Consider the following 70,147-nt stretch of genomic DNA (forward strand, 5'->3'; position numbering starts at 1 on the left):
ACTTTTTTTTTTTTTGGTCACACTGCACAGGTTGCAAAACACAGAGTCCTAACCACTGGACCACCAGGGAGGTCCCAGATTACTAATTCTTAACAGCATGGGGAATTAAATTTTCCAGAATTTCCTTCTTTCTGGATTTGGGGCCTGGGAGGGAGGTGGAGTAGAGTATGGAGAAAAGGGGAATGGCCTCCAGGGACTTTTCCCCTTCATTGAGTGTCATGAGTTGGGCCCCTTATAATGATTCCAGCACCCTCAGGGGCTGAGAGCCACAGTGTCTGTGACTCCCATCTGCCCTCTTGGCTCTGACTGTGGCTTGGATTCAACCCCAAAATGTCGGGTGACTCCCGACATTTTCTGTTCAACTTCAAAGAATTCTGAATCAAGACCTTGTAGTGGAAGTTTTTCAGATTTTTGGCATCTTAGTTTAATTAAAGAGAGACTTTGAAAAAAATTAATATTGGAGTAATAGCTGATTAACAATGTTGTGACAGTTTCAGGTGTACAGCAAAGTGACTCGATTATACATATCAAAGAGGGACTTTAGTCTTTTACCTCGGATGGACTGGGAGTTATCATCAGTGATTATTGGGTAATAGTTTCTTCAGTGGTTAATCTTATTCCCCTTGGATCCCCATGTTGGAGAGAGTGGGCTGGGCCAAGGAGGGAGGTGTGGTGGGGAGATTGGAAGTTAGGTCTTCTTGGCACATTCTACCATTATAGGAAGTTTTCTCAGCTTAAGGGAAAGTGAAACTTACGTATCTCTGGACTCATGGAGAGCTTTCCTTAATCACATAACTATTTACACAGGCTAGACGGGAAACAGCCAGGCACATTGCTGCCAGGCTGGTTCACAGGATCATTCTTTTTTCTCCCCAGTCTCCCTGATGCTTGGCTCTAAATCAACCCTTTCATACCATAAAACACAAGGTACGTGTATAACTATCCCAGACCTTTTAATTACAGTTACTATTAATAATCAAGCTTAGAGGACTTTGATATTAGTGACATAAGTAATCTGACACAGATAAGGTATATGTACAATTATCAGTAAATAAGCTAACATTTATAATCCAAGCAGTCTCTTGGGACTATGAATCAGCACACATGCAGCTTATTCTTACATCCATCTAACAATCATTGACTGTTGGCCATGAGCCAACCACTGTCTAGGCTTTGATGAAAAATAACAGTAATCAAGACAGGTGTCATGCATGGAGTACTGTCAACCAGGGAGCACACCCAAGTTTCAATGGCCATACTTTCTACTGAGCTTTCATTATGTAGCCTTGACTGATCGAATCACGGACCACATAGTGATTGAACTCCTTCTCCAGCCCCTCTCTCTTCCTGAGTCAAGCTGACCACAAAAAGCTCAAATCCTCAATCCCCTTGGCACATGATTGGACTTTCTGTTTTGCTGACTCACCATCTCATTAGAATAAACTATCAGGTTCAGTCCAGTGAGCTCACCAGGAATAATACAACACTCTTAATACTCAGGAAATTCCAAGGGTTTAGGTTATTTCCCAGGAGACTAGACAAAGGCCAGACTCCTCACTACACAATTTGAAAAACAATATCAAGGAGAAAGGACTAGGGTGCAGTTGGATTTGGGCTACTACCAGAATAGAAAGATCAGAGCACCAAAGGATGGTAGGGAAAAGTGTGGACAGGCCAGAGAAATAGGGAGAGCAAATGCAGTGTGGACTCTTGAGGTAGCAAAAGGAGTTTGTGTTTTCTTTTAACTATAATTGGAAACTATTACTGTAAACAAGGAAGTAACAGAACAATTTCTGGTAATTCCCTGGTGGCCCAGTGGTTAGGTTTCTGCATTTTCACTGCTGAGGATGAGTTCAATTCGAGGTGGGCAAAATAAGATCATGCAGGGTGAGGCAAAAAAAAAAAGAAAGAAAGAATTTCCTTTTAAAAGAGAAAAGGAGCCCAAGGAGCCCACTTCACAGGAGAGGAAAGTGAGGAGGTGTCCGGGGGGACCAGGGCTCAAGCCCATCACTGAGAGCTGCAGAGCCAGGATGGGAACAAGGTTCTCCTGACCCACAGCTGTCCTTTCTCCACCTAAGGGCCCCTCCCTACTCCCCTAAACCCCAGAACCAGAGTCACTATCAGGCTACCCCTCCCACCCCCACTCTGCCGCCCACCCACAAGCCTGGACTCTGAAAGCCTCCTCAGACCTTCGGGAGCCCACCTCTCCCCCTCGGGGCTGTGACTGCCCCACCCCAGGGAGTCCCCAGGTGAGGGGAGCAGGATCCACCTCCTCCTCCCCGCTGAGCCCCACTTTCTGCGCCCAGCCCAGCACCCTGTCTCCTTGTCTGCTGCATCCAGGTGGGCTGTGCCGATGGGGCTGGTTGTCACCCAGAGTGTACCCTGAACACAGCAGCTGAAAAAAATAAATAAATAAATAAATAAAGAAAAATAGAAAACTTTGAAGATGTTATACTAATGAACTTGATGTTAGAGAACTGGGTAGCCTCTAGAAGCTAGTGTTGGGCACACTATTCCAAAACATAGCACCTTGGCATATAGAATATCTTAAAGCTCAACATTCAGAAAACGAAGATCATGGCATCCGGTCCCATCACTTCATGGGAAATAGATGGGGAAACAGTGGCAGACTTTATTTTTTTGGGCTCCAAAATCACTGCAGATGGTGACTGCAGCCATGAAATTAAAAGATGCTTACTCCTCGGAAGGAAAGTTATGACCAACCTAGATAGCATATTCAAAAGCAGAGACATTACTTTGCCAACAAAGGTCCGTCTAGTCAAGGCTATGGTTTTTCCAGTAGTCATGTATGGATGTGAGAGTTGGACTATAAAAAAGCTAAGCATCAAAGAATTGATGCTTTTGAACTGTGGTGTTGGAGAAGACTCTTGAGAGTCCCTTGGACTGCAAGGAGATCCAACCAGTCCATTCTGAAGGAGATCAGCCCTGGGATTTCTTTGGAAGGAATGATGCTAAAGCTGAAACTCCAGTACTTTGGCCACCTCATGCAAAGAGTTGACTCATTGGAAAAGACTCTGATGCTGGGAGGGATTGGGGGCAGGAGGAGAAGGGGACGACAGAGGATGAGATGGCTGGATGGCATCACTGACTCGATGGACGTGAGTCTGGGTGAACTCTGGGAGTTGGTGATGGACAGGGAGGCCTGGCATGCTTCGATTCATGGGGTCACAAATAGTCAGACACGACTGAGCGACTGAACTGAACTGAACTAAAGATAAAGGAGTCTAAGAAAATTGCAGGAGAAAGGCATCTGCCTCTCATCCTTTTTTCCCTGAAAGCAGAAATATAAATCTCACATATGAAAGGTAACTTCCCTGTACCAGGTAGCAAGAAGATATCTTTATCACCAAAGGGAAGGCTATATAAACAAACCTGTTATTTCTTCACAATTTACTTCACAATTTACCTTTACCCTGAGCCCCTTTGCCTCATCAATTCCTCACAAATTTGTTTCTTTGCCTAAAATGGATTGAAACTTCCTGCTCTGACCACTTCTTCAGGTCTTCAATCTCTTGTGAGGTCTGTCAAGTAACACATGTAAAAATTCAATAAATTTGTATGCTTTTCTCCTGTTAATTTGTGTTTGTCAGTTTAATTTTCACAACCAGAGATCCTAAGAGAGTTGATTTTTATTAAAAATTTTTTTATTGATGTGTATTTGCTGTACAATATTATATAAGTTATAGGTGTACAATATAGTAAGTCACAATTTGTAAAGGTTGTAGTCTATTTAGTTATTGTAAACTATTGTAAACTACCATATCTTTGTAGTTTATCTTACACCTAATAGTATTCCCCTACCCCTGTATTGCCCCTCCTTGAAGGTTGTTTTTTAATATGATACCACTGCACTTCTAGGAACAAGTTTCTACACTGGGTACTTACTGCTAAGTAACGAATCACCCTAAAAGTTACTGACTTAAAATAACACTCAGTTGTTATTATTCATATGTCGAGGTGTCAGCTGAGTGTGGCTAATCTAGTCCTCAACTCAGCTGGGCTTTTCTGCTTCAAGCTGCAGTGGCTAAGTAGCTCAGCTTCTCATGACAAGTCTATGAGTTGGCTGGGGCAACTATTCCACTTGTCTCCTATCCTAAGACTAAATGACTGATCAAAGCAGTTTCTTCTTATGACAGTCAGTTCCTTATGGTGTCCAAGAGTGAATGGTGGGAACTTCCCTGGACGTCCAGTGGTTAAGACTCTACACTGTCAATGCAGTTCAATCCTTGGTTGGGGAACTAAGATTACACATGCCGTGGCCAAAAAAAAAAAAAAAAAAAGGTGAATGGAAACAGGCAAGGCATCTCAAGAGGTCTTGGAATAGAAATATTGTCAATTTCTACATGCCACTGGTTAAAGCAAATCACGTGGCCAAATGCAAAGTTAAGAGGTGGGGAAATATACTTTGCCATGATGAGACCATATCAAAGATGAGGATTCTGGGAGGATTGAAGGACTGGGGCTAGTAATTCAATCTTTCACACCATTGTTCAAGATCCACCAAATTTCTATTTCTTACTCAAAACCTTCTAGTAGTATTTCCATCCCTAGCACTCCTCCTATCTCTAGACATGTGCTGGGATTTCATACCCTTTTAGATAACTTCCACTCAAAGGTCATCCTAGTCTAGAAATTTAGGAATACGATTCTAGATTTTTCAAAGTTGAAAGGGACTCTAAAGGTTATAATGCCCCCAATATGTTTAGATCTGAAGGAAAATGCAGACTCCAGTTGAGGAAGAAAGAAAGAAACAAGCCTAGCAGCTGCTATAGTGTTCTTCACTTAAACATCTCACAGACACCAACATCAGACAAGACCATTCTGTGCTTGTGATGGAGAGAGACAAAAACAAATCCACTCTACGATCTTATCAGCACAGGCAAAAACAAAACAAGAACACAAAGCAAGCCACAAAATTGACCATTCACCTCCCTCTCTTGGCTAACTGCAGTAATTACTACATCTTTACCAATTGCAGTTTACTTATTTAATTTTGGCCCCACTGCCAGGCTTGTGGGATCCTGGTTTGCCAACCAGGGATGAAACCTGGGCGCCTGCAATGGAAGCTCAGAGTCCTAATCACTAGACCACCAGGAAATTCCCACCAACTGCAATTTTAGCCCACTCTGTTCTTTACTTTCTAATAAAAATTATTGGAATATTCACTCCTACAACAGCCCACTGCTTTCTGACAGCATTCATCCAGAACAAACTCTTCTTTCTTTGAACCTCCCCCAAATCACCCAACACAGTCCTAAATCCTGTAATATTCAGTGCGCCTGCTCTCACTGATGCACTCCTCACCTCCCAGCCCCACATGGTGTGTGGAATCCACACTACTGTAACAAGTACCAACAAATCCAATTTCATTCAACTACAGGTGGGCTTTGGCTGCTGGCCTTCAACATGGTCACAGGCAAGCCAGATCCCACTATCAGCCTCCAGCGCTCACTCCCATCCACATGAAATTTGGCCCCAGACTTTCAGTTCCTCAGATACAGCAAAATCTCTCAGTATCTAAAGCCAAGAGGAACTTCCCACAGATTTATTAGAACAAAAATTGAAACAAAAAGTATTCTTTGTTCATGATGTATCTATAATTTTTCAGTAATCAAGTATTCACAGAAGGGAACAGTCACTCCATTGTGCATTTCATGCTCACATTCCATCCTCCTTCCTACATCTTTAACTCAAATCTTAATGGGTAATTTTCCAAAGAAACTCATACAAGAACTTGCAGAATTCTGGTGTTTCCTCCATTGTTCTGTAAACAAGGCTTTGTGTTTCTCCCCCTCCCCCTACCAGCTCTCTTTTCATAAGAGAGTAGCATGGAAGGCCTTATATTTCTTATAAAACCTCTCTGTGAAAACCTCAAAGAAAAATCAGACCAATAATGAACTCATGACTGTTGGTTGGTTGCTTAGTTGCTAAGTCTTGTCCAACTCTCTACAACTCTATCGACTGTAGCCCACCAGGCTTCTCTGTCCATGGGATTTCCCAGGCAAGAATACTGGAGTGAGTTGCCATTTTCTTCTCCAGGGGATCTTTCCGAACCAGCAATTGAACCCATGCCTCCTGTATTGGCAGGTGGATCCTTTGCTGCTGAGCCACCAGGAAAGCCTTGATGAATTCATAGCCTGCTTCTAACATTCTTTCATGTTTTCTATAGCCTGTCCTCCAGAGGGTGAATGGAGCCCTTTTTTGGAGGACCTCATCCCACCAAGTAACAGAAAGAGAGGGTCAGTGGGGGGATTCTGGGAACTACTCAGAGTGGCTCATGTAACCCCAGCTCCTTCCTTATATCCTTTTATTTATCCCTTGCACAATCCAACCTAACTTTATTGGCTCCCATATATTCCCTTCCTGAGTCTCTTTGTTCTAGGAACTCTCTGTTTCAAAAGTATTTCCAGGAATATGACTCAGAGATGTCACCCCTCAACCAGTCCTCAGACTCTTGCTGCAGGGGGACACATTTAACCTTACTCCACCCCCAGGAATGCTGCCCTTCTACACAAAAATCCATCACATCTTCCTCGGGCTTCTTCAGTTCCTTTCTACTCACCCTTTACATACACAAATCGGTTGTACTATAATGCACATAATTTTTTTCTTCTAGTTTTATTGAGATCTAATTCACGTAGAGCACTGTATATGTTTTAGGTGTACAGCATAATGATTGACTTAAATACATCAGGAAATGATCACCAAGATAAATTTAGTGAACAGCCATCATCTCATACAAATACAAAATAAAAGAAAAAGGGGAAAAGGTTTCTTTCCTTGTGATGAAAACTGCTAAGACTGACTTTATTTACAACTTTCATATGCAACATATAGCAGTATTAATTATATTTATCGTGTTGTACATTATATCCCTAGTGCTTATTTATCTTAAAACTGGAAGTTTGTACCTTTTGATCACCTTCATTCAATTCCCCCTTCGCCCTACCCCTCCACTTCCGGTAACCACAAATCTCTCTCTTTTTCTATGAGTTGGTTCATTTGTTTGTTTTGAAGCATAACTGACCTACAACCTAACAAGCATGTTAATCCATGCTGCATAGCATAGTGATTCAATATTTCTGTACATTACAAAGTGATCACTGTACAATGCACATGAACTTAATACAGGCTTAATAAATGGGGGAATTGTGTCAGCATTATAATGTCAACATATCACTAGGTCACATCTAATTATTACCAGCATGCCAATAGTGTGTGCCCTGAGAAAAAGCGGCTGGCTACAAAGTTCATGACAAGCCACAGGATATGGTGCTATGCATCACGTGCCTGTGTTCCCCCAGCCCTCTCTTAGCTCAGTTTAGCCACACGCGAAAGACATAAGCCCAAGACCCTGAGCCAGAACCGTCACGCAGGGCATCTCCACAATTTGTGCAGAGCCAGCAGCTGCCTCTCAACCTGTAGCATCCATGTAAAGAACAGGATACAGTGCCTGTGGACCAGCAGCAGCCAGCATGGAGAAGTCTGGTCCCAGTCCAGATCTAAATCAGAATCTGTTTTTAATAACACCCTCCAGTGAAGCATATGCTCACTTCAGTTAGAGAAGCACTGCTTTGGGAGGGATGGGAATGGGGAGGGGTTGTAATAGCATTAATAAATCATCTGAGATGTTTGACTATGCAAACTGTACTTAGAGGCTGTTAAAGGGGTGGGGAGAATCTGTGATGGGAACACAGAAAACCAAACAAAGGAAATAAGATCAATCATTTAACTCCCCCCCTTCCTCATCTCCCTCAAACACACACACAAAAAGTTGTACGGGAAAATAAAAGTAATTACATACAAAACTTGGTTTCATAAAAATATAGTCACATAACCATGGTATAGGAAACATTGAACAAAAATGGCATACTTCTATTGGTGATATAAAAGAATGGTGTTAGTCAGGGTTCTCCAGAGAAACAGGACCAATAGGATATATATTTAAGAAGATTTATTAAGAAGGATAGGCTCATGTAATTATAAAAGCAAAGAAGTCTCACAATCTTCCCTTTGTAACCTGGAGATCCAGAAAAACTGGTGGTGTAGTTCTGGTCCAAACATGCAGACCTGAGAAGCAGGGGAGACAGTGATGTAAGTCCAGGCAGAGTCCAAATGCCAGAGAACCAGAAGTGCCAACATCTGAGGGCAGGACCTGGAAGTTTCAGACCAGACAAAGAGCAAATTCACCCTTTCTGCATCTTTTTGTTCTATTCAGGCCCTCAAAGGACTGGATGATACCCACCTGCATTAGTGAGGGCAATTTCCTCACTTACTAATGCATATACCTATCTCTTCTGGCAACATCCTCACAAACACAGCCAAAAATAACATTTTACCAGTTACCTGGTGGTCCTTAGCCCAATCAAGCTGACACATGAAATCAACCATCACAAGAACTAAATCACCCCTAACCATACTAGAGCATCAAAAAGTAATATCTAAAAATTAATTAATCAAGAAATAGCAACATAAATTGTTCCTCTTGAGAATACTTAGATAAATACCAGATAAAGCAATAAAGCATTTGAAGAGGCTATTTCTAGGAAATGAGAACACATAGGGTGAGACTGGTGCTATTCTTATAAGCTCTTTATACTTTTTTTTTTTTTAAAGCTTTGTATGGATGACCTTGACAGAATAGAAACTGACTGTTTTTTTTTTTTTTTTTAATGCTAGTGGTTACCTCAGTAAAATGCAGTTGGAGGTCAAGTAAGACAAGGGTGAGAGTCATCATTGGCTCTGACTAGTTTATAATATCGGGAAATTTGAATGGCGTGTGATGAAAAGTGGAGTGGGGTGGGGAGAAGCCCTTATATTTTTGCATTCAATTTGCTCTTATACAGAGCACATCACATTCTTCAGCCCAAATGGTTTCATGTCTAAAAGAAAGAGTTTATGCGTCTAGTCTCCAGAACAGCAGGAAATTGCTCATAGCAGCCCCACATCACAAAGGCACCCCACAAACAATGGGAGTCATGACAGGTGGGGGCATCTAGAATCTGTGTTCACAGATGGAGCCTGGAAAATTCAGAGATCCTGTCCAGTGCTGTCGGTTTCTGTTGAAATGACTCAGATATTATCCAACCAGAACCTTGGCTGCCACATAATAGTTTGAGTTCTATGTACCATTTGGTGTCTATTTCCTGGCTCCTTTCCTTCAATCTAGCTCTCTTAGGTGAAAATAAAAGTTCTTCCCCCTCGCCTCTTCCCAAATTATCATTAGATATTTTGACAATGCAGAGCAAGGGAGAGAAGTCTAATCAGAATGAATTAAGGAGAGGAAACTCATTATCAGTGATACTTGTGAAAGTTAAGCACAAACGAAAGCTGAAAATGAGACAGATACATCTCAAACTAGGAAAGCGAAGGACTGGTTGGTGTGATTTAAGCTGCAAATTCTACTTCCGTCTATGTGCTGATAAGAGGTCAGAGAGTATAAACTCAAAGAGCTCAGTTTAGGAGGGGAAGAGAGACTTGGAAACAAAAGACAAAAATAAATGCATATGCATCTCAGAGTAGGCTTCAGGTCACGTTCCTGACAGCAAAGAGGGACCAGGAAGTTGTCCATGTCACAGGATAAATCTGGCGCATCTTCCTGGAGAGCCGATTTCAGTTGGAGGGGGTAAAGTCTAGTCAAGGTCACATTTCTTTCGAAATTTCACATTTAATGCAGTAAAATGTTTTAATTTACCTTAAACGTTATAGGTAAGCCTGAAGACTTTAGAAGTGTTTCTCACGTGAGCTAGCAAGTGCTGGGAGACTAGGGAGAAAAGGCGAAGAGAAAGGAAGCAGGAAGGCCACTAGATCTTACAGCATTTTCTTGACCAGATTAAGGGGCTTGAACTGGATGCTGGGGTCATTAAGCAGTCATGTAGACATTTTTAAGCAAAAAGTGACAAGATCAGATTTATATTTGAGAAAATTCATTCTCCTGGCACTCGGGCATATCCACTGAAGCAAGTATCTTTTTCTTTTCTCTTTTTTAAGCAGTTCTCTTTTGTTGGTCTTGATCACAGTCTCAATTAAAAGGCAAAGAACAAAGGAGTAGTGAAGGGTTTTTGCCACAAATATAATACAGAGCTGATGTTTTCAATTTTTAAAAAATTCACACATATTGTTTTTTTTTTTAAAAAAAGCACCAGACTGTCAAAAAAGGCAATTACTTGAAAAGTTTACTTCCGGAATATATTAAAAATATATAAATATGAAAAATGACCAACCTATGGTATAAATGCATAATAAAGTAATAATTTGGTCTGTTTCAGCCCATTAGTGATGATGAGGAAGAATAGACCTCAGTGCTGGTGAGAAGGACATTTCCACTGATGGTGTGATTGGATTGACATTTCAGGAAGAAGCTTTGACAATATGTTCATACCCTTTGGCCTAATGAGAGTATTTCTGGGAATTCAGCAGAAAGTGTATCAGTAAGTTAACAAAAATGTGGACAAAGACTTGTGTATAAACTGCACTATTTATAATAGGCAAAAAACCCAAGATGTGCCATGATCTCAGGAATTATAGGAACCTTCAATATGATATAATATAGCTATTAACAATGTTTCAAATTACATAAAAGCATTAGTCACTCAGTCATGTCTGACTCTGTGACCCAATGGACTGTAGCCTGCCAGGCTCCTCTGTCCATGTGATTCTCCAGGCAAGAATACTGGAGTGGGTAGCCATTCCCTTTTCCAAGGGATCTTCCCAACCCAGGGAATGAACCCTGATCTCTTGCATTGCAAGCAAATTCTTTATGGTCTGAGACACCAGGGAAGCCCAAATTATATAAAAGTATATCAAATTATATAAATCATCAGTCCTATTGCTGGAGGCTATCATTACTTGCTGACATTATGAGTGATTTCTACCTTAAAATATACATATCTTTAAAATGTTTTCTATAACAGTAAGGGGTTTAACCCAAAACAGGGAGTTGTAGGCCTCATAAATTGCTTTTAGGGAGGTAGCTTTGCAGAGAGGCAACTCTGGGCCCTGAAAACTGAATCATACCCATGCATTCTCAGCCTATCTTTAGTTTTCAGCTCATATAAATAATAATAGAATAAAAACTTCCCCTCTTCTAAATCCCTATTATATGCTAAGCACATAACATGCTTAATCTCATTTAACCCTTGTACCACTACTCCAAAGAAGGTATTATTAACAATATTTCCATTTTAGAGATTTAAAAAGTGAGGCTTGGAGATGGCCCAAGACTTTGCATCTTATTTTAGTGTTTTCTTAAATCCTCTTTCTTTTTCGCTCTGTCCCCTTCTGTAAACAGGTTATCAATGCATAGCGTAATTTCTAAGCTGAAGACCACAAATCCACAGACTCTTCTCCTCTCTGGAACTTTTTTCCCCCAAAGTAAATACATCAGGGATGAGGAGGGAGTGTGTTGGGGTGGAAGGGTGTGGGGAGGCAGACTTTCCTGAGAGTACTTCCCCCTTCCTTCTCCTTTAACTTTTGCCAATGGGGCCACAACCAGCTTTCTCATTTGGTAGCAGAAGCTTGTTGGTGCCTTTTCCTCCAACATCAGAGGTCAGTATCTGGGACTGTTCTCACCCCTGAGAGAGCCAGCAGCCAGTCATTTTCTCTTTCCTGGGCTCCTTCCTTCCTAGTCCCAGGCCCTCTATTCTTCCAGCCCTTTGGCTCTCTTCAGCTCCCCTTTCTTGTTCTGTCTCCTCCAGCCTTTCTTCTTTCCTGCTCCTGCTTATTTCCCTAGTCTCTATCTCTGCCTCCATCACTGTATCTTTATTATCATTGCTAAAAGCAGATGTCAAATTATTGTATTTGAAAGAAGAGATTTTTTTGACACAGTAGTTCCAAGACTTGTCTATTTATAATACAGAAACCCGTTAATGGGTACTATGCATCACAATTGCCTTCTCCTAAGACTCTCTTGGGGCTTAGAGCCCATTTTCTGTTTTGTACAGACAAGATTGACTAACCTTAGGGTGGTAGGTGGATGTGTGCTGACGGCAGCCGGGACTGAAAGTCTACCCTTGGCAGAAGGCAAGGAGGAAGCTTAAGGTGCAAATGATGCTTTCCAAGCTGAAAAGAATTGCTGGGAGGGCACAGGAGCACGGTGTCTCAACAACTCCTAGTTATTGCCTATTCTTTCATCTCTCCTAGGCTGAAGTTCCCGACAAACTCGAGCCCACCAGCATCTTGCTGCCCAGAAAGGTTGGAGATGGCAGTCTTTCCAAACTCCTGCCTCGCGGGGTGTCTGCTCATTTTCATTCTCCTCCAGCTGCCCAAGCTGGATTCTGGTAGGTCAGGAAGCCATCAGACTTGTTCCCCAAAACCCTTTTAGGCTGGAAGGGGTTGGCAGGCCTAGACTAGGGGATAAGTTGGAAGAGGGTTTGAGCTGAGTAGAGAAGGAGCTGCGAATTATCTTTCTGGGTGGAACTTTGTTTCAATGATGTCCTGCCTTTTTCTCTCAATTATAGGATAATTTCTAGCCTACAAGCTTGAAATTTCTCAGTAATTGTAAGCAATCCCGTTTGGTTGTCCTTAGGGACTTTCCCAAGGGCCCAGATGGATTCCCTGGAGCTGTAGTGGGAGAGTGCCCTTCAGTGGGATCCTCATCTGTATCAGTCCTCAACTCCCACCTCCACATTCCGTCCGCCCCTCTTGGTGTTTTGGCAGCTCCCTTTGACGTGATCGGACCCCCGGAGCCCATCCTGGCGGTGGTGGGTGAAGATGCAGAGCTGCCCTGTCGTCTGTCCCCCAACGTGAGCGCCAAGGGCATGGAGCTGCGCTGGTTCCGGGAGAAGGTCTCGCCTGCGGTGTTCGTGAGCCGCGAAGGGCAAGAGCAGGAGGGCGAGGAGATGGCTGAATACCGGGGAAGAGTGTCGCTGGTGGAGGACCACATCGCCGAGGGCAGCGTCGCTGTGAGGATACAGGAGGTCAAAGCCTCTGATGATGGGGAGTACCGATGCTTTTTCAGGCAGGACGAAAACTACGAAGAGGCCATTGTGCATCTGAAGGTGGCTGGTGAGTGGACGGGTTTTGACTTTCTCCGGTGACTCCATGCGAGTGGCTCTGTTACTTTGGAAACCATCAAACGTGTTCCCCAAATCCCTTTCAGGCTGGAAGGGATTGGCAGGCCTAGAGTAGTAGATAAGTAGGAAGAGGGTTTGAGCTGAGTAGACAGGGAGCAGCGAATGATCTTTCTCCTTGGAACTTTGTTTCCATGATGTCCTGCTTTTTTCTCTCAATTATAGAATAATCATTTCCCCATGTTAATAATTAAATAAGTGTAAGATGTAATGACTATATAACATTCTCTTCTATTAGTGCATCATAATTTGCTTGGTCAAAGCCCAGAATTGAGCATTTAAGTTGTGTCTGTTTTTCACCATTTATAGTAAGGCTATAGTGAGCAATCCCAGTGCTTACTTGGTGAATTAGTACCCAAGACTGATTTTGTGAGATTGTAGAGCATGGTGGCTTGTTAAGGGTCTTGACCTACCTAGAAAAGTTTTGGTTTTGTTTCTGTTTTTGCTTCAAGCCAGAATTCAGAGTGAAACTATAAGGAAATGGTACACACCAAGGAACAAAGTATACTTTGAGGTCTGCCTTTCCCACCTGGCACCAAGAAAATTTCTTTCTGAGCTACATTTCCTACTGTAAAACTGGGGGAGCACCTGCCGAACAAGATTTTGCAAGAATGAGATTAAAAAAAAAAAAAAATCAGTATAGGAATTCCCTGGTGGTTCGGTGCTTCCAATGCAGGGGGTATTGATCAGGGAACTAAGATCCCACATGCCTGGAATATGAGAAACTGCTTTGTCAATTCTAAAAGCATTATATACTTGTAAAATATTGCTGTGCAATATATATTGCTTCTTATGCATATATTCAAGTAAAGATGAAGTTTGAAAAATACATGGGTGAAATGTGGGTCCCTGTTTCATAACAGGGTGTCCCACATGGTAGTATCATATATAACTCATCTTTCCTTTTTAAGGAAGTGTCTTAAAACTGGTTATAAAGCCCTAGAGATTTGACAGCATAAAGCTGTCAATGTTACCTTTTATGAATGATAGACACCTTTGAGAATGTGCTGAAAATGGTGGCCCTTTTCGTGAAAAGAAAACATATTCTCACATATATACACAATTTGGAATATGACTTTAAGCCAATAGTTGTTTCATCTCTGATAAGATGTCTTCTTTTATGGATACCTCAGTTCCCTTGTGTAGTAAAACATGGAGATGGGTCCCTCTTATTCCCAATTCCTCTGGGCTTCTCTTTCTCAAACTATATAGCCCTACGGTTATAAGGCTCCCAGAAGAGTGTCCACTAAAGGAGTAAGGCACCTTCTTTCTCCATAGCTCTGGGCTCTGATCCTCACATCAGTATGAAAGTTCAAGAGAGTGGAGAGATCCAGCTCGAGTGTACCTCAGTGGGATGGTACCCAGAGCCCCAAGTACAGTGGCGAACTCACAGGGGAGAAGAGTTTCCATCCATGTCAGAGTCCAGGAATCCTGATGAAGAAGGTTTGTTTACTGTGAGAGCTTCAGTGATCATCAGGGACACCTCTATGAAGAATGTGTCCTGCTGCATCCGGAACCTCCTTCTTGGCCAGGAGAAAGAAATAGAGGTTTCCATACCAGGTCAGTAAAACAGGTGCTGGGTTCCTTTTTGACATAGTTTCAGGGCAACATCACATGGGACATCTGCCCAGCTACAACCTCCTGGCAGATTTGTCTATTTTTCTCATCTTAAACTTTCCCCACCTAAACTCCTGCCCGCTGAGCCCCACCAACTTCACTAGAGATTCTGAAGGCATAAGTTTTATACCTAGATCTCACAAACTTTCCAGATTTTCCATCTTAGAAGATATATCTTAGATAGGGAAGTCTTCCAGATTTTCTTAGGAGATATATCTTGGAAAAGCTTTGTCTTTGAAGGGTGTGGTCTTCCTGATTCAGAGCCTTCTGGATCTAGCTAAATCAGTTCTCCTCTTTCCACCCTTACCTCCCCCTCCTCCTTATCCCATGCTAGAGCTCCAAGTTTCCAGAGTCTTCATACTCTACCTCTGGTTCAGCAAGGAAGTTTTCCTTATTCTTGGGTCATTGAATACCCTTCTGTTGCACACAGAAAGTGATATTTCCCCTTCCTTATTTACTTCCCTCATCCCCTTGGCTCCCATCCTGCATTGATGGCTAAGGAGAAATTTCCATGATAACATGAATCGGTCCATTATATTCTTTATTCCACAGGTCCTGTCCTCAAATGACTCTTCTTCATCTTCATTCCTCTCTTTCTCTGCTCTCTCTTACCTAAGACCAAAATTTATCTGAAAACCTCAGAGTGGTATTGGAGGGACTCTTTTGCCATGGGAGGAATGTGAGAGGTCCAGGTCATCATCTATCCAGCCCCCTTTGGAATCAAGAGAGGAGCTAGATTTGCTCTGAGTTTCTCAACAAATGTCCTTCTTGGGGATTTTGTTCTAGCCTCCTTCTTCCCAAGGCTGACTCCCTGGATGGTGGCTGTGGCTGTCATCTTGGTGGTCCTAGGACTTCTCACAATTGGGTCCATATTTTTTACCTGGAGACTATACAAGGAAAGATCCAGACAGAGGAGGAATGAATTCAGCTCTAAAGGTAAGTCATAGAATCCCAGTCTACTTGTCAGGAGTGCTTCCACATGAGGGTGAACCCAAGTCCTTTAGGATGACTGCCAATGGGAGTCAAACTGCCAATCAATTATCTACTTAATTCCAGAATTCTAAAAATCAGAGGGGATTATAAAGCTCCTGAATTCAGTAGCACCCAATATGAAGAATAACAGAGGTTTGGGTATAAGATGAGTCAAAGAAATTCTAATTGAGATAATAGACCTGATGTTTATTCATTATTAATCTTCAGACTCTAGCCTTACTTTTAACTTGGTTTCTCAGTAATGATTAAAGTTCTGATACTAAGTAAGTAGGAACTTCCTGCATATTTCTTAGAAAACAAAACAAAATTCTTGTTCTTCATTTGTTGATAATGCCTCAATAATCAGGTAGTCATGAATTAAATAATTTCTTTTATATGTTTCTCACACCTGTTTTGTTCCCTCCCTCACACCCAGGCTAGAAGGTCATTAAGGTATTTCTGTTTGTTTTCCAGAGAAACTCCTGGAAGAGCTCAGTAAGTTCTATGTCCTTTGTCTTTTTTCATCCACAAAGTTGTCTCTCTCTTATTATAAAACATGTCAATAACACCCTTTCCCTCTCCCCACCCTCTCTCACTACAGAATGGAAAAGGGCTACATTGCATGCAGGTCAGTGACTCTGAATATCTTAAGGGCTCTGAGGTGCCACCCTGCAGGTATTGAAAGTCCTCCAATACTTGGAAATAAAAACCACTAATATATAGAGGGGAAAGATGATGACAAATGGCCCCAACATTATCCTTGAGGCACATAAAGGGCCCTTGGAAGATGGCTAGAAGGCAAGCCCCCTCTGACAGGGTCCCATGGGGTACTGGGGACAGTCAGTTGATACATCACCCTATGGCTGTGGATGGAAGAGGGGAAAAGAGACAGCTGAGCAGGCCAAGCAGTTCCCTTCCTGAGGAGATCTGTCAACTGCTAGAGCAGGTCTCCACTTCTTCAGAGAAGAAAGGATGGTTCTTTCAACCTGTGACATTCACTGATAATCAGACTCACTTTCTCTCTGTCTCTAGTGGATGTGACTCTGGATCCAGATACTGCCCACCCCCACCTCTTTCTGTACGAAGATTCAAAATCTGTCCGACTGGAAGATTCACGTCAGAAACTTCCTGAGAAACCAGAGAGATTTGACTCCTGGCCCTGTGTGATGGGTCGTGAGGCCTTCACCTCGGGGAGACATTACTGGGAGGTGGAGGTGGGAGACAGGACGGACTGGGCAATTGGGGTGTGTAGGGAGAATGTGATGAAGAAAGGATTTGACCCCATGACTCCCGAGAATGGGTTCTGGGCTGTGGAGCTCTATGGAAATGGGTACTGGGCTCTCACCCCACTGCGGACCCCTCTCCCACTGGCTGGACCCCCGCGCCGGGTTGGGGTCTTCCTTGACTATGAATCAGGAGACATCTTCTTCTACAACATGACTGATGGATCCCATATCTATACTTTCTCCAAGGCCTCTTTCTCTGGCCCCCTCCGGCCCTTCTTCTGCTTGTGGTCCTGTGGTAAAAAGCCCCTGACTATCTGCCCAATCACTGATGGGCTTGAGGGAGTCATGGTAGTTGCTGATGCCAAGGACATTTCAAAGGAGATCCCACTGTCCCCCATGGGGGAGGACTCTGCCTCCAGGGATATAGAAACCCTCCATTCTAAACTAATCCCTCTCCAGCCCAGCCAAGGGGTGCCTTAAGAAATACTCCAGCTCAGCTCTTCCCCTCTACTCTAACCCCCCTTCCACCACTCCCAGGGCTTCATCTGCCAGCTTTACTCAGCCCCTGTTTCTTCCTGTTGGGTAGGGATTAATTAATCTTGAGAAGGTTGTGTTGCTGCTGATAGAGTGTTAGGAATAGGCCCTTCCTAATCTGTTTCGGTAACAATAGTCAAGGGGCAGGGAGGTGACTCAGACTGCTTCTTGTGGTCTCCCATCCCAGAGGCCAAATCCTCTAGGGAGGGAATTGCAGTTTGGGGATCAAGATGGAGTTAGGTCGGCATGGGGTTATGACAGAAACATCTTGGTGTCCAGGATAGGGGTATATAGAGGAACAGGTTTTAAGTAAGCAGAAAACCCAAAGGGTTCTGGGAAGGGAAAACCGGTGGCTGAAATCCCATAAAGGAACTTGGAGGGAACATCCTAATAGAGGAAAATGAGGTGAACTCAGGCAGTGATAAACATCTGACTTGTCCCTAGAGCTTTAGGGCCCATATCTCAGATTTTCTAAGTCATTCATACAGGGTGGATCTGAGCAATTGGCAACGGGAGTAAAGAAGGTGAGGAGGTCAGATAGAATGAAAGAGGAAAGAATTTTAAACAAAATGCAAAGGGCTCTTTCCAACCTCACTTTGTTGATTCCACAAGTTGCTGGTTGTCTTCTTTCTTTTATCTAGAATCTCTCCACTTTAGAGGCATTTTCAGGCATCATCTTTCAGTGATATCACCACTTCATTGGCCATTGTCTCATGGCCAATGGCCACGTCTCACCCACATATGGTTTAAAACTGCTCAACCACACCTTTAATTAGCTTTAACCACCATCCTCTCCCATACTGAGCCATGAATCACTCCACCCCCAGCTTTCCTACATGCTGCTTCTCCTCAGGGTCCCCTGAAAGCTGCATCATTGTGCTCAGCACAGCTAGATTGATTGCACTTGTTTGTATTTGCATTTTCCTGTATGTGTTTGTCTTATCCAGGCTCCCACCTTCCATTTCCATTGGGTTTTCCAGGGTCAATGTTGCCCATGGTCTTAACCTAATAAATAAGTCTGTCTGTTGAAAACAGCTTCTGCACCTCCCTTTCTTTATTCAACAAATGGAACTGACACAAAAACAGAGACAATAAACCTGCATGGGAACTCAGTGGGTCAAAGCACTGTGGTTCTGTTTATCCAAGACCCATCCCCAGACCTGATGGCAGTAGGCTCACCAGGGCAGGCAGCACAGGGCCTCCTGTCCCAGGAAGGGCCAGCTACTTACAAAAAGGCCACAGTGCCAGTGGCTACCCACCTGTAGCCTCTGGAGGAAATATTTGGTGATGCCTCATAACTGGATAAACAAACAAACTTGGGTGATCCTCCTTTCCTTGCCCCTTCCTCAAGCTGTATTCACCCTACCCTACATTGGACTCCTGAAAGAAGACCACCATTTATCTCTGCTTTCAAAGTATGCATTTATGTTCAAATTGTACTTTTAGAAAGTAAAAGATTTTTTTGAAAGTCCAAACTTCTTTAAAAAATACTTGAGAATCTTAAGTAGTTGTTTTGCCAGTTTAATGTACTATGTGTATCCTGAAATGTATATATAAAATCTTACCCTAAATAAATGGGGCTGCCACAGGAACCCCTCTCTGAGAGTAGAAAGAGAAATAGTCAGAGGTTTCAATTAGCTCTGCGACTGCCCTCACCTTCCTATTTCCTCATGATCGTCAAGGAAAATGGTTACCAAACACAGTATTGATAAGCCTTGCAGCTCCCTTTCCATCGCAGCTCCCTTTCCATCTGGCACCAGATACCAGTGCCTGAAGGAGGAAATTAACAGTCTTGGTAGCTCTGGCTTTATTTTTAAATCTTCCAAAAGAGAAGAAAGGTGGCCTTGCTGATGCTTCGTCAAAGCCTGTCTTAATGACCTGAAGCAGAATCAGTGATACTGTGGTTTCAGAAGGTCCAGAAAGGCCTCTCCCACCAGTGCAAATAATTAACTGTAGTATTTCCAAGGCCTGACTTCCTTTTTAAACCAGAAACTAAAACCTTTCACCCCACAGCTAAAGACCAGCCTTAAAAATGCAAATGCTCCTGAAATAATAGTAACAGGACTTCATTTCACACACCAAAAGCCAACTCTGGTCATCACATGTTTGAAAGGGTCTGCCTCTCTTTAAAAGAGACCCAGACATTCACATTAAGAGAAAAATAACTGTGCAACTCCTATCATCACTAATCAACAACAGCTCTTCCGTGCCATCTCTCTGCATATCCTTATTCATCTGCTCCTTCTGCCTCCAAACAACACTCAGGTCTCCTCAAATCGCCCTCTGGAAAACTCCGAATCGACTCTCAACTATACGCGCCTTTACTCTTGCCACTCACTTTAAAATTTAAAATAGAAATCGTCTTTTTCCTTGAATACATATGAAAGTTAATTTTAAAAAGTAAAAATGATCCCAAATCTCACTCAAATATAACCAATTAAAGCATCTCTGCCTGCAGTGCGGGAGACCTGGGTTCAACCCCTGGGTTGGGAAGATCCCCTGGAGAAGGAAATGGCAACCCACTCCAGTATTCTTGCCTGGAAAATCCCATGGACAGAGGAGCCTGGTGGGCTACAGTCCAAGGGGTAGCAAAGAGTCGGACACGACTGAGCGACTTCACTTTCACTTTCACTTCTCCTTTAAAAAATAAAAAGAATCTGTATTGTTTAGTTCAAAGGACTTAAACTAAATACTTTTTGAGGAGTGTTTCAAACTAGTTGGAAAGTCTTTGAGGTACAGCTTTGCTGGACATAAACACAGATGTACGAAAACCTTACGAATTAAGGGACGATAGAGTGACATACTTGTAGAAAGAGAAAGGCAGAACTGGTTTTAGTTTGATGCCTCCTTTTTGAGAGCAGCATAACATCCATTCAGAAAAGTCCACAAATCCTCAGGGTACAGCTAGAAAATTCAGATCAAGAAGCAAGACACTTGGGACCCCCTTACATGGGTCTCGAGGGTCTAGCGGACAGAAAGGAGAGGAGGGAGGAGTTAATGAGCACCCGAGGGCTGGGCCCCAGCAAGAACCAAACTGAATAGCGTTAAGACTTCCCAGGAGTAGGTGTCAGTTTAAGTAAGGCAATTTCAGCAATATGGGTGCCATTATACAAACAAGAATTCTGTCGAGAGCGGAAAGAAATTTCCCTTACTCTTGGCTACGCAGCCGAGCGCCGTCCGGCCGGCTGCAGCCTGGAATCGAATCTGCGTTCATTCAGAAGACACTGCCCGGCGGCCCCCGCAACCCGACACTTGACTCCGCGTTTCCACTCGGGGTCGGCGTCAGGGCCGTACGTAAACTGGTGGTTGCCTTTTTTAATTGAAAATTTTCCGCATCCTCAGAAAAAGAGAAAAAGGAAAAAAAAAAAAAAGGGACTACCGTTCATGTAGACATTGAAATAAAATTTGAGGGCAGCTGTTTGCCAGCAGGTCAGGATGGCCGAGCGGTCTAAGGCGCTGCGTTCAGGTCGCAGTCTCCCCTGGAGGCGTGGGTTCGAATCCCACTCCTGACATTGCCTACTTTTCTGAATCAGTCTAATAACGGTTGTGTGTATCATCAGCTTTCCCCCACGTTTCCCCTGTGGTTTAATCTGTTTGTCCTCTTTTCCTAAATAAATTATTCAAAATTAAAAAATTTTTAAATATTAAAGATAAGACATCAGCCAAGTTCTAAAATGAAAGCACTCTGTACCCAGAAGAGTACCCACAAGTTAAGATCTAGTTATTTTAATCTTCTTTCCCTGTCTCTAGCTGTCTGTCCCTCTCTCTCCTTTACATTCAAGGAGTTGAATAAAAGTTACTCCTTTCACTGATGTCTACAGGGCCATTCTTTAGTTTTATTTATTTATAGATTCCCTTTTAATTGCCTTTCTTCAATTTTATTTCTCATCTCCCACTCCCCCTTAAGAAATCATTGGAAAGATCATCCTTTTCTTTCTTGCTGTGTGTTTTTGTAGAACACATTTTTGGTTTCGCTATATACATTTTTAATTTACATAAATGCCGCTGTGTCATATATCTCATTCTATTTTTACTTTGTGCCTTTTGGCCAGTTTTTTTAGCAGATGTTGTGCATACACCTAGACCATATCTAGAACAATTTCAATCACTGCGGGGGAGACCAGGGTTTGATCCTTGAGTGGGAAGGATCTGACCCCATAGAGATCCTCAGCAGCCCAGCTAGAGGCCCTACTCAATCTATAACTTTTAAATTCAAGTTCCACCCATACTGCTTTGGTAACTTATGATCTTTTAAAAAGAAAGTATGAAACATTTGAGCTATATCAGCTGTCAAGTCAAGTCCACCTGTGGTTTTCATGATGCCATAAATACATGCCTACCTGCCTATGGTCATCTCCAGACAAAGAAGAATTTCAAGATCTGCACACTCTGTTCTCTTACTGCTTCCACTTACCCAAACTGAGCATCCTCGGCCTCACCACACACTGTTCCCTTTGCCTGGAGCACCTCTTCTACTTCTCTGTTTGAGAAGGTAACAGGCAGGAAGGCCAGGGGTCTCCAAAAGGAGGAAATAGGCTGCAAGTGTCAAATTTTTTTTTCTCTTAAAATTCTGTGCTGCCATGACAACACTGGTTCCACCTGAACTTAACTTTTCTCAAACCTTGAGTTAACCAATGTGTTTTTCTTATGGAAATTTTTTTCTTAAGCTATGTTAATGAAACTATGTATTTGCTTTGGAATTTACCCTTCTTTAAAATGGTTCCACCTAAGACTAACTTTTTTTTCTTTTCCCAAACCTTGGGCTGATAATAGCTCAACAAACCAGTATTCATATCAATTGTTTTATGGCTGCGGGATGACACACCTTGTGCCATCCTATCTCAAAAATGCATATTGTGGAAGAGGGGCCTGGTGAAACTCGGTCAGCTCTGAGGTGTCTCTCTTATCTGATCAATAGTTTTCTAACAGACCTAAAACATGTCGCTATAGACTAGCAGGGCACTCTTTCTGCCCCCTTCTGATGTCTATGTCAGAAGCTTTCTCTATCTCTTTTATACTTTAATAAAACTTTATTACACAAAAGCTCTGAGCAATTAAGCCTCGTCACTGGCTCTGGATTGAATTCCTCTCCTCTGGAGGCCAAGAATCCCAACGTCTTTCACGGCTCAACAACAACCTTTCATCTCCAGCCCACTTTCTTGTCTGGATCTCGCCTACATCTCCTCCATGCTCAGTCTGGCTATCACTCCTTCCAGGAAGTCTTCCCCCATCATCTATCTCCACTCAGTCTGAGCTGAGTATCAAAGTGTGGTCTACTGTACCCTCCACTCCAATGGGGTTATAGCTCACTATACTGTAATTGCCATTGAACTGTTTGATTCACCCTTCCATCAGCTTCTTTAGGACAAAACTCATGACCAAAGTGAGACTAGCATGGTGCCTGCCACATGATAAGCACTGGGTAGATAAACAAGTATTTAACTGTAAACCATTTTCACTTGTATATGTAAATCACTTTCACGATGGATACATGGAGAGTTAGGAAGATTTTTAGACTTTAGGAGAGATGGCTAAATTCTTCACCTGAAATATTCCATAGCTTCCATAGCCAGTAACACTATCCCAATGGTACAGATCAGGCAATCTATTGAGGGCCACTTGGCTGGAAGCATCCTCGTAAAGGTATTCCTGCAGCCTGATGGAGCAGAAGGGTGAAGGTTAAGGTAGATTTGGTAACAGAATTAAGGAGTGATCTAGTGTTGACATCTCTACCGTGACCCAGCTGGCCTTACCATTTGAGGTCTGTAATCTCGGCCTGGGAAAAAGGCTTTGTTGTGCAGAATATAGAAGCATAGGAAAAAGACGGTCTGTCTCTTGATGAAATAAAATTTGTATATTAAAGTAGGACAGAAAAATTAAACATAAAATTCTTTTTGTGTGTTTGTTTGGACCTCCTCCCTCCTTAATGTGCAGTGGGCACATTAACCAGAGCACCTCAAAGATAGAAGTGACTGCTCCACCATAAAGATCATTTTTTCCCTCTTTCCTTTTCTTAAAAGAATAGCATTCTTTACCAATTTTGTAGGGAGTATGGTAACTGTATGCTTGCTTTGTATGTGCTTCTATGGACTAGGTGTAACCTTGGTGAACTTCACATAAAATATCAGCATGTCATGTTGATGTACTATCACGCTGATGTACTATCCTTTGTCTCGAAAATGCAAATGACTGTTCCTTCAACTTCTAACAAGTAGAACAGTTGTCAGAGTTTTCTGAGGATCTGTCTCCTGGTTACAATCCTCAGTTTAGCTCAAATAAAGTTCCCTTTTTTTTCTTCTTAAGTTGATTATTTATTGAATTTTCATTGACACTTCCATTGCTCTGTGATGTCTATAAGGAAAAGTGGGGAATTAAGCTGCAGAGTGAGTGGAGAAAGTCTCCATAGAAGTAGAATTGTTTTCTGAACTGTTCTTCAAAGTGTTGGGACATTTTGTTTCTGCAGATAGAACAGAAGATCATATTTCAACTGTTGACCATCTACACAAAATCATGTGCTTTGAAGGTAAAAGTCAGGTTGGTGAGACTTTCTGGGCCAGGTGGAAGAGGGGTTGGTCTTGGGAGATGAGCAAGTGGGTAACAGTTACAATGAACTTTGTTTCCCTGATCTTGAGTTTCTATATAAAGGGACCAAATTATGAGCAAAACTCTAGACTTCTTTTCCACTTCTCATATTTCCTTCCTCTCTCTTATAGAATTTGGAAGAAGGTACCCTAGACCCTCCTGGACTGCTTCTTCATGTCAGCCTGGATGCTAACAGCTTCAGGTCAGTCTGTTCTAGTGGGATGTCCACCCTGTGGGTATACAATCAAAAGGATGCTTCTCCTGATAACTTCTTTCTGAAATCACTGTGACGAGTATGTTCCTCTTTGATTTTCCTTTCCAAAAAAACTCTGAGCACAAGTCCACCTTTTAAAATAGCCATTTACAACTCATGTTATATGGTTGGATTTTAGTGGTTGGTATGAATTGAGATGCTGTAGCATTCTCTAAGGTTAAAGAAAAATAAGATTATGGCATCTGGTCTCATCACTTCATGGCAAATAGAAGGGGGGAAAGAGGAAGCAGTGAGAGATTTTATTTTCTTGGGCTCCAAAATCACTGCAGATGGTGACTGCAGTCATGAAATTAAAAGACACTTCCTCCTTGGAAGGAAGGCTATGACAAACCTAGACAATGTATTAAAAAGCAGAGACATCACTTCACTGACAATGGTTCATATGGTCAAAACTATAATTTTTTCAGTAGTCAAGTACAGACTTGATAGTTGGACCATGAAGAAGGCTGAGCGCAAAAGAATTGATTCTTTCAAATGGTGCTGGAGAAGAGATCAAACCAGTCAGTCCTAAAGGAAATCAACCATGAATATTCATTGGAAGTACTGCTGCTGAAGCTGAAGCTTCAATACTTTGGCCACCTGATGCCAAGAGCCAACTTACTGGAAAAGACCCTGATGCTGGGAAAGACTGAAGGCAAAAGGAGGGGGCGGCAGAGGATGAGATGGTTACATAGCATCACTAACCCAATGGACATGAATTTGAGCAAATTTGAGATAGTGAAAGACAGAAAAGCCTGGCGGGCGACAGCCCAGGGACTCAGTCGAGTCAGACACGACTTACCGACTGAACAACAACAAGCCTTCTTAATAATACATTTATCAATCATCCCAGAGGCTGATCTTGATTAAAATATTGCCTGTAGATTGTGAAAGTAGGTTATGAAATCCCAATTATTTGAGATTCCACCAGGGAAAAGAATAGAATGATTAGAGATTATTATGCCGTTTGTAGTTTAAATCTGGTTCCTTTGCCTTAGGCTTTCCCTGGCTTCTTTGGTACTTGCTGAAAAAAATATTACATGAAAACTAAAGAAAGGTAGAAATTCTTCTGAAAGAAAAACAAATTTATCTTGGTCTCTTCTTTTTCGTAAACAATAAAACCGTCCCCACTCTCAGGGACACATAAAGCACTTTCGTGAAACCCCATAGGGAAAATTTACACTTTAAGTTGATTGGGTTTTTGAACTCTCCGTATCCTTTGCGGGCAGAAAACCACAAAAGGCCCCGCTGGGATTCGAACCCAGGATCTCCTGTTTACTAGACAGGCGCTTTAACCAGCTAAGCCACGGAGCCAACACGCTTGCCAGCTTCCAAATCAACATAGAAAAGGAATAATCTTAGCTTTCCCCCGCCCCCTGCATGTATTTCCTTGTATTGACGCTCGGGCGAGCTCTCCAGACAATCTCCCAAATCCTAAAGATGAACCCCTGCTTCTCCCCCAAAGACCTAAAAGACCGCGCAGCCATAGGAAAACTGAGACGCTCCGTGCAGGAGTGAGGTAAGGGAAACTCGGGAGCGAGCCTGAAGCTCTGGGCTGCGCCAGAAAAGTCTCCGGAAACTGCCAGGAAGGGCAAGAGTTCAGCAGCTCAGGCTTCCTTGGGTGAAGTATGACCTGGGACCCCTGGAGGAAAGGAAATTAGCCACATTTACACGAGAACACCCCTCCGAGTCGTGTAACACATTTGCACCAGAACCCTTTCTGAACCAGGAACTAGTCCCTGCAGAAAGAACGCCCTGTGTTCTTTATTTCATGGATTTTAATTAAAATTCGAGCTCTTCCTTACCTCATTTCTTTCCGTAAAATTGGCTCCCACCTGCCTGCTTCTTGCTTGACTGAGTCATATCTTTAAAAAATTCAAGATTTCATTATTAAAACCTAGTCTTGGAAAGAGATAAAGGAGCAATCTCCTCTCCTCTGCAGCTAGAGGAAGAGAAGCTTTCTTGTTCGATAACTTATCCAAAGGATCTACTTGATAAAACTGTTAAATTGAGAGCATCCACAAGAAGTACTATATTTTCATACGTGCTTGTGTACTTGTAACTGTTCGAAATTCATTCTATTCTATGAAATAGATATGTCCTTAGACAAAGGACTTTAATGGAACTAGCAAGAGTTTTACAAATTGTTTTCAAAGCTCTGAAAGTAACTTCCCAAATGAACCTGTAATTATAATGGGCTGCGTGCTTGAAATCTGTGACCATTCTGAAAATGTTGAAATTAACATGCCGGTATTTTTAAACTGTAACAGTACTGAAGGATATCTCTGTCTCACTCTAAACCAGCCATTGGCATTAATCTCTGCCTGCAAACATGATGTGAGGGAGAGGTTAAAAAGCCCTGACTCTGCTAGATTTCTTTTAATAAAACAATTGAGTCTATGAACTTGACGCACAGTCTGATTGATTCCATGAAATAAGTAAGCACTGATTTCTTTAATAATATAAGATTAACCATCGTTTTATCAATGTGCTTGGACCCAGAAAGAAAGTGAAGTTGCTCAGCCGTGTCCGACTCTTTGCAACCCCATGGAAGTCTACCAGGCAGTAACAGTCTACCAGGCTCCTCAGTCCATGGAATTTTCCAAGATAATCATAAACAGCACAGTCACACCTAACATGACTTTGTCCAAGCTGGAGTGGACATTTAGAAAGACAGCAGAACCAGTAATATTTGGTTTGGGTTTTTCCTTTGACTGGCACGTATTCAAAATTTGCACAGAAATTCTGAGAAGTCAAAGGAGTTTTTAACAAACCAGAGACAAGTCTTGGGAGAAAATGTGAGACTAAGAGCAATCATTTTCAGAAATCTGGATGTGATCTGCAAAGACCATGGACAGGCCCCTGACATTGGCTCTGTTCCACACAACTGAAATTGGAGAAGATGTAGATCTCTGTGTCATAGACTGCTGAGAGTGGAAATAGCTGGCAGTGCTACTATTTCCCAAATACCTGGGAGAGAACTGGAAGAATAGTGCACTGTGACCCAGGGAGGAGGAGACTCCACCACAGGGATGATTGATTTTACATGTCAACTTGGCTAGTCTACAGAGCCCAGTTCTTCAATTAAACACTAATGTACATGTTGCAGTTATTTAATTAAACACTAATATACATCATGTATGGATGTGAGAGTTGGGAAAGGAAGCCTGGCATGCTGCAGTCCATGGGATTGCAAAGAGTTGGACATGACTGAGCAAATGAACTGTACTGTACATGTTGCTGTGAAGGTATTTAATAAATGTGGTTAACATCTACAATTAGTTGACTATAAGTAAAAGAGATTATCCTCAGTAATGTGCATGGCCCTTATCTAACAAGTTGAAAGACTTAAGAGCAAAATGGAGGTTTTCCTAAGGAAAAAGAAACTGTCTCAAGACTTTAGCATCAGCTCCTGGCCGAGATTTTTCTAGACTGCCATCCAGCAATACAGATTTCAGACTTGTCAGTCACCACAATCATATAAGCCAATTTCTAGAAATGCATGTATATTTTCCTACTGGTTATGTTTATTCTGGACTCTCTGTTTCTCTTTTTCTAGCTGGGACAAGCCCTGAAGAAAAGACTGGAAACTGGAACCCTCAGAAAAGACCCAGCAGAAGATCTCTAAAAACAAAATGAAAGCAGGCCTCAGCTCATGTCAGAACACCAGAGAAATCTGAGGAAGTCAAAAAAAGAAGAGAGAAAAAAAAAAAACACCTTACAAAACCTTCAAAACGAAGGGAGGTCTTTGCAGATATTATGTGGAGCAGAGGGATCCTAGGCATGGAGGGAGGCCTTTTTGTCCCCCATTTCTTGTAGGTAAGACCCCAGCCTCCATGACCCTCTCTGAGTTCCAAAGAGCAGATTCGAACAGTGTTAATCAAAGGAGGGGCAGCCGGGAGACCACCTGAAGCAAGATTAAAGGGACCAGAGAGGCTCATCAGAATTAGGAAGCCGGATCACCTGAGACTGGCACACACCCGAATCTTGTCAGCAACCCCACCCTTTTGAAACTTGGCAGAAGAAGAATGCTAGACTGTTACTGCCTTGATCCTTATCATACACCTCTGCCTGACTGTATAACTTCTCCCTAGTCACCACGGAAGGAGGGGCGAGGCACAGTTCTTGAGGCCCTAGCCTACTGTGTTCCCCCTTTGCCTGGCAAAGAAGTGAAGCCACTCTTTCCTTCTCCTGCATGACTGCCTCCGTATTTCTGTTCAGCATGGGTGCACAGAGAGCCAAGATTTTGGCATTACAAAGGCTTCTAGTTTCCTAGGGTGTAACAGCCAAGGTCCAAACAAGGGCGTACAAGGCCCGAGGTTATCTCCCCGAGGTCTCCTACCCTCTCTTGCCCGGCATTGGCCCCCTCGACATTGCTGAAACGTCCCAAGAACGCTCCCACCTCCAGGATTTTGCCCTGGAATTTTCCACAGTTCCAGATGGCTCTTTTCCTAGATACCCATATTTATCTTCATCCCTTTGCCTGATGGACTTTTAAATTATTTTTTCTGTTTCTCTTTTTACCTCCAAGTGCTTATCACGGTTATTTCATTTATTGGGTGTTTTAATACAGTCTTAGCTACGTTCATGCAATCTTCTTGAGGTGAAAGATCACAACTTGTTTTCTTCAGTCGTCTTTCCAGTGCCTTAAATGGTAATATTGGTTGAATGAATGAATGAATGGAGAGGTGATTTGGGGACAGAGAGGGTGCAGGGGTCGGTACAGACATCCTGAGAAAGGAGCAAGACGCTGGGGCGCCTGCAGACGAAATGGCCGCCAGAGAGTTCACGCTCTGCAGTCTGAACTAGCCAAGAAAACGCGGCTTTCAGGCCCAGGAGCAGACTCCAAAAAGTGGACGTGTGCCGCCGCCTAGTTTCTGATGAAGGCAGGTCCGCCTCCCAACCACCCACGTGCGAGGGCCAGTGGCGCAATGGATAACGCGTCTGACTACGGATCAGAAGATTCCAGGTTCGACTCCTGGCTGGCTCGTAGCGCGCATCCTCACTTTTCCTTCTTTACCTCTGCTGACCACTGAGAAACTGAGTGGAGTTAGAAAATCCACTGCAAAAAAAAAAAAAAAAGAAAAAAATCCACTGCAAGGTGAAGTTTGAAGTTCCTCTGTTTGTAAGTCTCATGAACGAGAAGGACCCGCTTTTGACCACAAGTGGGGTCAAAACTCCTTTGCAGAGCAAATTCCGCGTCCGACCATGCGGTGGCGCTAGCCAGAGCCGAACAGAGAACTGTGCCTGGGCTCGGTGACACGCCCAGCCCCGCCAGTCCATTTTGACTGAAAGATGGGTTTAAGGTTAACCTAGTAAGGCAAGAAGGAAATGGCAACCCACTCCAGTGTTCTTGCCTGGAGAATCCCAGGGATGGGGGAGCCTGGTGGGCTGCCGTCTATGGGGTCACACAGAGTCAGACATGACTGAAGTGACTTAGCAGCAGCAGCAGTAAGGCAAGAGAAAGAAATTAAAATCCAAAAGTTCAGATTGAAAGTAATAGTGAGGGGGGTGGGGAGAAAAATAAGAGTGAAGGGATTGAAGTCTCTTTTTCTCCCTATCCGGTCATTTCCAGAATAAGAATGTATTAAGAATTTGGCTTCAGATCTGTATGCTGCAGGGGCTTTGCGCATCTAATTGGCCGCTCTCATTTGGGAGAGTAGTAGAAGAACCACTCGCGTATTAACAATGCACAATTGCAAAGATAAAGATGAGAAATCGGAAGAGGAGGAGGAAATGGGAGGAGTTTGTTTTTAGCAGAAAGGATCTGCGGAGGAAATCCACTTCCAAGAGGTTTCCGTAGTGTAGTGGTTATCACGTTCGCCTCACACGCGAAAGGTCCCCGGTTCGAAACCGGGCGGAAACAAGTGTTTTTCTTTAGCGACACTGGCGCGCCTTTATAAAGATAGTTAAAAATCTTGACACCTCCTTTTCTTATTTCTCTCGCCCCAGGCCGTGGTGCCGAGGCCACGCTGCTCAGGGTGGGTCGGGAGCCGCCGGAAGCGGACGCACGCTTCGCGCGGGGAGAGCCGGCCGGTCCCCGGCTCGGCGAGGCTGCCCGAAGCCCGCAGCCCCGGAAGCGCATCCTTGCCTTGACTTGCCTTCCTGTTCCCGGCAGCGCCCAGCTCCGGGCGTCTTTTCGCCAGCCTGCGGTCCGTGACGGCCTTGCCTCAGCCCCGGGCACCGGCGTTGCAGGCCGGCAGCTGGGAGTCCCGCGCCCCTCGGACGGCCGCGAGACTCGGGTGAGTACCCGGGGAGCCTGAGCTTGCGTCTCCGGAAAACCGGGGTAATCCCGCTGCCCTCCGTAGATTGGCGACCCTTCTGCAATCTGGCCCTTGTCGTGATTAGGTGACCTCGGGCCCCCGACAGCCCCACCTTGCCTTCCACTCTCCAGAACAGCTGCCGTGGCTGTCCTGGGCTTCGAGTGTGAATCTTTGGGAAAAGCGGAATCCGGGAGGTGAAGGTTAGAGAGATCTCAGGTCCTTCAGGGATGAGAAGTCCCCTCACGGAGACGCTAGGGCAGAAAAAAAGGGAGGCAAGGAGGGGATTTAAAAACCTTGGGCCAGCAGGGCTGTGGGCTGGGCTGCCCTGGCCTGGACTCTTTCTCACCGCCCTTCCCCAGCTTACGAGGCCTCACGACTGAGAACCCCCTCCTAAAGGAGACACCGAAGGGTTGAGTCTGCCTCCACTTTGGCCTTTCCCTGTCAACAAGAAAAAAGACTCCAAAGTTAAGAAATGGGCCAGCTGTGGATATTCTGTATTGCTTTGAAGCTTGAGAAGTCACTGGCAGCACTTGTTTAAAACCAGGATTTGTGGCCTGGGGTCTGGCTTCTTAACTCTGTTTGTGACATGACCTGCTTCCATGTTAAGTGAATCAATCAAACGCTTTTCTGGGAAAGAAGTCTTGCTGTCTAATACCAAACAGCCTTGGGTATATCCTCAGGATCTTCTTGTTAGATGAATTAATACTATTATTGTTACTATTTCTAACAGTTAGCCAAACCTAGTCTCTCAGATCACATTGCTCCAGGTTCCCTCAAATGACTAATATGAATGTGATGTTGTTATGGACTTAAGACAAGAAAGGACAATCCTTACCTAATGAACTGTTGTGAACTGTTTGTGTTTTTTTTTCCCTTCCCTTTTTTAACAGGCAATGTGTATAGGCATCCCTTCCCCAGCCCTGCTGCTCCTCCATTTTCATACCTTCTCTGGAAGACCCATGCTTTTATCATCTTGTAATAGTTTCACTTGTTAGCAAGACAGTAAGTTTGGCAAGTGCTCAATACAAACTTATCTAAGACATTTTCACTTAAAATCCCCTCTATACTACTCAGAAATACAGGTGAGTTAATGTGGTGCCTTGAGAGGAACAAGGGCTTCAGGGGCCTAGAAGGTGATGAGGATTCATCCTCTCCATCTTTCCCTGATGCTGAGGAACAGGAGTCCTTTAGCAGGGAAGCTGAGTGTGCCCCAAGCCAACGTGCTGCAGATGGGTCACAGTTTGTCTGGAAGCTTATGGCTCTCTCCTTCTGTTCAAATCAGGTGTGTTCTGACAAAATGCAGCCGTAGGCCTACCCTTTTAAACACTCTGCCCTTTCTTACCTTCACCTACTCACCCTCCCTCCCTCCCCCAGTCTCTCTCACTTAACCTCATGTAGAAGCTCAGTCTGCCCACCTTGGAATGTGGAGAACAAATAGGCCTTGGAGAGTGACACTGTGTGACCTCTTCTCCTGTAGTGTACCGCACCTTGAATAGGCTCTTTTATTTATTTATACTATATTCTTTATTGTCTCCTTCCTAAGCTTGGTGTTGTAACCATTTTCCAGGTCTTCCCTCCAACGCCAAGGCACTATCTTGCCATAAGTAAGAGGTGGAGAGAAGAGGGTGGCTTTCTGACTTTGGGATGGGATTGAAACCAGAACCCAAGTTAGAACAAACTTCCTAGAACCCAGTTCAGTAACAATCAAAGAAGCAAAAGGCTGCTGCTAAAATGTGACTTTGCTGGGGATGGTGTGGGGTGCGTATGGGATGAGGTGGGATTTGGTCCTCGGATAGTAGAGACAGGCTCATGATGAAAGAGAAAAAAGCATGGAAAAAAGATTTTGAGAGCTGGGCAAAACATCAGAATTAATCTAATACAAGATGTATCATAAGTCACTGAGGCCTTTACACTCTTTCCTCCTGTACTTGTTTGTTAGGACTGCCATAACAAAACATCACAGACTGAATATCTTGAACCACAGATATTTATTTTCTCACAGTCCTGGAAGCTGGAAGTCCAAGATCAAGGTGGCGGCAGGTTCAGCTTCTTCTGAGACCTCTCTCTTTGACTTGCAGATGGCATCTTCTTACTGTATCCTCACGTGGTCCTCTCTGTTTGTATTATCTGTGTCCTAATATCCAGTATGACAGTCATTGGATTAAGACCCACCCATATAAATTCATTTTACTTGTTCATCTCTTTAAAGGCCCCATCTCCCAATACAGTCACAATCTGAGGTACTGAGGGTTAAGACTTCAACCTATGAATTTGGTTGTGGGGGTGGACAAATTCAGCCCATTTCTGGGGACAGAGATTGATGTATTTTATATGTTATTGACACAGTTTGGGGAATTCCCAGAAGTTAACTTTGCAGAAGATTTTAATACACCTGTATCTCCTCATCTTACTAACCATTTGTATATTTTTATTACAGAAGAAAAACATCATTTGCTTTTTATTTCTCTATTAGTCTTTTTTTTAAAGCTGTTTCTCTCAGTATATTTAAACATCATAGGTCTTTTTCTAATATTAAAAAAAAAAACACAAATCTTCGTAGCTAAGAAAAGGATTTTAAAAAAAAGGACATTCCCTCCCCCCTTAAGGCTACTGAGAGAGATACCTTTCCACATCATAAAACAAGCAGTTTGGTTAAATGAAGAGTTAAATTGAGATTTTCTCAAGAATTTCAGTCCAGTTCTTTACAAAATGAATTCCAATGATTCAGAACTTTCACAAACTTGTTCTATTGTCTGTTAATAAAATTTTGCCATGAGAAATGTTATTTTAACAAAAGGGAATTGTTAGATTCCTAAAGCTTTTAAAATTGTTGCCATGTCTTGGGAAAAAAACCTCAGTATCTGTCTTGATAATTTCTTGCCTTGTTGATACCATTGAAAGTCCTATCTCTGTATTCCCCAAAGTTATATTACTTTAAAAATTTATCTGCCACACTTGAAGCTAAAATCATATTGTACATCAACTATATTTCAGTTAAAAATTTTTTAAGTAAAAAAAAAATCTTAGAAAAGATTTATCTGCCAATTAATAATTTTTCTTTTCATTCACATGCATGATGGAATATTTATAGTCCTGTGACTTATATATTTTATCACCTAGCAAATTCTTTCTTTCTTTTTTAATTCTTAAAATGTTTTTGTTTAACTTTAACTGGTAGACTTTATTTCTTTAGAACAGTTTTAGGTTTAGCAGAAAGAGAGTGCCCATATATTTCTTCTCTCTCTACCTCCATTATTAACAACTTGCATTGGTGTGGTATGTTTGTTACAATGGATGAGCCAATATTTATACATTATTATTAACTAATTATTATAATTATTGTTTACATTAAGGGTCATGCTTTGTATGTACTTCTGTGGGTTTTCTCTGATGTATAATGTCATTATCCAACATTACAGTTAGTAGCATGCAGAATAGTTTCATTGCCCTAAAAAAATTCCCTGTACTCTACCTCAAGTAATTTATTTTATATTAATACATGGCAATGAGAGCCTTTTCCTCCCCGACCTCCTTGGCCTTCATGAAAATGACATAATGTTTATCCTGCCAGCTTTTTCATTATTTGTGCATTTATCTCCTGTATTTGTAAGGTCAGTCACCTGTTCTCCTGATAAACTTCCTAAGTGTGAGTTTCAAGGATGTAATCCATATTCCAGATCCAGAATCCAGCTTGTGGCCTGTTTTTCTTGAATTTATCTTTGTTGTCACTTGCTGTGTTTGGGCCTTTGACATGTGGTGATCCTGGTTCCTCTGCTTGGGATGGATTTCAAGGGATCTAACATGAAGACTGAGCCTAGGAAAGACTGTGAGCATTCCCAGGACAGGACATGGGCTAAGAAACAAACTGGAGTGAGATGGAAGAGAATGACTTGCCATACCTCATGGACCATATCCTGCCAGGCTCCTCTGTCCTGGGATTTCCCAGGCAATGATACTGGAGTGGGTTGCCATTTCCTTCTCCAGGGGATCTTCCCGACCCAGAGATCGAACTGGCATCTCCTTCATTGTAAACAGATCTTTACCACTGAGCCTCTTTACTTTAACTCATTTCTCTCTCTCTTCCACAAGAAGGAAGGAAAATGACAAAATTTCCAGAAATTCTAGTCATAGTGAAAAAATAGTAATTTGATGTTTTAGTACCATTTACAGGTGGTCACTTGCCTTTGTTAGCCAAGAAACATAAAAATCAAATCTAAGTTTGCTCAAAAAAAGTCTGAGTTTACTCAAGGACTAAGTTTGCCCACTCTACCTAGATGGTGAGATCCAGCAGAAGTACCAAACAAAACTCTGGAGCAATTTACATAAAAGATAATTTTTTTTTTTAAAATAAAATATTATAGAGTAAGGCAGGGCATAGGGTTACAGAATTCCCCAGGTAACATTTTCAAGGATGGGACACAAGGATGAGTAGCTAATCTTGGCCTAAAGCTTTAAAAAATTTCCATAGTGTTTGAATACCAGCCATGGGCCCAAGTCCTAATTATCGAGACTCAAAATAAATCATTTCTATTTTGTATGACCTTGAATCTGTGCTCTGGGCTACCCGCCTTTTTTAACTGGCTTTTATTCTTGAGCAGACACACAAAATTACTCTCTGTAACATATAGAGAATAATGGTGTACTACTCATGTTTCATTCCCCACCCTCTTCTAGTTTAAGGGAAGAACTCCCCACCCCCTCTTATTTCTGGATGAACACCATCCTTTGCTCAGCTCCCTTTGAGGAGACTACTGTTTGGATTTTTATATTTATCCCTTGCTCTTTTCAGTTTTACTGCATAGAAAAAGTCATTTAGTTTTACACTTAGAAATGGATCTATACTGTAGATCCATTTTGCAACTCTGTTTTTTGCCCAACATTGTGTTCTTGAGATTCATCTGTGTTTTTGCATGTAGCTGTAGTCTATTCATTTCTACTGCTGAATAGTATTTCCTTGTGCAGATATTACCAAAATGTATTTATTCTGTTGAAGGACACTGGGTGCTTTCTATGTTCTTTTTAAATTACAAAGTTGCTATAAACATTCTTGTAGGGGTCTCCTATGCACACCTCCAAGAATTCCTCCAAGTAAACACCTAGAGGTGAAATTGCTTTAAATAATGCCACACACTAATTTACACACATATGAACACACACCCTAGAAGTGTATGCATTTTAATTGTTCCACATCTGCTGAGCCCTTAATATTGTCAGACAATTTACCAATTTGATGGATATGAAATGTTATATCCTTTGATTTTTGTATTCACACCCATATTACTAATGAGGTTGACCTTTGTATTTGCTTATTCACCATTCATGCTTTTTCTAAGAAGTACTTATTAATACTTTTGCCCATTGTTTTTAAATTTTCCTTTCATCCTTTTCTCATGGAGCTGTAGGAATTCTTTACATAGTCTGGACTCTAATCCTTTGTCAGTTATATGTGTTATGAAGATCTTTCCCCAGCTTGTAACTTGACTTTTTTACACATCTTTTTGCTATATAAATTACAAATTTTAATATAGTTAAATGTGAATTTTAATGTAGTTAAATTTGTCAGTCTTTTTCTTTATGACTTAACTTTTTGTGTCTTGTCAAAGAAATCTTTCTAGGAACAGTGAGAAAGACAGAAGAACCCCTTGGGCTGCCGAGCGCTGCTGCCACCATGCCCAAGAGAAAGGCAAAAGGCGATGCTAAAGGTGACAAAGGGAAGGTGAAGGATGAGCCACAGAGGAGATCAGCACGGTTGTCTGCTAAACCTGCCCTTCCAAAACCGGAGCCCAGGCCAAAAAAGGCCCCTGCAAAGAAGGGAGAGAAGCTGGCCAAAGGGAGAAAGGGGAAAGCAGAAGTCAGCAAGGATGGGAACAACCCTGCGAAAAACCGAGATGCCTCTACAGTCCAGTCACAGAAAGCAGAAGGCACTGGGGATGCCAAATGAAGTGTACCTTTTTGATAGCTCTGTACTTCTAGTGACTCTGCTGTTTGAAATACTATTTTTAAATCAAATTTTATAAAAATGTAGATTTTTTTTTTTTAAGTTATGTTGTTAGCACACAAGATACTTCATTGTTGTCTTTTGTGGAAAGGGTAAATAACCACTGGTAGAATGTTTCAGAAGCTAGATTGAAATGGGGGGAAATAGAAGTATCTATCCTCGTATTTGAAGATTATTTTTGGTTCCCGGGAGAGATTCTCTGACATTCACGCATGTCAGCCACTATGGCTCAGAAGCCTTACTGTGTGGAGAAAAAATACTTCATGTCTTCTCCTTTCTTGATGTCATCAGCACATTCTTGACTTCCTGAAACCAGGAATCATGATACGGCCTTGACACCCCTAGAATCAGCTGCATCAGGTAACAATACTCAGGCTTTCTGGTGATGACATCAAGATGGTGTTGCTCAGAAGAACCAGGATTCCTGTTTGTAGTTTGTGGATCATCTCATTAATAATCCTGGAGTTTTTAGTTCCTTTCCTCCATGTCGGAGTTGACCTGTGAAAATCTCTTCAATGCCTCATGTAAAATAATCACCCTTTTTGAAATTTTTTCCTGTTTATTGCAGCAACAGACTTTGTTGACTTTTTGGAGAGGGGAGTTTGAAAGTTGTAAGATGTTATGGAATGTCACCCATGTCCTGTTGGAAATAACTATTTTTGGAAAGTCTCTTTTAAAGCTGGATACAAGTTAGCTTTGTGGTAGGGGAGTGATCATTTCCTAATCAAAAGTCATAAAGCTACTCTTTACTGCCTTTAAAAAGTTTTATAGTTTGCTTTTCACATTTGTCTTTAGTCCTCTCTGAACTGATTTTTACAAAAACATGAGATAGTAATTCATTATGTTTTTTTCCATATGGTAAGTGGTTGTTCCAACACAATTTTCTGGAAAAGTTCATTCTTTCCCCAATGATCTATAACACTGACTCTTTTCATAAATCAACTTTCTTTGTGTGGAGGGGTGGGGGAGTTTGTTGATGGTTTCTGTTCTGACTCACTGATCAATTTGTCTAACCTTGTGGCAGTACTATACAATCCTGAGTACTACCACTTTAGAAAAAGGTCTTGATATCTCAGGACAATTCCACCTCCACCTTCAACATCAACAAACTTTTCTTCCTTGGAGTATCTTGGCTATTCTTAGCCAATTACTTTTCTATACAACTTCTAGAATTAGATTGACAAGTTCCAAATCAAACAGATGAAAAGTTGAAATTTTTATTGGATTTGTATTGAATTTATAAATTAAGTATAATGTTGAGTCCTACAATTCATGAACATGGTATAATTTTCCATTTATTTAGGCTTTTAAAATATCTTTCAATAAAGTTATTATTTTCTCCATTAAACGTTTTCTTTTGTTAATATTTCTTAGAGACAGTAAACTGTTGGATGCTACCTTTATACAATATATTTTTAGTTACTATATTTTCTGTTTTCAGCTGAAGTTGATTCATCAGCCTTTATAAATTCATTCTTATATCTGTATATTCTTTTTGGCTTTCTACATAGATAACCATACATTCTTTTTGTTTTGTTTTGTTTCTTTACAGTCGTTAAATCTTTCCTTTTTCTAGTTTTAGGCATTGTTCAAGTGCTGGGAGTACAGCAGTGAACAAAACAAAGTCTCTGGTTTCACCAGGTTGATATTCTAGTGGGGGAGGGTGTAGAAAATACACAAATTTATGTGATGGAGTGCTTTAAATAAACAAGTGTTCAGTTCAGTTCAGTTGTGTCCAACTCTTTGCGACCCCATGAATCTCAGCACACCACGCCTCCCTGTCCATCACCAACTCCCGGAGTTCACCCAAACTCATGTGCATCGAGTCAGTGATGCCATTCAGCCATCTCATCCTCTGTCATCCCCTTCTCTTCCTGTCCCCAATGCCTCCCAGCATCAGGGTCTTTTCCAGTGAGTCAACTCTTCGCATGAGGTGGCCAAAGTATTGGAATTTCAGCCTCAGCATCAGTCCTTCCAATGAACACCTAGGACCGATGTCCTTTAGGATGGACTGGTTGGATCTTCTTGCAGTCCAAGGGACTCGCAAGAGTCTTGTCCAGCACCACAGTTCAAAGGCATCAATTTTTCGGTGCTCAGCTTTCTTCACAGTCCAGCTCTCACATCCATACATGACCAGTGGAAAAACCATAGCCTTGACTAGACGGACCTTTGTTGGACAAGTAATATCTCTCCTTTTTAATATGCTCTCTAGGTTGGTCATATCTTTCCTTCCGAGGAGCAAGAATCTTAATTTCACGGCTGCAATCACCATCTGCAGTGATTTTGGAGCCCAAAAAAATAAAGTCTGACACTGTTTCCACTGTTTCCCCATCTATTTCCCATGAAGTGATGGGACCAGATGCCGTGATCTCAGTTTTCTGAATGTTGAGCTTTAAGCCAACTTTTTCACTCTCTTTCACTTTCATCAAGAGTAAGTGGGTGCTATTTAGATAGGGTGGTTGGAGAAATCCTCTCTGATCAGATGACATTTGAGCAGAGCTTCTAATGAAGTAAAGGAATAAGACATGTGTCTCCGAGGGGAAAGCATTCCAGCAGAGGGAAAATCAAATGCAGAGATGAGATGAAAATGTGTTTGGTGTGCCGAGGAAGAACAAGGAGGCAGAAGTGACTGAATTGGAGTGAGGGTGGATAAGAGTGACAGTTGATATGATTGCAGAGATAGTGAGAGGCCAGAAAATGGAAGACTCTCCACATTGTCATTTTTCTCTGAAAATGATGGAATGCCATTAAATTTCTGAATAGGGAATCTACACAATCTAAGTTATCTGTGTGCGTGTGTGTGACTGATGCATGGGCAGTAGGGTGTAAGGAGTTGAAGGAGGAAACCAGTTAGATGGCTGTCCCAACTGAATTGCTGAAAATTCTACTTTATCATGCTGTATTACTATCCTGTCTCTGTTCAACTATTCCCACTCCATTTTATTTGGTATATTACAAATATGTGTGTTTTCTCTTTGCCAAACCACAGAACAGTATCAAAGATCAATATTCCCTGTTGTCAAGAATCCAAAATCAAACTCAAGTCATCACTGGGTGTTTGTTGTGATAATCCCACAGAAGGAAGGCCCTGACCCTTGTTGCCAGAGCATGAAAGAGTACACTTTCTGAGGCATTTTGACACCTAAGCAGTGAAATGAAAACAGAAGTTAGTCAACAGTAATAAGATATTTCTCATTAAGTGCTTATTGTTTTCCAGACACTGTTCTGCTCAGTGATTTACATGTATAATTTTATTTCCATGACTGTATGAGTTGAATCATATTACTGTCCCCATTTTAGCATTTAGTGAGACTGAGGCAAACAGAAATTAAATAATTTGCCCTGAGGTCCTACAGTAAGTAAAATCCAGATTAAGACCCAGGTGTATAACTCCAGGATCTAGAAGGCTCCTTATTGTTAAGATCACTGGTAACCCAACCTCAAAGGTAATCCATCCAAAAGAATAATTTGGTGTTTCTGATTAAGGAATTTCCCCAGATACCATTAGGAAAAAAATCAAATGTTAAGTAACAATATTCTACAAGCTAAACAGCTGTAATTTCCAGTGAAGAAGATTAGTAATGCAAGGACAATTTGAAAGGGGGAAAGTGGTTATAGGAATTCAGAATTTTAGTGTATCTCTAGCAACATAAAGCTAGAAGGGATACTATTTCTGTACAAGGAGGAGAATTTTTTAGACAAATATTTCTGAAGTGGAGAAGAGCAAATTTGGAAATTACAAAGTAGCCTTTAAACCTCTCTTGCCCACGCTCCTGATCCACTTAGCATTTACATTCTTATCTGTAAATTCATAAATTAACATCCTGGTTTATTAATACTTTGAGAATTTGGGTGTCTGACACGAAACAGACTGAGGATCCAGCGTTTTCAATAATAAAATTTCTGACCGTCAAAACTGAGGCATTGGTCCTGGAAGAGTTGGAAAGAAGAGGGAGGGAAACTTACTTTCCGGGTCTGCTCTTGTTCTCTCAACACAGTCATAGTGCTCCTTGGAAAATGTACGTCATTCCTCTCCAGGCCCCGCTGCGCCTTCCACCCAGGGTCATACAGGCATGATACTTTAACTGCCCCAAGACGAGGACACGAACCCTGATGTCCTCGCCTCTTCACCTCTTCTTGAGGCCGCAAAGCGCCGGGACACACCTCTGAGCAAACCTAGGCCGCACGGAGGTCCCCGCTGCTCGGTCGCCTCGCTCAGACCCCGCTGGAGTGCATCCTGATTCCCTAGGCTGATGGGGGAGGCCAAAACCGTGAAGTTTTCTCCCCTGGATTGCTCCTTACACTCTTCGCAGACCTTCGGGCTTCCGGTCCCGAGCTCCAACCTCGAGTTCCCTTCAGTGAAGTCTGGGCCAAGGGTATTGCCAGCACTAGGAGGTCGCCGCTGGTGCAGGGCTTTCAAGGTGCCTGGGAGCACTCAGGCCTCCTGCTGAAACCAACGAAGCCCTTCTCAAATTACATTTTAAAAAGCATTAAAATAGGATAACAAAGAAAAGCAGTTATACTACAGAAAAAGCTACCAAACAAAATAATTTGCGGTATATCAATGTGTACTTTTTCGGTTCAGTTCAGTTCAGTCGCTCAGTCGTGTCCAACTCTTTGCGACCCTATGGACTGCAGCACGCCAGGCTTCCCTGTCCATCACCAATTCCCGGAGCTTGCTCAAACTCATGTCCATCGAGTCGGTGATGCCATCCTACCATCTCATCCTCTGTCATCCCCTTCTCCTCCCGCCTTCAGTCATTCCCAGCATCAGGGTCTTTTCTAACCAGTCAGTTCTTCGCATCAGGTGGCCAAAGTATTGGAGCTTCAGCTTCAGCATCAGTCCTTCCAATGAATATTCAGACTGATTTCCTCTAGGATTGACTGATTGGATCTCCTTGCAGTCCAAGGGACTCTCAAGCGTCTTCTCCAACACTACAGTTCAAAACCATCAATTCTTCAGCCCTCAACTTTCTTTATAGTCCAACTCTCACATCCATACAAGACTACTGGAAAAACCATAGATTTGACTAGATGAATCTTTGTTGGCAAAGTAATGTCTTTGCTTTTTAATGCGCTGTCTGGGTTGGTCATAGCTTTTCTTCCAAGGAACAAGCGTCTTTTAATTTCATGGCTGCGGTCATCATCAGCAGTGATTTTGGAGCCCAATAAAATAAAAAGTCTGTCACTGTTTCCACTGTTTCCCTGTCTATTTGCCATGAATTGATGGGACCAGATGCCATGATCTTCATTTTTTTTGAATGTTGAGTTTTAAGCAGCTTTTTCACTCTCCTCTTTCACTTTCATCAAGAGGCTCTTCAGTTCCTCTTCGCTTTCTGCCATAAGGGTGGTGTCATCTGCATATCTGAGGTTATTGATATTTCTCCCAGCAATCTTGATTCCAGCTATTAAATATTAAACATCAAGACCCATCTTATGACTACTGTAACTTTGAAACAGTTAAGTATGAGATATCTGTAACATACTTTGTATCTCAAGTATGGGATATGGAAATGTAACAGTTCTTCTGCTCTACAGTTCTGACTGTAATTCGTTGCCTACATTCATCCGTGAAGGATATGCAAAATTTCAGTTAGAGGTTAGGGGTTTTAAAGATGTAATTTTTTTTTCCCTATCCAAGTTCACCAGTCCCCAAGTTAAGAAACTCAGCAAAAATGCTTAACACAGTACCTGGCACATTGAAAGTCCCACCACACGTGTAGATATTAGTACTTTTATTATTACTTTGGTCACATCTGTCCAAATTTCTTTTAGGTGATGAAGTTAAGCATATGAAATCTTGAAAGAGCACAAAGATAAATGTTCAAGCCACTAATTTAGTCATTAAAATTTTTTTTGAGGTATGACAGACATACAGTATGGTATTTGTTACAGATGTACAACATAATGATTCACTATTTGTATACATTGTGAAATGATCACTACAATAAGCTTAGTTAGCATCCATCACCTAACAGTTACAAATTTTTTTTCTTATGACACTTTTGAGATTTACTTTCTCAGCAACTTTCAAATATATAAGAAAGTGTTATTAACTAAATTGATTTTATTTAATAACATACTCCCTTCTCCAGGAGATCTTCCCAATCCAGGCATGGAACCCATGTCTTCCACATTGCAGGTGGATTCTTTACTGCTGAGCAACTGGGAAAACCAGTAACTAAATATATAACATACTTAGCTATATATATATATTCATTTAGATGTGAGTGCTAAAAAGTGCTGTTTGCACACTCTAACCGAATGTGGTATAAAGGAAAGGAAAGCTTGAATTGGGTGCTTGTAGGGAATGCAGGGTTGGCAAAGTGAAAAGAAAGAGAAGACGATATGCTTTTAAGGATTAAATTTCTTGATTTATCCAGCAATATTTTTAGAGCTTTGATTATGTGCCAAGGCTAAAAGACAGACAAGGGCCTTGCCTTCACCAGAGAATGATGGTATTCAGCTTCCAGAGACAGAGAAAAAGCTCACCTATCTGAAAAGAAGAGTAGAAAAAAAAGCAGAAGTGAAAAGTTCCAAAGTTTGATTCCTTAGTTTCTAAACCATTCATCCTTGCAAGGAAAAACTCAAAGGCTGCTTTGCACAAAAGATTTAGCTCTAACCATGACCTTTGGTGAAAAGACCTAGAGAGTGCCCATGTCTTTACACAACCCTGCAGCCACAAGTTGAGATTAGATGAAGCATAAGAGTAAAGAAACAGGTTGGAGAGAAATTCAGTTAGTCCCTACACATGAACGAGTTTGGTTCTGAGAGCGTATTTGTTAAGTCTAGTTTGTTAAGTCCAACAAAGTTAGCCTAGGTACCCAGCTAATACAAACAGCTACATAGTACTGTACTGTAATAGGTTTATAACACTTTTAACACAAAAAATAAAACATTTTTAATCTTATAGTACAGTACCTTAACCAGTGGAACTACCTCAAGTTACCTAGGCTTTATGAGTGGAGGATGCACGTTTTGACTGGTAAAGCAAATGATTAGAATTACTTTTTTAAAAATATATTTTCAAATTGAAGTCTCCATGGCTGAGGAATAAAGAATCTGCCCGCAGTGTGGGAAATGCTCATCTGATCCCTGGGCTGGGAAGATCCCCTGGAGAAGGGAATGTCAACCCACCTCAATATTCTTGACTGGAAAATACCATGGACAGAGAAGCCAGATGGGTTACAGTCCGTAGGATCACAAAGAGTCAGACGTGACTGAACACACACACATATCGTTAATTTACAATAGTATATAAGTTTCAGGTATACAACATGCTGCTGCTGCTGCTAAGTTGCTTCAGTCGTGTTCGACTCTATGCGACCCCATAGACGGCAGCCCACCAGGCTCCCCCGTCCCTGGGATTCTCCAGGCAAGGACATTGGAGTGGGTTGCCATTTCCTTCTCCAATGCATAAAAGTGAAAAGTGAAAGTGAAGTCGCTCAGTCGTGTCCGACTCTTACTGACCCCATGAACTGCAGCCCACCAGGCTCTTCCATCCATGGGATTTTCCAGGCAAGAGTACTGGAGTGGGGTGCCATTGCCTTCTCTGCAATACTCTATAGTTATCATAAAACATTGACTATATCTTCTGTGCTGTACAGTATATCTTTGTAGCTTATTTATTTTACACATAGTAAAAAATAATCCTCTACCTAGAAGTCATTTGATTTTAAGTGCTTGAAGATATACAGGCTAATGGGGACAGGTTTAGAGATCAAGAGAATAGTATAGAATGGAGATATAATTTGTCTGTATATAATTTAATACAGTGTCATTTTATAACTAACATATAAACTGCTCACCTCCTGGAACTGGAGTAACATTCTTGGCAAGTCTGTCAGTTAGCCACATAGCCCTTTGTTGTAGCATCTGGATTAGCATCCAGGTAGACCTTTGTTGTTGGCACACACCTCAACAGGGGTGGTGTTTTAGCCCACCAAGATCCAAGCCGCAAAATGGAAAAGTTCAAGTGGTTGACTTCTCTTTCTATCTCAAACTTCCCCAAAGGCTGCATGTAGAATCCTTGGACTCTCATCTAATTATACATACTGATATATTGGTAAGTCTTTCATCTTCTCAAGATGTGTAGCAGCTCAACATTTGAAAATATTCAATTTTGTGACCACCCCCCTCACCACTTATCATGTTTAATTCAAGTTAGAAGTTTCTTTTCTTTTGAAAAAAACTGTAAGCATTATTAAAAAACAAAAATCTGTGGGGTCACAGCCCAAACGCACTTTCTAAGAGACAGAAAAAGCTTTCATCTACAGTTGAGTGGCCTTATCAAAGTTTTAAGGTGGTAAGTGCTTAAAGGAGAAATTTTTTGTGTGACTCATTGCAATAATAATGATGATCAGATTGGGTTACTTCTTCTGCAGTATTTTTCTTGCTGCAAATGCTACACTCTCTGAGGAAGGCCCCAGGGTTCTCACATTATGAGACTGATATGCTGCCTACCATGCCAGCAAGTCAACTGACAAGTAGTGATCTGTTATTCTTTTCTAGATGTTTTAGAAATTGTTTGATAACTGCAGTAGAAGCCTGGATTCTTAACCTCTGGACTGCCAGGGAAGTCCTTGATAATTTTTAATAGCAAGGTAAAATCTTATTTGTCTTTTATTTGCTGGATGCATTAGGATGAAATTTCCACTTTGGGGAATTACCAAAAGCCAAGTTATGCTTCTTCAGTAGTTCCTAACAGGGCAGAGATGGTGTTGGTGCCCCTGTGCTGAGGTGACCTGAGGCTTTGGAGTCTCTAGAGGAGAGAACTTGGATTTAGAGGAAAAGGCAGTGCAGGCAGATTACTCAGGGTGTAATAGGAAAGAACAAATTACTTTCACCTTTGTATTCTGTTGCTTTTGCTACAAGTTAGTCACTAAAGGGATGTTGGCTATTAGCTTAAATTATAGGTAAGAGCTCATTTCTGGGAGCCCTGCCTCCCATGTAATGAATGTTAAACTAAAATATCTTTGTTTAGCTCACAGGACACCTGACTAGGCTCGCCTGTGAATGGTTGCAGGAAGGAAGAAATTAATATTTCCCAGAACCAGGACTTCGCCCCATCCCCTTCTTTAGTATAAAAGAAGCCTGATTTCTAACTCAGAGAAGATGGTTCTTTGGGACACTAGTCCACCATCTGCTGACACTGAATACTGTTGCTATTCATTGCCCCAAAAACTAGTTTCTCAATTTATTGGTCTGTCATTCTGCAAGCAGTATGGGCCTGGTCTCGTAACAAGCATAGTACCTATTGTTCTGTACTGTATGTTAAATTTCATTTTTTTTTAATCACCCTACAGCCCAGTGATTCCAAATGAGGGTGATATAAAATGAATTTAAAGATGGGTATCACCCAGCATTTTTAGACAAACATAGAATCCAAAATAGAATGCAATACATGTACAGGTAAGTGGTAATTCAGGCAACTTTTTGTTCCTGTTACACGTTTGTGTAGGGGTCCAGATGTAAACTAAAGTATGAATTGATCGTGGCCAAAGAAGTTTGGAAAGCTCTGTCCCTGGGCCATGAGTTCTGAGTATGGTACCACCTCCTCTGTACAGTTTACCTGGACATCCTCAAAGCTTAGCGCTGAGCAGAGCTCGTCAGTGTAGGAAAAGAGAGAGCAGTTCTGCACATTGGTTGCTTTCCAAGACAGAGTTTGGCCTTTGATACATTGTGACCAATGAAACTTTTAATTGTGTTCCAGAATCTAGGTGAAATGTTGTGTGCTCTGACTTCTGGCTAAAAGGCCCTTCTACATAACTATGCCATGCTCATAATCCCTTCCTGTGTGTGTGTGTGTGTGTGTGTGTGTGAAATCAGTCTATGATTTGACCTTCCTTTTTCCGTTACTGTTTTGGGGGATAAACATGTAAGAAGAGGGAAGAAAACAAAGCCGCCCGAACAGGGACTTGAACCCTGGACCCTCAGATTAAAAGTCTGATGCTCTACCGACTGAGCTATCCGGGCTCACATAAGGCAGTACTACTACATTGACTATAGTCAATTTATGTATACATTCAGACGCCCCATTTTAGACATTTCGACTGTGATTCCGAAGGTTCAGAGATGGCTATTCGGAAACTACTTGACATAGAAACTCAGCCACAGTCTTCTTTTAGGCCGAGATATAACCATATTACATTAATTATAATGTCTCCCCAGTTCTTTCCACTCTCTAATATAGATAAACGCTGTATGCATAAATAAGCACTATATCTCTATGTTGCATATACATAGAGATATATACGATAGTACTATACAGAATTCAGCGCAGTCAAAAACTGTAGAATGTTGGCCTTTAGTTCCTAAGTTTCCCAGAGAAATAAGTCAAATATTCTATATCTGGGCTCAAAATACTTTCAAAAAGAAGTCAACCCAAAGCTGATAATTTTAAGGGTAATTAAATCATCTTTCGGTCGCACTTTGGACACCTGAATGTCGGTCGAGGGACTGAGGGAGCGATATGATTTCGTACTGGGTCTCAGCTATCTTTGAAGAAGAAAAAAAGAAGCAGCAGCAGCTTTAAAAGGACAGTCCCACTCTTTTTTTTCCTCGTCAGATATCCTTCGGTCTCTATGTTAAGTGCTTGACAGGGGTGCAATTACTGTAAGGCTGTCTCCACTAGGGATGCCGATGAATGTTGCCCCATTAACCATTTCAAGATTCCACTGAAAACGCAAAGAATAATTTAACTTAAGGATTCAGAAAACCTTAAGAATTAGAGAGGAGGAAAAATCCAATTCAAAGCATTGGGAAGAACTGCAAACAGCTACTCTTGGGGTCGGGGATGTAGCTCAGTGGTAGAGCGCATGCTTCGCATGTATGAGGCCCCGGGTTCGATCCCCGGCATCTCCAGGTCCTTTTACGTAAGTGATCAGAAATCATACCTTAAAAACATGTGTGAATACTTTGTATTCTAGTCTAATTTTCTATGGTTCCCTTTTAGCCACGAAGTATAGAACTGTATGTGTAGAGAGGGAAGCAGGATAACCTTGAGGAATTTTAGGATATTTTTATCTAAAATGAATGAAATTGAAAACGCAGCAAAACACACCCAGCGTACATATGGCCGAAGAGGAACAACCTGGAAACTTGGAACGGTTACTGGTCCGGAAACACTGAAAGGGGAGTAGAGGCTATTGTTGCTGAGTCACGGTGCTGAAAAAGTAGGACAAATGGGAAAAGAACGAAGGCTTCTTTGATGTAGGTAAATCCGGTGGCTCAGATACATCATTCTATTCATAATAGCAAAACAAAATAAACAAACAAAATAGCAAGAATCGAAATAGTTTGTTATTAAAGCTTGGAATACGGGTGAGGTGGCAAGTGGCCGGTTAGCTCAGTTGGTTAGAGCGTGGTGCTAATAACGCCAAGGTCGCGGGTTCGATCCCCGTACGGGCCATAGTTTACTTTTCTGGGACTGACCTACGAGACAACCTGCTGCATGATTTTGCCACAAGACCAAACCATCCGAGGGAGTCTGGGCCACTTGTCTTCTGGGTAAGTCAGAGTGCTCGAAGTTTTGCCCTAGAGAAGCAGAAAAGCAGCAGGACACCGTATATTCGTGTTTGTGTGTGTGTAAAATTCCATGGACAGAAGAGCAGAACACTTTAGGAATTATTAAATTCATTAGAAGGAAAAACTGTCACCAGCTTGTTTAGTGGCCAAACACTGTCCTCAAAATAGTCTGAAAACATACTAAGATGCAGGGCAAGTGTGAATGATCTCTGATTGCTCAGTTGAGGATTCCTATTTGACTAGATCATCCTTCATCTGAAGGGAGGATTCTCACCTTGAGAACAGTTTTCTTCCTACTTTGAATTTTGTCGTTTTTGTTTGTTTGTTTTTTAAGTAAGAAACGACTAAGCCCTTTTCCAGAATCCGCCTTGCCGTCTGTCACCAACCATTCGGTCCAGGTTGATCGACACCAGTTGTCCCTCTGTTCCATCCACTCCTTGATGTTAACGCCTCCTGAATCAGTCTCGTTTTCCACTAAAATCGACTTTCAGGACCCTAATTATGTATCCCCTTGTTCCTTGAACAACGAATTTTCTTTCTTTTTTCACCACCTCAGAGCTTTATATCCCGTTGAGTGAATTTTCACTATTTTCGTCGAAAATACTAAGATATGTAAAGCTTGTAAAAAATGGGCTTATTGGGCCTCACCCCGCAGGGACTTTGACTCAGTAGATTTGAAGAAGACTACAAGTTTCTGCATTTTAAGTAAACGTCACGGTTGTTTCTTACAAAGGATGGATCAGCGACTTTTGAGAAATAGGCTTTATACAAACCAAGCTTCGAAGAACTGGGCTGCGGGGAAATCCAGGGAAGTTCTGAGCCAAGTCGATCTGTTTTTGAAACTAGGAAGAGAGGGTAGAAGGGAAAGAGAAACAGTGGGGTAAATGTAATTTATAGTTATGTACATCTACAAATGAAACTGAACACAAATGAAGAGCGAGAAGTGAAATGTTTAATCCGTTTTGAAAAGCCGATGGCTCGTTGGTCTAGGGGTATGATTCTCGCTTAGGGTGCGAGAGGTCCCGGGTTCAAATCCCGGACGAGCCCAGGTTTTGTCTGCTAACCTTGTTGAATTTTTGTTAAGTCAAACTCACCCACAAGAAATTGGTACATTTGCTGTTAAGTTAAACTGTTGTATATTCATGTAGATGTAGGCTGTGTATGCACCTGATTCCAACAAATAACTTGATAATTTAATTAAGAGAGGCAAGTACTTTTCAGCTTTGGCTCTTATTCACTTTTCCAACAGCTATAAATTGACTCTTGCAAAGCCAAATATTTCTGGTTATTCTAGAAGTTCCAACTCCACGGTTGTGGCCATATGAAATGTATAGGAAGACTATGGTCACATCTCAATTCAATGTCATCCATCATTTATTCATCACATCAAATAAATGGGTTCAAATGGAACAATCAAATATTTGCGTATACAGTTGTGAGGCTGGAAAATTTTGTACAAGTTTTTTTCGGCTTTCCTTGTTGCGTTTTCCTGTATTATTTAGGAATAGGGGCTCTGCTTGTTTATGGAGAAGGGACACTTTTTCCGTACTGCTGGAACATACTGTTGGTATTCTCTTTAAACAGATATTTGTTTAGCATATTACAATCAATGAACTTTTGCAGTCTGTGGTAAACAAAATACACAAAAATCATTGGATTCTATATTACAGTGGTTGTCAAACATTTTATGTTAAAATACAGTTGCAACACCCCTTCCCACCTCCCTTTTCTATGTGTGTAAACTTTGATTACGGAGAAGAACAACAAATGAAGGAGCATAAGGGGCCTGAAAAGGAAGGAGAAAACCGCAGGGAATTCCTTCAGGACTGCAGCTACACAGTGTGGCAAGAGGGGCCAAGGTTAACAGGTGATAGAAACAGGAGAGGAATGTCTTAGCGGGTTACGGAGAAGGCCTTGTGCAGTTCTGGGTTCGAGGACCTGAGCCCTTTAGGCTGGTAACCAACCACCTTGTCAACCAGGCCTGAAGCTCTAGGAGTACCAGAGTTGGGGGTCACTCTTAGGACGTTCAGATTACTACTCTTGGATTCCAGAAACAGTTTGTAGTCTATCAGTACAGGTTGGTAAAAATGAGAGGAAGACGGAAGAAGTTATGAAAGTGATTGGAGTGCGCTCCAATAATTTCTAATAATGCTTACATTCTTTGCCGTTTCATATCATCTAGCTTATATAACAAAAGCAGTCAAATAAAATCTAAAATCCTGTAATCACCGTCGGTCCAGGAAGTCTGTTCGACATAGTCTCTTAATTCATTAAGGCAGGATTTCAAACCAACCGCCCGGCTAGCTCAGTCGGTAGAGCATGAGACTCTTAATCTCAGGGTCGTGGGTTCGAGCCCCACGTTGGGCGAGTGGTATTTTTTGTATCTTTTTTTCAATCTTTTCTCTCCGCTAGATTTCCGCACCTTCCTAATCTCGGAAATGAAGTTCCCCACCGTTGCCACACATGGGAAACTTTATATTCCAAAACTGTCCAATACTGAATTATGGAATCCTGGTGACCTGCTACGGTTTACTGGCTCTGTTGAACTATTCGGGCCAGCTTTCTGGCTCCGCGAAGTTAAGCCTCATCGCCCCCTGGCGGCAACGCTTTTTTCTGACCTTATTAGAGCTTTTATTTTGATAAGAGATACGAGGTCTCTGGTAGGGCATTGGCTTTGTTTATTTAAACTTCTGGGATGATTTCCCATCAAAAACGATTTAGGATGCAAGGATGTTGGGAAGGTCAAGTGTGAGGGTGGAGAAGACAATCCAAGCAAAAGAAACAGTTTAGGAGGCAGAGGCAGTGATGTTCATGGAATTTTGAGAATGGTGATTCTGCTTTCTGGCTCAAGCAAGTGCCATTATGTAGTAACGAGAGAGATTTTCTATTACCACTATCCCATATACCCTTTCAGCTCCTGATCACCCACACATAAACAGCACAATGGATCTCCTTGGTGGCTCATGGTAAAGAAACCTGCCAGTGCAGGAGATGTGGAGTTGATCGCTGGGTTGATCAACCCCTGGAGAAGGAACTGGCGGGATCCATTCCATGGGGTCAAAAGAGGCGGACACGACTTAGCCACTAAACAACAACACAACATAGATGAAAATCCAACCCACAACAGGTTGAAACTGCCTAGAAAATAAAATTTAAAGATCTAAACCTGGTTTTTAAAATCCAAATTGCATTTCTGCCATTCTCTCTTGAATGGAAGTGTGGATAGTCAAGTTGGCTACCCTGGGTCTTCGCTACTGTGTCCGGGCTCTCTCTCCTTGTGCAGAGCAGGGGCTGCTCTCTCGATGCCGCGCGCGGGCTCCTCTCTATGCGGAGCACACGTTCCAAGGCTCGCGGGCTTCGTAATTGCAACCCTTGGGCTTTAGAGTGCCGTCTAAGTAGTTGTGGCGCTGGGCTCTGCGGAAAGTGGAATCTTCCCAGACCAGGGATCAAACCCCTGTTTCCTGCATTGGAAGGCAGATTCTTTTCCATTTCACCACCGGGGAAATTCCCCTAGTGTGTTTTTGCTGCTGCTGCTGCTGCTGCTAAGTCACGTCAGTCGTGTCCGACTCTGTGTGACCCCAGAGACAGCGGCCCACCAGGCTCCCGTCCCTGGGATTCTCCAGGCAAGCATATTGAAGTGGGTTGCCATTTCCTTCTGCTTTCAAATTTCGGAAGGCAAAATTCGTGCGAAAGTTTGCTTAGTGTATATCAGAGCAAAAGGAGTTAGATGTTAACATTATGTCGTTTTGAAAACCTGACAATTTTAACTGTACCTATTAAGACCAAAAGCCCCAGAACTATTGATTATTGTATTGAAAGAGTGCCTACTTCTGAGCACGCTGGAGACATACTGTTTACCACTCTCCAACCTTCCCATCCAGATCTTGCTTTTTTCTTTACTCAGGAACCTGAATATTGTTATTAAGAAATCCAATGTTTAAAGTTCGTATTTCACCTATTTAAATCAATAGCACCTATGGTTGGGCATATGGAATCACGTTTTAAAATAAGTTGACACCCTCCAATCTGGAAGTATTGTCAATATAAACAGTGAAACTGAGAATCACGAGTCAACTGAAAATGGATGGACAAGCAGCAGCTTTCCTAGAAAGTAACTGTTTTCCAGTCTCCTTTAAAGACAAGAAGTCTTTCAAATCAATTGATGACCATATTTTTATTAAGCATCTTTTCCAAGTTGGATACTTATTACAAAATTAAGGTGGTTGGAGTGACTTTTAAAAAATAGGTAAAAAATAAATAAATAAATAATAAAAAATAGGTGACAGCGACAGAAATAGAGTTAAGAGATCACCAGTATTTATCCACTAAAATCAAGGGAACCGAGATCCTGTTTCTGATTCATACGAACATTTTATTTACTAGAGAAAACACTCATTGAACATTTACAGACCACATGTTGTGGATATCACACCCTAAGTCTTATTGTAAAGCCTGATTTCCCTTTGCTCACTCAGCAGCCTCTGCTTAATGTTTTGGTTTCCTGGTATGATAAAAACTATAAAGGGATGTCCTACACAGAGGAACAAATATTACTGGTATTAATAAGTCATATGTCCTGTTGTCAATTACCTTAATGGATTTCTGGTATATAAACAATTTTTTGTGTTTCTTAGAACAGATTGCCTTTCCTCAGTCTTATGGCCATTGGGCTATCTTGTTAAAATTGAGTTAACCTACTTAAAAAGTGAATTTCTGAACCCAAGACCCATGCAAACATCTCCAAGGCCAAGACCATCCCTGAGCTTGGTCCAGAACACAAGCTAACCTAACTCCTTAGACCTAACACTTCAACTGCAAAGGAAGGTGGTTAAAAAGAGCATAGGTTCCTGCTGGTTTCTTACTCTACTTGGGCTGCCAAAACAAAATACCACAGATTGGGTAGCTTAAACTAAAAAGAATTTATTTTCTTGCAGTTCTGGAGGCTGAGAAGTATAAGATTAAGGCACTAGCTGATTCAGTTACTGGTGGGCACTCTCTTCTGGGCTTATAAAGGGCTGTCTTCTTGCTGTGTCCTCAAAGGCAGAAACAGGGAATGCGCTTCCCGGATGTCTCTTCTTTCAAGAACACCAATCTGACTTTAATTACTTCCTTATTCCAAATACAGCCACACTGTGGGGTTACAAAAGAGAAAAAAAACACATTATGACATTTTGGAATTCAGGAATTTGATACATAGTAAGCTCTCACATATTTGTTGAAGAATAATTTAGTTGCCTCACCTTTAGAATACTTAACACAATCTTTTATACATATAACATTGTTTAATAAATCCCATCTATCAAAATAACTAAAAAAAAAAAAAAAACTTAAGTGGCTTTTTCTTAGGACAGATAATCTGAAAGCAGAGTCCAGACTTTCTGTTCAGATTACAGTTTAACTGATCCTGGATTGAGCCAGATAGCAAAGAACAGCCAGAGGTCAGTAATTTAAGAGGCTGTCTACAAGAACATGTTAGCCTACAGTTAGATCTGACCTTGAGAGGACAGTCTCTGGAAGAAAAGTAAAGTCAGACACAAATCACAATTTTGTGAATACATAGGTCCACAATTTTGTTCTTCTCCAGATACTCCCATGAGCAGGGTGAATTGAGATGTTTTTTGGTGCCACCTTGGTGTTTTCTATAGAGTATGTTGCACCTGCATGTATCAAAAGTATATCAACTCATTCGCTAGTCAATTTTACTCAGGGTTCATGTGGGGAAATTAGAATTGGGCCTCAAGTCCAATGGAGCCCCTGGTCTTCTTCATTCATTAATATTCCTCTCTTTCAACCATCTGAGTGGCTCCTATCTTTCTTGTTTTCCTTCTTATTTTTTAGCCTAGAGCAATCTTTTTTCCAATTCCTTTTCTCCTTTGGCTCCTCTTTTTATATGTTTTTTCCTCCACCTGGGCCTGCCCTATGCAAATTGGGCTTAGCCAGGAGTGCTGTTTGTTCTGCCTGAAGTCTTCACTGTGGTCCTCGGACCTTCCTTGTCTTTTAGCCACCGCCATTTTGGACTCCTTTTCCCTATTCTACCTACCTAACAATACGAAACTAAGTGCCTGTGCCCCAGGGATTAACATAGAAACTTCTAATCGTTCCCCATAAGTAGGGAAAAGATGAACACATGAAAGGAGTGAGTAGTTCTGGGGCATGGGAGCAATCTGAAGTTACCAGGTCAGGTGGGGGAGCCGTATTGGCCAGAGTGGGATTTAAGGTGTGACTAACATGCCCTCACTCTCATTTTCTCCCGCTCCCTTTCATACAACAGATTTTCTCTTGGGTTTCCTTTCAGACTGCTGCACTGTAGGCTGGCAGTCATCTGACTTCTTTTCCTCTTGATGTAATAGCATAAACGCTGTGCATATGGAATCTAACCCTTTTCCCCTGCCCTTGCACAAAACAATTCCAATTGCAAGACTGTATAGTAATTGAGTGAGCCCTTCAGGTGTCATCACTTTTCTGATCCTAATATATGTTGGAGCCACACATTGTCATAATAGAATATCATCTCTTTCTTAGTCATAGGCTCAAAGCTATATTTTGCCCACTTATTTAAGATAATCCCCCAAAAGGCTTTCCTTAGGGACAGATGGCGTATTTCCCATATTTAAAAGTTCAAGAACAACAAAGCACCAAAAGCACAAACAAATCCCAACACTAAAAGCACACATTCCAACAAGAATGAACAGAGTAGAAGGAAACAAACTGGTTTCCAAGTCGGATAGAATCCAACAAGTGCCCTCTCCAACAGGGTATCTCAGTCAAATGCAAAACAAATTGGCTGGCCTGGTGGAGGAAAACCCCAACTGTGTGGGGGAGGGTGTTCCCTGTTGTCCACCAACAGCGACTCACACTACTGGATGATGGAGTTCTTCAGTTTCTAGAAGTCTGTGGATTCCTTGCTGCAAGCATCTGGTGCCGCTTCAGGGGACTTTGAAGGGGAAGATTTTCAGAACAAGTGGTGCCTGCAGCTTCTAGAGCCTTACCCTAAAATTGTGCCACCCGCCCACTGGCCTCTAGTAGCAAGGCCCTGACTGGCGTCGCAGAAGTTTGTGATCAAGTCCAAGCTCCTACTTTTCGTCGCACACGGGTCAATCCATAGAGAGATGAGGTGTTGGGGAAAGGAATAGCGACTTTATCTGCAAGGCCAACCAACTGCAGAAGATGGTGGTCAAACGGCCTCAAGAACCCTCTGGTCTGGCTTGGATGCTAGTGTCTTTTATGGAACAAAGAGGGGAAAGTGAGGCAATCAAGTTAAAACAAACAAACAAACAAAAAAACCCAGTAAGTTGTAGCAAATATTTCCTTGTTCTCACAAGACTGGAGTGTGGGGTGGGGGTGGGGTGGGGAGGGGGAGGGATCTGATAATTTCTTCTTTCCAGCATCCATTCACAAGGGGGCTGGGTCAGGGTTTTTCTGGAAGCTAAACAAAGGTATTTTTCACCTTAAGCCCTCAGGCCTGGGAGGCACGGTTCCTGGAAAAAGGCTTTTATGTATAGTTTAATCCTTAGGCAACATCCCTTTAGCGATAAATTTATAATGAAGCTAATAGAATGCAAAGGTTAAAGTGTTTAGTCTCGAAGTCTTGTCTGAGTCTTTTGTGATCTCTTGGAATGTAACGCTCCAGGCTCTTCTGTCCTTGAGATTTCCTGGGTAAGAATACTGGAGTGGGTTGCCATTTCCTTCTCCAGGGCATCCTCGCCATCCAGGGATTGAACCTGCGGTCTCCTGGTTTGGCGGGTGGATTCTTTACCACTGAGGAATGTGGGTTCAAAGGTTAAAGTAAAAGAAATATGTTTAAAACGGAGTCAGATTTGTTCTTTCCGGTTATGGTAACATTCAAAATTTGTCTCCCACCTGCATCTAAGAATACTTATGAAGACGAAAAAGAAAGGAACTCCAAAACTTTCCTGCTTCTTAACACTTTCACATTGTTATACTTTACTGTGTAAATATATCGAAAAGAAGGCTAGGTTTGTTGCAGGGAAGAGCCAGTTCTGACTCTTTTTGAAACTGTTTCTTTGACTTGCTTTGTGTTGCTTTTGTTATTATAATCATATATAATGGTCTGCCTCAGAGAACACTGCCCCTGTGTTTGACTGTCAAACTCAGGTGCCTTTATTCAGCTCACAGAGAAATAATCTGACGCTGCCTACTTGTGAATGGCTGCAAGAAAGAAGAAATGAACACATCCCTTCCACAAGGTGGCCATTCCTGGAGATGTTTTGCAAGACTGATGGCCCTTTACTTTACTTCCTCAACATCCCCCATCTCTGTTCTAGAAAAGAATGTGGCATTCAGACCCAGATAAGATGGTTCTTTTGAAGTACTAATGTGCCACCTTCTCCGTCAGCTAGCTTTCAGAATAAAGTCCCATTCTTTGCCTCAACACATCGTCTCTCAGTTAACTGGTCTCTTGTGCAGGGAGTGGAGCGGGTTCGGACTCGGTAACATATGTCTCAATTACAAATTGGCACTTGCCATGGGTGCTTGCTGTCTAACTCTACAAGGATTAAATCATGTGCTGCTGCAGCTGCTGACCTTCAACACCCCCTGAAAGGAGTTCAGGGTGGAGTGCAGAAATGAGGCAGTCTGTGCTCCAGGAAAACTGGTAGGACAGGTCTTCCAACAGTTAGACATTATCAGGAGGTGATTTTAAGATATTATCAGGAGGTGATTTTATGAACCCAATTCTAGTATCTCTTCAAATCTAGAACAGCACTAAAATCCTTCACGGTGATGACTGCTCTTCATGACTAATAGAAGCTTCACAAGACTAACAGAAACTTTCTGTAAAAAGAGAATCTAAGCTTGATTGCATGCACTTCCCCATTACCAAAATCATATATAAACTGACCTCCCCTACCTCTTTGGAGCAGTTTCTCAGAGCTATCTCCGGCTGCAGTCCTCTTTTTGAGCCAAATAAAACAACTCGCAACTCTCATGTGCATTTTTTCTAAGTCGACATATGGAAGAACCAGATGTGATTCTTGACCTACAAAAATTCAAGTTATTCACATACGTACACACGCTTCTCAGAATCTCTCAAATCTGCTACTTGTTCTTTCCTGAAAGCTCCTTAAGACCTGTATTAACCGCCTGAATCTTCTGTATTGTAATATGGAGTGGTAGAAAAGGAAGACAGGATGGATACTTTTTGTATATACTTTTACAAAATGGATAGTATTAAGTATATCTATAAAATAGGATAACTTATTCAGTCAGTTGGGGTTGGGGAGGAGATAAAATTTCATATTTAAACCATTCAGACTAGCCCCTCTCAAAACAGATGTTTCAGTTTTATGAAGACTTGAGGAGGTAAATGACCAGATTAAGTGATTAGCAACTTGCTTTTAAATATTTTGTGGAAAGTTTTACTTTCGCTTTAGGTTAGAAGGATTCGTTAACAAAACAAACCATTTGTTACACACAAATAAACAATTTGAATTTATAACAGAGATTATTTGACTTAATTCTTAAAAGACATAGAAACAACAGAGAGAAGTAACAGCATATATATCATCAAAAGGGGACGACCTACATTCACACTTGGACAGCACTGGGCAGTCCCAAATGACAGCAATCTGGAGTCCAGTTGGGAAAGGGTCCCAGGTGATGCATCCATCTCACCCGTGAGACTTCAAATAGCAGCTCTGGAGGCTCCCACTTGCCAACAAAGGTCCATCTAGTCAAAACCATGGTTTTTCCAGTAGTCATGTATTGATGTGAGAGCTGGACCATAAAGAAAGCTGAGCATGGAAGAATTGATGCTTTTGAACTATGGTGTTGGAGAAGAGTCTTGAGAGTCCCTTGGACAGCAAGGAGAAACAACCAATCCATCCTAAAAGAAATCAGTCCTGAATATTCATTGAAAGGACTGATGCTGAAGTTGAAGCTCCAATACTTTGGCCACCTGATGCGAAGAACTGACTTATTGTGTCAGGGTAGTGTGTAATTTCCTCGGTTCTGTCTAGCGGACAACAAAGATTTGACAGGGTGGACCAGTGTTTCAGCTCAGTTACAACTAAGTTTTATTCTGGGAGCAAATTATAATACACTCTCGAGTGGTGACAGCGGGCCTACCCCAAAGGAGAGACCTCAATGCGTCTTGACTTCCTCTTGTTATAAGTTTTTTGTCTCCTTCCCCCTGAGCCTGCCCTGTGTAAACTGGGCTAGCCAAGAGGGCTGTTTGTTTCACCAGAGGTTCTCACTCCGGTCCACAGATTTCTTTTGTTTCATTTTCGCAGGCTTTTTCCTTTGTCTTCTAGCCACCATCATTTTGGACTCCTTTTTCCTATTCTAACTACCTAACATTTGGAGAAGACCCTGATGCTGGGAAAGATAGAAGGCGGGAGGAAAAGGGGACGACAGAAGATGAGATGGTTGGATGGCATCACCTATTCGATGGACATGAGTTTGAGCAAGCTCTGGGAGTTGGTGATGGACAGGCAAGCCTGGTGTCTTCCGACTTTCGGGGTCTTCCGGTGTCTCCCGGGCTGCAGTCCGTGGGGTCGCAAAGAGTCGGACACGACTGAGCGACAGAACTGAACTGAACTTGTAATCCCAGGCTGCAAAAAGAGCAGCTCTGGTTTTACTTTTACATTATTACAATGCTTTTTGTTTTATCTTGCCAGTCAAAGGTTAAACCCCAGGCACGGTTGGCCAGACCTCCAGGAGCTTAAGCATTTCAAGACCTGCTCCCTTTCTTATCTAAAGTGCTCCCTGACTTGCTATGCTTGCAGGCAGGCTCGGAATCCTGGCAAAGTCCAGGCAGGTTAGAAACTGTTCAGAGGCCTGCTATCCTGCTTCTGAAGCTTGAGTAAGACTGCCTCTATTTAAATTTCCCTAAAATCCCATGGATGGAGGAGCCTGGTAGGCTGCAGTCCATGGGGTCGCTACGAGTCGGATGCGACTGAGCGACTTCACTTTCACTTTTCACTTTGACATAATGGAGAAGGCAATGGCAACCTACTCCAGTGTTCTTGCCTGGAGAAAGAGTCGGACACGACTGAAGCGACTTAGCAGCAGCAGCAGCAGCAACACCTATTCAGAAACAGACAAACAAAAAGCAAGTGTTTGTGCCATGGAAAGAGTGAACGCTAGTCTCAGTGTTCTATTTGCACAAGGGGTTCGTTTGTCCAATGTGTATGGCTCCACCGTATTGTTGCAGGAAGGGGGATCCCTTCCAGGGCCTGAAATTGGGCTCTTGTCTAACACTTAGAAATGAATTGTCCGAGGAGACACATTGCTGACAAAGCAAGAGATTTTATTGGGAAAGGGCGCCCAGGCACAGAGCAGGAGGGTAAGGGAACCCAGGAGAACTGCTCTGTCACATGGCTTGCAGTCTCGGGTTTTATGGTGATGGGATTATTTTCCGGGTTGTCTCAGAGTCCTTCCTAGTGGTGCACACCTTGTTCAGCAAGCCAGAGAGGAGGGTTCCGTGAGGTGGTCGGATATGTGGTGTCTCCTTTTGACCTTTCCCGAACTCTTCCGGTTGGTGGAGGCTTGTTAGTTGTGTTCTTTACCAGAACCTCCTGTCATAAAACAACTCATGCAAATAGTTACTATGGTGCCTGGCCAGGGTGGGCGGTTTTAATTAGTGTGCTTCCCTAACAGTATGACAATGTAATGATCTTTAGTGGAACGTAGAGACCAAAGCAGATTTCTCTTGTCGGTTCCCACCTCAAGTGGATTTCATTTAGGAGAGAATAATAACCATTTTGAGGTTTAGACTGTCACAGAAAATTAGACTAGACTCACACTTTGCAAAATTAACTAGTATTTGAATGACAGTACTTTCTACCTTGAGTTAGCTTTAAAATATTATTTTAGCTCCCCATGGACAGATTATTTTCTGAGTTTAGAATTAGTATGATAGTCTGATTTATCTACAGGGACTAATGTCAATTAAAGAAGTCTTAGTATGTTTTGAAGAGTTTAACTCGGTAGTTGTTTTCTTCCTCCTCCTCCTATTAATTATCTGTTAAAATTGCAGATTAAAGTACTTAAAATTCTAAGACTGGTTATTTAAATTCATTCATCACAGTAAAAGACAATCTGTTGCTAAATTTTCGTTAGTTCCTCATGCCTCATTGTTTTATTTTCTTTTTGCAAACCAGTGGGTGCTACCGTTTTCACCTTGGCCCAGGGCAGTCGCCCTGTGAAGGAGTACTGCTGCTGCTACTGCTGCTGCTAAGTCTAGATTATTTTAAAAAAGAAAGAAAACGTGGAGGCCACCAGAGCGTATTTATCAACAGCATGGGTGAACAAAACGACAAGCACCAATGGTCTCCCAGCCTTATGCAGCGATGGCATCCTCTCCGGGCCAGCTTCGAGACGTAATTCCTTCGATAGCTCAGTTGGTAGAGCGGAGGACTGTAGTGTATAAACGTCATAGGCATCCTTAGGTCGCTGGTTCGAATCCGGCTCGAAGGAGTTCGTGTTTTGTGTGGTTTTAAATTATTAAATCGCCCACCTTAAGGCCTTTGTCACTTACATAAATACTTGTTGTGCATCTGTTGAAGACTCAACTGTGTGCGGGGAATATGTTTCTTTAAACTATTGTTTTCCGTAACAAATTCTAACACGCACGATCGCACTTCAGCACCATAATTCATTAAGGGCCGGTGCCGCAGAGAAGTCCGGAACCCCGACCAGGGGATCAGAGTTGGGCCCGTTTTCAGCAAAGGTGGTGGTGATCTAGTCGCTAAGTCACGTCCTACTCTTTTGCGACCCCAGGGACTGTGGACTGCCAGGCTCCTCTGTCCACGGGATTTCCTAGACAAGAATGCTGGAATGGGTTGCCATTTCCTTCTCCAGGGGGTCTTCCCGACCCAGGAATCAAGGAATCAAGGGACAAGTCTTCGCCACACCCCTGGGGATCAGAAGACCCGGGCGGGAAGAACCCGGGAGGGGGAGGGGGCGGCCTGCTGAAACAACGCTCACCAATTGTTAGTAACTGGTGGAGCACGAGCGCCCCCTGGTGTACTCAGTTCAATCGCTCAGTCGTGTCTAACTCTGCGACCCCTCGGACTGCGGCAAGCCAGGCTTCCCTGTCCATCACCAACTTCCGGGACTTGCTCTGTTCTTTCCCGGTGGATGCTCTACTACTGGCAGCCACCTACAACCCCTGGAGGAGGGATGAAATTCTACCTCCCCTTCTAGGTTTAGTTATGCAAAGAAAGGTGATTCTCATTACTGGCTGGGAAACGTGGGTGGATGTCAGAATCACCTGCGAATATTTTACAAAGCGCCTATACTTGTGCTACTTTGGCGGTGGGACCTAGACATCGGTAGTTTTAAAAGCTCCCAGGTAGCTCTCGGTCCCATATTGAACTCGAGTTGGAAGAGGCGAGTCCGGTCTCAAAATGGAGGATCATGATCCCAAGGAACCAGAGCAGTTGAGAAAGCTGTTTATTGGTGGTCTGAGCTTTGAAACTACAGATGATAGCTTAAGAGAACATTTTGAGAAATGGGGCACACTTACAGATTGTGTGGTGATGAGAGACCCTCAAACAAAACGTCCCAGGGGCTTTGGTTTTGTGACTTACTCTTGTGTTGAAGAAGTGGATGCAGCAATGTGTGCTCGACCGCACAAGCTTGATGGGCGTGTAGTGGAACCAAAGAGAGCTGTTTCTAGAGAGGATTCTGTAAAGCCTGGTGCCCATCTAAGAGTGAAGAAAATTTTTTGTTGGTGATATTAAAGAAGATATAGAAGAATATAATTTGAGAGACTACTTTGAAAAGTATGGCAAGATTGAAACCATAGAAGTTATGGAAAACAGGCAGAGTGGGAAAAAGAGAGGATTTGCTTTTGTAACTTTTGATGATCATGATACAGTTGATATAATTGTTGTTCAGAAATACCACACTATTAATGGGCATAATTGTGAAGTGAAAAAGGCCCTTTCTAAACAAGAGATGCAATCTACTGGATCACAAAGAGGTTGTGGAGGTGGATCTGGCAACTTTATGGGTCGTGGAGGAAACTTTGGAGGTGGTGGAGGTAACTTTGGCTGTGGTGGAAACTTTGGTGGAAGAGGTGGCTATGGTGGTGGAGGTGGTGGCAGCAGAGGGAGCTATGGAGGAGGCAATGGTGGATATAATGGATTTAGAGGGGATGGTGGCAATTATGGCAGTGGTCCTGGTTATAGTAGTAGAGGAGGTTATGGTGGTGGTGGACCAGGAGGATATGGAAACCAAGGTGGTGGATATGGTGGCAGTGGTGGAGGATATGATGGTTACAATGAAGGAGGAAATTTTGGAGGTAACTATGGTGGTGGTGGAAACTATAATGATTTTGGAAATTATAGTGGACAACAGCAGTCAAATTATGGACCCATGAAAGGGGGTAGTTTTGGTGGAAGAAGTTTGGGCAGTCCCTATGGTGGTGGTTATGGATCTGGTGGTGGAAGTGGTGGATATGGTAGCAGAAGGTGCTAAAAACTCAGAAGAAAAGGGCTACAGTTCTTAGCAGGAGAGAGAGCGAGGAGTTGTCAGGAAAGCTGCAGGTTACTTTGAGACAGTCGTCCCAAATGCGTTAGAGGAACTGTAAAAATCTGCCACAGAAGGAACGATGATCCATAGTCAGAAAAGTTACTGTAGCTTAAACAGGAAACCCTTCTTGTTCAGGACTGTCATAGCCACAGTTTGCAAAAAGTGCAGCTATTGATTAATGCAATGTAGTGTCAATTAGATGTACATTTCTGAGGTCTTTTATCTGTTGTAGCTTTTTCTTTTTCTTTTTCTTTTCATTACATCAGGTATATTGCCCTGTAAATTGTGGTAGTGGTACCAGGAATAAAAAGTTAAGGAATTTTTAACTTTTCAAAAATAAAAAATAAAATAAAATCTCCCAGATAATTTGAACGTATTGCAAGATTTGAGAACCACTGCAGAATAGAAGTTTTTAGAAAATTAATAGACAAGGGTTAACAATAGAAAATAATTGTTAATTTTATGCCAATTTCATTAAAATATGTTAACCACACTTCTACCCCGTCTGAAAAATGTGATTCCGAATACCTACGGAAGAGTTCCCAACTATAAAAGATATTAAGTAAGGAAGAGTTGTCTGAGGGTTTTGTGCCTGACACTTTTGCATGTTCCTTCCCATGCTTCAGAACTTTTATTCTTTAAGTAAGCAATTCTCAAACTTTGGTGAGTGAACCACCTAGAGAGTTAATGTAGGACACAGAAGTCCAGGCTTAATGAACTAGGTTTGAGAGACACTGCCTATAACACATTGGCAACTACCAGTATTAACGGCTAGAACTGGTAGTATCCTTGCTCTTTGAAAGCGAATTGAGGGCAAAAGAGTAAACAAGAAAAATGGTCCAATTTTCTTTTCAAAGATAGCATGGGCCTTGGATGCACAGCTTATTAGATTGTCCTGGATTTTCTCACCGAGCTCTCACCAGAGCTTCCAATTCAAACAAGTTCTCCACTGCGATTTCTCTCCCATGCTGTGCTTGCCCGCTTACTCGCTTCAATCGTGTCCAGCTCTTTGCAACCCTATGGACTGTAGCTCTCTAGGCTCTTCTGTCCAGGGGATTCTCCAGGCAAGAATAGGTGAGTGGGTTGCGTGCTCTCCTCCAGGGGATCTTCCCAACCCAGGGATCGAACAGGCGTCTCTTAGTCTCCTGGACTGGCAGGTAGGTTCTTTACCACTAGCGCCACCTGGAAGCCCTTCCCTCCCATAATCAGGCCATATTCCTCAAGATTTCCAGTATTAGTGCCAGCAGCAGCCCCACCATCTCCGTAGAAACAGCCAGATGACTTCAGAAGAGGAAGAGTGAATGTAAAAAAAAAAAAAAAAAACCTCAAACATACCTACATATTCTTTAGCTCGTCACAATCGTATTAAGAAGTACATAAAGCAATTATCTCCCAAGGTTTAAAAAAAGGTGGAAATCATTTGTTTCAGTTGTAAGAATTTCACGTTACCTTCAAGAGATCAGACATGTGGGAAATTGATTCTGAGAATAAAAATGTAACATTAACGTATAAATAACTGGAAGGTAGATGTGTAAATTCACCTGGTAGAGACAGTCTTCAAAAACGGAGAGAAAACCCAAAGCATCCAAACTTGCCTACCTTATCACTGAAGACAAAGGTGAGGTCATCAATATTACTGAATTGCGTCTTTAAGTGGTAATGTTTAAGCAAAGTGTTTATTATTTATAGAAGCATGGGAATAAAGGCCAAAGCGTAAGTGGAACATAAAGCTGGAGAATGCGGGCATCGATCCCGCTACCTCTCACATGCTAAGCGAGCGCTCTACCATTTGAGCTAATTCCCCACGTAGACAGGTAAACCTGTCTTCCTTTCTCACTTTAAATCTGAAAGTAATTCAGAACTTGTGGCCACTGCGATTTGTACCTGTATTCAATATTGCGCAAGAGTTTCACACTTGACTCACATCTACGGAAACCGGGGACAGGAAGGAAATTGCAGGTGTATCCAGAAGGGCAATTCAAGTTTCTCGACCAATGAGACTCGGCTTTTGGCCATCCCAATAGTTCCTGACAATTCCCTCATTCCTAAGTTTTCCACCAGTTGACTCAGCTAGCCCCAGAAACAGATTCTCCAGAGTTCGGACAAATGTCCCCTAAGATCTGCTTTCTGTCTGGCTTAAAAAAAAATTTCCGTCGGTGGACACAAGGTCACGAGGGGATGTGCGTCCCAGTAAATTCCTCCCTTCATTCTGACTTCGTAGTCCCGATTTCGATCAAGGGTGTACAAGTTATTTTTCTAAGGGTAAATATTAATAGGAGAAGAGAATATAATCATGGTTACATGCTTAGATCTGGATTCTCTGCAAAACAAAAACAAAAGTAGTAGGTGCCACTTTTTATTCTGGGCCTGCGGAGTACCAGGTACCAAGCACTGTTTTAGGTGCTAGGTACTGTACAGAGTTAGTTCTGAAGAGAGAACTCTTGGGCATTTCGAGGACCATCACTTGCAGTAAAGTCATTTGAAGGTCCTTCTCCAATATCTAAATATCAACTACTTCTTTGTCTGAAATTCCATCATTAGAAACTTTTTGCTCTTATTGTTTAGTTTTATTTTCTAGTCTCAATGAAACTGGGGCAAAGTGATAAAATTGAAATGGAGAAGATGGAGCATTTTACTCAAGAAAGTGACTCTATGTTCCTATGCTGTGTAGGCATGCTGTGCAGGCCTTTCCAGAACCCTCTTAATCCTCTTAAATGCTTGCGCTTCTCTTTTCTATTTCAGTGCAATCAAGGCGGATTAAAAAAAAAAAAAAAATGAATAACTTTCTGTGGGAAAAAGTCCTCCACCTTCCTGCACCCACTCCATTTGAGACAAAAGAGTTCAAAACTCAGATATTCCAAGTGTATGTAGAAACCCACCATTTATCTCAAAATTCGGCTCAAGGTCAGCCTTACCTTCTCTCCATCTACATGTTCTCACTTTACTCTTCCTTGGATAGAATTTACCCAGGTACAAAAGTCAGTTTGTCCTCCACTCATTTTTTTTTTTTAACATTTATTTTCCATGATTATATTAGAGATGCAAATATGGAACTGGAATGAAAAAAAGAAAAAAGTGGCCTAATTCCACAATTCAGATCCATGGATTGAGCTTTGGGATGACTGATTATGAACTGGGACCAACTTCGGGATTTCAACCATGAGCTAGGAGTTCTAGTTTCCAATAGCATTGAATTAGGTATTAAATTTTGAACCTCTTAGCTTCCATTAGAAGTAAAATGAAGATCAAGAATACTGTCATAAAATTCACACGGACGTTTTACCAGTTGTTAAACTGTTGACTGAACTCTAAACTCACTGCTCTGGACTGAACTGTGTTCTTCCCACATCCAAATGTGACTGTATTTGGAATTAGAAAGTGATTATGGTTAATGTAGTAGTTAGGGTGGGGCCCTGATCCTGTAGGATTACTGTCCTCATAATGGGAGACATCAGAGTTCTCTCTGTCAAATCAGGAAGAGAGCTCTCACCTGGAACTGAATGGTTGTCATCTTGATCTCAGACATCCCAGCCTCCAGAACTGTGAGAAAATTAATTTCTGTTATTTAAACCACCCAGTCTATGGTATTTTGTCATAGCAGCTGGTGCAGACTAAGACACGCATCCTTTAATCTGCCTTGTAATAAAGGAGGTAGGACTCTATAAACCACACTGCTGACTTACTACTAGGCTTTATATTCAGTTCAGTCAGTCAGTCATGTCTGACTCTGCGACCCCAAGGACTGCAGCACAGCAGGCTTCCCTGTCCATCACCAATTCCCTGAGCTTACTCAAACTCATGTCCATCCAGTCGGTGATGCCATCCAACCATCTCATCCTCTGTCATCCCCTTCCTTTGCCAAAAAGGAAGCTAGCGGGAGAATGCAAGGAGGAGGAAGAGGAAAGGTGGACTTGTCTTTTCAGTTTTCTTCCTGGGAGCTTCCTGCGCCTCTAAGTATCACCCCAGTAAACTTCTGCATCCCAAAAGACACAACAGTTCTGAAGCAGCAATTGAATCCAGCACCATGCTGAATTTTTCACACTTGGCGTATCTGCTATTTTCCACCTTGTATTTGAAGCATGGATAGGACACTGGACAATGAATTAGAAACTTCACTTTCTAGGATCTCTCCTATCCAGCTGGTAATTCTCTATTAGGTCAGGAACATTGCAAGTTGCTAGATATTTTCTTAATTTTTCACGGAAAGGGATTTAATTACTGAATTCAATATTGACTACATGCTCTCAATATTCCTAAATAGAAGGCATTGGCAACTGCCATTTAAGGAAAATTTGGGAATATTTTTCAATAATATCATTTTGTATAAATAGTATAGTTTTGCATAAATTTGTATAAATAAGCACAGACATTTATAAAATATATTTTCCTTAAGTGTATTTCCAAAGAAAGCCTTTCTCTCCAGATAATTTAGTGTATTCCCCATTTATGTCTATTTCTGCTTTAGGCACAAGTCTAAGGCAATCTCTGTTGAACCTCAATGTTTGACAATTTTCTCTGGAAAAACCACTTATTTATATTCACATTTAAATTTCATAGGTGTTTTGGTTTCACTTTAATTGCACCACAGTAATCATTCAATATAATATGAACCACCCAAATTATTTATTCAACTAAAAAAATTGACACTCCACATATTTCATCATTAGATCTATGAACACACACAATTTCCCATTAGATTTTCAGAAAGAGAATCACAATGATACGAAAATGCACCAGATATTTCTCTGTTCACAACTTAGGGATCCTCTTTAACCTAATTGTGTTTTCAGTAATTATATCATTTATTGAGCAAATCTAGACTTTTTTTTTTCTAGAGAAAAAGGAAATGGTAATTAGAGGGGACAGCAGGAAATCGGGCGTAATGCAAGAAATTCACCCTAGTAGGTATATAATACTTAGGGAGGAGGACATGGGATATCGGTAGAACTTTTAAGATATACATAGAACAATATCCTAACGTCCTAGATGTACAACCCAATGGATTTTAGATATTTATTAAATCCGTGAAAGCAATTACCCAGATCATGACATAGGACCTATTCAGCCTTTAAAAAGACTGCTCAAAATGAATTATACTTTTAAAAATGAATGCGTATTATCAAAGCAGAAATCATCTGGATAGACATTAGAAAAGGGAGTCTAAAAAAGTTCTCAGAGGTGATCCTTCGATAGCTCAGTTGGTAGAGCGGAGGACTGTAGGTATTTGACTAATGGCCATCCTTAGGTCGCTGGTTCGAATCCGGCTCGAAGGAGCACACTTTTTGAAAAGTAACTCCGCTTCAAGATAACAAGATTCTCTCCTACCCATTTAGGAAAACCGTATCACTCATGGCTCACTTTTGATTGAGAGAGGAGGAGCTAAAGCAGATAGAACAGGGGTAGCAAAGCAAAACTCTTTAGTGTTCAAGGGAATTAATTTTTAAAATACAATTATATAATCACTACCCATATTAATTTTAGAATATTTCTAGCACCTTTCACGTTTGCCTCTGTTTTTGAAATAAACAGTCAAAATTACAATACTCAGGTAAAGATTATTTAAAGTATTCTAAGACAACTGCTCAATAGCTCCTTCGATAGCTCAGTTGGTAGAGCGGAGGACTGTAGGAACTTGGTTGATGGTCATCCTTAGGTCGCTGGTTCGAATCCGGCTCGAAGGAGGTCTCATTTTAGGAAAACCATTGCAAGCCTAACGGAGAAGGCAAGGGCACCCCACTCCAGTACTCTTGCCTGGAACATCCCATGGACAGAGGAGCCTGGACCGCTGCAGTCCATGGGGTCGCTGAGGGTCGAACACGATTGACCGACTTCACTTTCACTTTTCACTTTCTTGCATTGGAGAAGGAAATGGCAACCCACTCCAGTGTTTTTGCCTGGAGAATCCCAGGGATGGGGGAGCCTGATGGGCTGCCGTCTCTGGGGTCGCACAGAGTCGGACACGACTGAATTGACTTAGCAGCATTGCAAGCCTAAACACGATGATCTTGTAGGAATAGACAGATAAACAAACAAATGAACCTGAGGTAGGCACAGGAAGCTGTCAAAAAATACTTTTTTCATCTGGGTTGCTAAAAGAATCTCCAGGAACTGATTTTTCAAGGAATTGAGAAGGGGTTTATGGCAAAGGGGTAGGTCACCCTACCACAATGTTTTCATTTTTCCTAAAGGTTCAATGGCCCTTTAAAGCTCTCCGTTGAGACTTATGTGAATAAACGTTCTATCAATGACAATTTCAAATACACCCAAGGTAAAGAACACAGAATAATTTACCATTGTGGCCATCACAGTGGCAACTGACATCATCTACTCTTGCACAAGACCCACCTCCCTCATTCTTGTAGTCAATCCCCAAAAGTTTTCTCATTTCACTCTTTGTGGCTCAGTATTTTGAAGACTTCGGTGTTAAGAGCTAAAAGCGAAACCTCGTTTGTTTCTCTCCCTATTTCAAAAAAGTAGGAGGCAACTAACAGAAAGTTCTCGTCCATAAATGAATGAAACAGGCATATGAGAACTAGAGAAACACAGTTTATTAGTCTTTAGAACCACTCCATCAAAGAGCACGTGGCGAGTTAACTTTAGAAAATATACTTGGAGTCCTGTTCAGCAACGACTGTCATCTCGGATTATAACTGTGGGTAGATTTACTACTGCTTGCATCCTCTGGCTTTCTTGGCTCCCTGGTTCCACCGGGATGGGAAATCTTGAGCCACAAACTCGTCCACAGCCCCTTCCAGGAAGCCGGCCCAAGAATTTGTACGCATTCCAGGGCGCGGCGCCTTGCAGTCGACCCCAAGGCAGATGTGGTCAGAGGAACCTTGGCGCCTTAAGGACACGGGTAGCGCGCACAAACGGACAAGTCCTCCGGCCACAAGATGAGGGGAGCGAGCCCGGAAAGCGGCCTCTGATTTGATGAAGGGACCGCGTTCAAGGCCTCGCCATAGTTGGGAACTGCCAGGGCCGAGCCCGTTCTAGCGGTTGTTCAGCTCAAGGAGGTGAAAGAGGAAAGAAGCAGGTTGCTCTGACTGGACTGACTCCATTTTTAAAAGAAAAGGAACTCCATCTTACACCCTCGGCGAACTTTTGGACTGTATATCTGAGAGGCCATGGAGATAAAATACCAGCGCACGAACAAAAACCCAGACCAGGCAGACGCCGCACCTAGACCTCCCGGAGCCAGAAGGAAAGCAATGTCCACTATCTAATCAGTCACTATCTGTAATCTCAATAATACCTATTGATGTGGGCTAAACTGTATGTCCAGTTAGTTTTAGAATGTGAATTTATGGCTAAAACCTGACTGTATCTCTTACTAACGTTGTCCAGAGCCGGTTTTAAAGAATTTGGGGATGTGGGCTTGGGCACGTACATTTTGGGCATAATAGGTTGTCACAAAAATCGGTCGGGTCCCTGGCTAAAGAGGAAACTCTGCCTCGGACCCGCGGGTGTAATAAACTGCAGTCCACTATTCACGCTATCCTTCTGAGTGAGTTTGCTTCCCGGAGCGTTTGGCTACAACATTTCGTGCTTTGGCCGGGAAACTCTTCTCTGTGAGAGACAAGTCCCAT

At 42.1% G+C, this 70,147-nt stretch overlaps 3 protein-coding genes and 12 non-coding genes across 15 annotated transcripts; 13 read left to right on the top strand and 2 right to left on the bottom strand.

Annotated features, from left to right (window-relative positions):
* The first annotated feature begins 12,220 nt into the window (after positions 1-12,220).
* On the top strand, positions 12,221-17,386 carry BTN1A1 (butyrophilin subfamily 1 member A1). The gene is made up of 7 exons (XM_005910878.3): positions 12,221-12,299; positions 12,679-13,026; positions 14,370-14,651; positions 15,495-15,644; positions 16,155-16,175; positions 16,282-16,308; positions 16,713-17,386. Exons 1-7 carry the CDS (start codon positions 12,221-12,223, stop codon positions 17,384-17,386), a joined length of 1,581 nt encoding a protein of 526 aa, XP_005910940.2.
* Positions 17,387-20,869: 3,483 nt separating this feature from the next.
* Positions 20,870-20,952, top strand: TRNAL-CAG (transfer RNA leucine (anticodon CAG)). Its single transcript has one exon. It is a non-coding gene; the product is annotated as a tRNA-Leu (tRNA).
* Positions 20,953-25,515: 4,563 nt separating this feature from the next.
* Positions 25,516-25,589, bottom strand: TRNAT-AGU (transfer RNA threonine (anticodon AGU)). The gene has a single exon. It is a non-coding gene; the product is annotated as a tRNA-Thr (tRNA).
* Positions 25,590-29,192: 3,603 nt separating this feature from the next.
* On the top strand, positions 29,193-29,265 carry TRNAR-ACG (transfer RNA arginine (anticodon ACG)). The gene has a single exon. It is a non-coding gene; the product is annotated as a tRNA-Arg (tRNA).
* An 803-nt stretch (positions 29,266-30,068) lies between these two features.
* Positions 30,069-30,141, top strand: TRNAV-CAC (transfer RNA valine (anticodon CAC)). Its single transcript has one exon. It is a non-coding gene; the product is annotated as a tRNA-Val (tRNA).
* A 124-nt stretch (positions 30,142-30,265) lies between these two features.
* On the top strand, positions 30,266-38,252 carry HMGN4 (high mobility group nucleosomal binding domain 4). The gene is made up of 2 exons (XM_014480376.2): positions 30,266-30,517; positions 36,142-38,252. Exon 2 carries the CDS (start codon positions 36,207-36,209, stop codon positions 36,477-36,479), a length of 273 nt encoding a protein of 90 aa, XP_014335862.2. The 5' UTR covers positions 30,266-30,517; positions 36,142-36,206; the 3' UTR covers positions 36,480-38,252.
* Positions 38,253-46,438: 8,186 nt separating this feature from the next.
* Positions 46,439-46,511, bottom strand: TRNAK-UUU (transfer RNA lysine (anticodon UUU)). The gene has a single exon. It is a non-coding gene; the product is annotated as a tRNA-Lys (tRNA).
* Positions 46,512-47,327: 816 nt separating this feature from the next.
* TRNAA-CGC (transfer RNA alanine (anticodon CGC)) lies at positions 47,328-47,399 on the top strand. The gene has a single exon. It is a non-coding gene; the product is annotated as a tRNA-Ala (tRNA).
* A 473-nt stretch (positions 47,400-47,872) lies between these two features.
* Positions 47,873-47,946, top strand: TRNAI-AAU (transfer RNA isoleucine (anticodon AAU)). The gene has a single exon. It is a non-coding gene; the product is annotated as a tRNA-Ile (tRNA).
* A 1,091-nt stretch (positions 47,947-49,037) lies between these two features.
* On the top strand, positions 49,038-49,109 carry TRNAP-AGG (transfer RNA proline (anticodon AGG)). Its single transcript has one exon. It is a non-coding gene; the product is annotated as a tRNA-Pro (tRNA).
* A 1,247-nt stretch (positions 49,110-50,356) lies between these two features.
* TRNAK-CUU (transfer RNA lysine (anticodon CUU)) lies at positions 50,357-50,429 on the top strand. The gene has a single exon. It is a non-coding gene; the product is annotated as a tRNA-Lys (tRNA).
* Positions 50,430-60,409: 9,980 nt separating this feature from the next.
* On the top strand, positions 60,410-60,500 carry TRNAY-GUA (transfer RNA tyrosine (anticodon GUA)). The gene is given in 2 exon segments: positions 60,410-60,446; positions 60,465-60,500. It is a non-coding gene; the product is annotated as a tRNA-Tyr (tRNA).
* Positions 60,501-61,387: 887 nt separating this feature from the next.
* On the top strand, positions 61,388-62,885 carry LOC102266107 (heterogeneous nuclear ribonucleoprotein A3-like). The gene is given in 3 exon segments (XM_070360712.1): positions 61,388-61,750; positions 61,752-62,070; positions 62,332-62,885. Coding segments are annotated over 3 exon segments (813 nt in total). The 5' UTR covers positions 61,388-61,432; the 3' UTR covers positions 62,508-62,885.
* A 4,859-nt stretch (positions 62,886-67,744) lies between these two features.
* Positions 67,745-67,834, top strand: TRNAY-GUA (transfer RNA tyrosine (anticodon GUA)). Its single transcript is given in 2 exon segments — positions 67,745-67,781; positions 67,799-67,834. It is a non-coding gene; the product is annotated as a tRNA-Tyr (tRNA).
* A 318-nt stretch (positions 67,835-68,152) lies between these two features.
* Positions 68,153-68,242, top strand: TRNAY-GUA (transfer RNA tyrosine (anticodon GUA)). The gene is given in 2 exon segments: positions 68,153-68,189; positions 68,207-68,242. It is a non-coding gene; the product is annotated as a tRNA-Tyr (tRNA).
* The last annotated feature ends 1,905 nt before the right edge of the window (positions 68,243-70,147 follow it).

This window comes from Bos mutus, chromosome 23 (assembly GCF_027580195.1).
Source record: "Bos mutus isolate GX-2022 chromosome 23, NWIPB_WYAK_1.1, whole genome shotgun sequence".
In the NCBI taxonomy this organism is placed as follows: domain Eukaryota; kingdom Metazoa; phylum Chordata; class Mammalia; order Artiodactyla; family Bovidae; genus Bos; species Bos mutus.

Excerpts from the sequence above, each read along its gene's own strand:
- BTN1A1 (XM_005910878.3), top strand. The coding sequence starts at position 12,221 with ATGGCAGTCTTTCCAAACTCCTGCCTCGCGGGGTGTCTGCTCATTTTC. Across the intron at positions 14,652-15,494 it reads AATAGAGGTTTCCATACCAG|CCTCCTTCTTCCCAAGGCTG; the intron begins GTCAGTAAAACA and ends ATTTTGTTCTAG. Across the intron at positions 15,645-16,154 it reads GAATGAATTCAGCTCTAAAG|AGAAACTCCTGGAAGAGCTC; the intron begins GTAAGTCATAGA and ends TTTGTTTTCCAG.
- HMGN4 (XM_014480376.2), top strand. The coding sequence starts at position 36,207 with ATGCCCAAGAGAAAGGCAAAAGGCGATGCTAAAGGTGACAAAGGGAAG.